At 43.8% G+C, this 72089-nt stretch overlaps 1 long non-coding RNA gene across 2 annotated transcripts; it reads right to left on the minus strand.

Annotated features, from left to right (window-relative positions):
- Positions 1–29945: 29945 nt before the first annotated feature.
- Positions 29946–47738, minus strand: LOC132682691 (uncharacterized). 2 transcript variants are annotated; one of them, XR_009611809.3, is made up of 3 exons: positions 47550–47738; positions 30341–30517; positions 29946–30094 (listed from the first exon to the last, which is right to left on the minus strand). It is a non-coding gene; the product is annotated as an uncharacterized LOC132682691 (long non-coding RNA). The 2 variants fall into 2 exon arrangements; XR_009611808.3 differs by having other exon boundaries at positions 29946–30517.
- Between the last annotated feature and the right edge of the window lie 24351 nt (positions 47739–72089).

Below are 72089 nucleotides of genomic sequence, written 5' to 3' on the forward strand. Positions count from 1 at the left end.
TCATTTTCTCCCCTAAGTGATTTCTCTGTTGGGCCCAGAGAAATGAACTACAGCAACTTCACAATGTCTGGAAAACTGGAATGTAAGAGGGAGAGGAATAACAGCCACAGAATACAGAGCTAGAAGAATCCTTTTAATGGTCATCTAGTCCCAGCAAGAATGAGGATCCAGAAATCAGAGCCTTACCCAAGGCCACCTAGCCCAGACCTCAGACCTACATCCTGTCCTTGCCCCCTGTGCAGCAGCCTGGGTCTCTATTGGTGCTAAATATAAGGAAATATCCTGAAAAGACTCTTCAAGTAGGAAATACACATTAAGATTCTAAGGGAATACATTTTCTAATATGTCACCGAAAACTAGCATCTCCTGGTCCCAGTTTGCTCATTTATAACATGGATATAGTAACTTGTAACTAAAAGCTAAACCCCCAAGAGCACCCTGTTCTCTTTCTGTGTATATATCATACTCTATTGTACCTATTTAATGTATGCCTGTCCCCTTGTATTGAACTTTGAACAGGTAGAGGTTCAACATTTCTGGAAAACAAAATGTGTGTGTAGGCTAAAGGGTTGGCCAGCAGCAGGGCGGTGGAGTGGGATTGGGGAGTGAGTAACCAGGACTTGTCTTCCAATCTTTTTTCCTCCCTAGGTGAACACCTCCTGTGTCCTCTGATAGTAAGCCATGCAGAGAGGGTGGAGGCAACACTACTGGTCTAACAGTGTTTCCCTAACCCTCAGCTGGCATCCATCGCAATATTCTCTCTATAGAGTAGATAGATAGATAGATAGATAGATAGATGATAGGTAATTTGTGTGGGGTTATTTTGCTTCCATATCTTAAAGAATTTTTCTTAAAATGAACAGCTCTTCTGGCCCTGGACAGCCCTGGGGATTTCTGTTCATTTTCACAATCTGAAAAAATGACAATTTCATTTTTAATTATGAATATTCATGCACTCAACTGACACTGTGCATGTAATTATAATTCCCAAATTAGTTCAAAGGAAAACTGACATTTTGTCCAAATTCCTTTATTCTTTACTGAAACAGAATAAGGTGACATTTTGCTCTGAATGGAAATGGGAATTTTTTCCTGGTCCTTGTCACCTGACAATTTCCCATTCCCAATACAATCCCATTTGCAGAGCTTCCTTTCAGTGTTACTAGAAGTATCCAAGTGATCAAGAGGCCGAGGACACTGCACAGTCCATAAGAGAGGAACTGACCTGGACAAGATTAAAAAGAAACAAACCTGAAGATGATAATATGGGTCAAATGCAATAGCTCATTTAGTCCTTGCCATCAACCTATTATCACCCCTTTCTCTATAGATGCAAAAAACTGAGAATCAGGAAAGTTGAATGGCTTGCCTAAGGTCACATGGCCGTTCAAAATAGTAGCATAAGAATGTAAATGTTGCTATTGGGACTACAAACCCACTTCTCTTTCCAATCACCACATGTTCTTATACATCCAAAAAGTTCATAGATTATAGTTCTGTTTGCAGAAGCTTCCCACCAGCCCGACTTCCCGGTGAGTGCTTCCTAATGGGCCAGCTGACATGTAACCACAGAATCACTCCTGCTTCAAAGATGATTGAAAGGAGTCACAAGGAAATTAAGTGACTTTTAAAATACTATACAAACGTGCCTAAAGTTATATATAGTCTTGTCCTTGAATATCGTCACATGAGAAAAATATATGCGATTCAAGTAGAGGAACAAAAAATGGGAGAAATTATGTGTAGGGCAACTGGAGGATCATCCAAGATGGGGTCTAGATCCCTTCCACAATCATAGGAGCTTAATTAGTTCTCCGGGCTGTATAATGGGTTATGCATTTAACAGCTCAAAACCCATTTATTATCCCACAGTTTCTGTAGGGTAGATGTCTGGGCACAGCTTGATTGAGTTCTCCGCTTGGGGTCTCATAAGGCTGTACACAAGGGTTGGCTGGGGCTCATCTGAAGCTTAGGGTCTTCTTCCAAACTCATATGAGTGTTGGCAAGATCCATTTTCCTGAGGTTGGACAACCCAAAGCCAGTAGGAGAATCCTTCTAACTTCAGGGAAGGCCTAAGCCCTCTTCGAAAGTGCTCACTTAATTAGGTCAGGCCCACCCAGATAATATCCCTTTGATTAACACAAAAGTCAAACGAATTAGGGACCTTGATTATATCTTTAAAATCTCATCACCTTTGCCATATGATGTAACGTGACCACGGGGCTGGCATCCATAATAATCATAGGTCCTGCTCACAATCTAAGGGAAGGGAGTATCCATGGAAGACACTAAGCGATGGGACTCTTGGGGGCCATCTTCAAACTCTGCCCACCACAGAAGCAATACCACTTTCCAAATGGCGGTGCTCAGGTTCATGTTTGATACTCTACTAGCAATACATACATCACTGTGACAGTATTCCTGGATTCTGTGCAGGTCTTTTAAATGGATGCCAGATCATTACTCACCTAGGTAAGCCAGGATGAGTTCCTACTGCATGCCTGGAACAGAACAGAGTCTAGAAGGGCCAAAACAAATAAAAGAGTCAGTCCCTTCTCAGTAGATACTTGTAACATACTTTGAAGAGAGCTGGAAATTACTATTTATCAAAATTAGCACCTAAAAAATTATACTTATAAAAATTGATAGGTCCCTTCCATACTTGCAGGCTTAGTCACCAATGAAGAAAATGGGGATTCAAAAAGGAGGGGACCCAGAATAAATAAAGGGTCCATTTCAGGGTCTGTGAGACTAGATCCAAGAGTTTTGGGATCTATAAAGTTTTGGGATCCAGCTGTAGAAACAACTGGGGGGAAAAAAGACACTAGAATAAGCATCCAAAGACTTAGAATGTGGCCCTAACTGGCACCATACCCCTGCGTGATCTGAATAGCTCTCTCCCCCTCCGCAGGTCACAGTGACCTCATCTATAGAATAAGGGTGACCTGCCCAAGTTGTGATGATATCTAAGGCTGCTCCACCTTAAAAAAGTGCTATGATTCTGTAGTCGGCATGGCAGGGCCTGGAGCCCTCAGTACCACGGACATTCACTGGAGTGCCACATCTCACTTCTGAAGTCATGTGCTCCTTCAAGCAGGCAGGGAATCAAGGGAAGGTGTTCTACTGGAGGAAAGCACCTTTATCTTTGCAGTCAGGAACATTTTTGGCAAGCCAACATCTTTCCCCGTCTTGGAGTTTTTTATAGGTCTCTTGTGTGTTTCCTCATTCAAACAAAATATTAATAATTCATGAGCTCAAGTGGAGTTGATGGCACCTGCCACATGCTTCCTCTTATATACTCTTATAAGTCCAGGGGCAAGTCACTTAACCTAAGCCTATTTCCTACTTAAGATAATGATGCCCACTCAGAGAGGAGGTGAGAGAACCAAGTAATGGGATGTACAATTCAATTACCCAGCACGGGGTAGGGGTGGGGGGCTGGCACACAGTAGGCACGTCTGGCCTACCCTCAACTCCATCCCCCGAAGAAGGCAGATTTTGAAGGCAAAGCTTATGAAAGGCTAGAGGCTGTCTGCCTGCTAAGTGAGCTTACAGAGACTTCAGGTCTGGTAATCAAAATTAATAATGGTATTCAATCTAATTTTCCAAGCCAGAGGAGTGGAAGGCTGAGCTGTAATCAATCTTTAGAGGTCAATTCACAGGGGATTTACCAGGTAAAGGGCTTGGCGCCCCCTTGTGCAGAAAAATGCTATCTTAGTCCGTTGTCCACACATGCACTTTGAGCAAGATCCCCTGTGGTTCTTAAGACATTTGAAAATCCACCCACCCTCTCACCTGCCCCTAGGCAGCCAAGTCTTGGTTAATATCAATTCTGTCTTTTTAAAAATGTGAATTGTTTGATTAGTTTCTAAATAGGATACACTTGCCTTGCATAAAAAACAAAAATCAACAGCGTGTACCTTTAGTCTCCTTCCCATTCCTGATTCCTTCCCCAGGGGTAATTCTGGTCAATCCTACCATAGATTGTGTGTGTGTGTGTGTGTGTGTGTGCGCGCGCACGCACGTGTCTGTGTGTAGTACATGTCCATGTATATATTCTTCCTCAAATGATAACATTCTACATGCACTGTACTTTGCTTTTTTCTGCTCCTTCCTTTTTCACAGTATATGTTGATGATCCTTCCATACCTGTACTCTTCAAGGTACCTCACTTTTTCTTTAGTGACTGCGTGGTATTCCATTGTCTGAATGAACCACAGTTTATGTTTTTTAAATAATTATATGTGTATATGTATACATGTAGATATATTTGCATATATTTTTCAAATCCTTTGCTATTTCAAACAAACTATTGCTACTTCTGTAATTAACAATCTTTTACTTACGTTGGCTTATATTATTGTGAATGTATTTTTTGGCTAAACTTCTAAGAGTGAAATTGGGCCAGGTGTTCTTCTCATTGCTTTACGCGTATTCACTCAACAATTATTTATTGAGAATCTAGGAGGCAACAGGCCTTGTTCTAGGTACTAACGATACAACAGTGAACACAATGGATAAAATTTCACTTTATTCTTCTTTTGCTAACGTTTATTTATTTATGTTGAGACGGAGAGTGTACGTGAGCGAGTGGGGGAGAGGCAGAGAGAGAGGGGGAGCGAGAACACCAAGCAGGCTCTGCACTGACAGTGAGATCTCACAAACTGTGAGATCTAAGCCAAGATCAGGAGTTGGATGCTCAAACGACTGAACCACCCAGGCACCCCAATGGATAAAATTTTTCTTGTGGTACTTGTGCATTTTAGATATGACAATTCATTAAATCTTCACAATAACTTTTTTGTATAGAAACTATTATTCTCCCCATTTTATAAAATTTGTTTAATGTTTTGTTTATTTTTGAGAGAGAGGGAGACAAAGTATGAGCGGGGGAGGGGCAGAGAGAGAGGGAGACACAGAATCCGATGCAGGCCCCAGGTTCTGAGCTGTCCGCACAGAGCTTGACAGGGGGCTTGAGCTCATGAACCACGAGATCGTGACCAGAGCCGAAGTCAGACACTCAACCAACTAAGCCATCAAGTCCCCCCTATTCTCCCCATTTTACAGAGAGGGAAACTGAGACACAGAAGATGATATAGCTCACAACTGGTGGAGCTGGGATTAAAACCAGGTAGTCTGGTTCCAGAATTCCGAGTTCATGCACTCTACTATGAGCTCCACGTCCACACCCGTGCTTAAATGCTCTGTCTCATGATTCTTACTCCATTTTGCAAGAAGGCCCTACTATTGTTTAGAAAAGATTTTCACCACAAAAGAACTTACATTGCCTCCAAATAACCTGCCATTGGGTATATCATCTAAAGGCCCTGTCAGGTTTCCTTAGGCTTCCTGAGGTAGACCTCTGTGAGGTTCTAGTTCAAGTGACTTCCTGAGAGAGAAAGAGGATGGGGAGTAGCAAGTGGGGGCAGGGCAGAAGCCATGTAAAGATGGACCCCAGATGAACTCCCAGGGAGCCTGGGAGCACATGGCATCACAGGAGGTCCCACCTGGTAGCAAGGGGGATGATCATTTTCATCCCTGTATTAGTCCATCATTGGCTGCAGGTTGTCTCCGGGGGGTGGGTGTAAACTCCCAGGCAATTCTAGGTGAGGGAAATCTCTAGACTAAGGGTGCAAGTGTGAGCGGTTAGCAGCTAGCTGTCACTGCTGCTAAGGAGGGTATGCACTGGCCCAGTAAAGGAAATCAAGGGCAAGGCACCAATGGTGTGCACTACAATGCATATAACAGGTCTCCATCCGATTTCCCTACACATATCTCAGAATCAAATAAGTTCAAGACTGGACACATCAGCACTCCCTGCTTCTGTTTTCTCTACCACATGAACAGCACTACCTTCCATGGAATTGCTCAATTCAGAAGCCCCCTGGCCTTTTGCCCTTCTATGTCCTTCCTCCCCTTCATCCTTTTCAGTGAACCAGTTTATAACATAAACTCACAGGTGCTCCCTTCTCCTAAGGAAGATGGATTCTGGCAACTAGACTCTCTTCCTCATCCCAACTCAACAGTTTCCCTGACTCCATTATTGCCTTCTGAAATCTACCCTCCACGCTGCCACCAGCACGGTCTTTCTAATATGCAACTCTCATCTGGGTACACCTTGGCATATAAGAACTATTTTACCTTTGTCACATGTCTTCTCAGGCTGAGCTTCTACTGCCCTGGAGAAGTTGGCCTGGGTGTCTATGGGATTCTCAAAGCACTTGATACATACATGTATCATACATACATAGCATGTAGTAGCTAGTAGTCTCCAAAGATGCCCCCCACCTGCCCTGCCAATCAATCATGCCCCTCAGTATCCATCCTCCTGCAGAGCCTTACCTCTTGAATCAAAGCCAGACTCAAGACTGGTTTGTAACCAACAAAATGGCGACCAAGGTGACACTGATTTCTGAAGCTTCGTTCAAAAAAGCTTTGCAGCTTCCAACTTTGTCTCTTGGAGGGTTCACTCCAGGAAGAAATCCATTGTGTCATGGAGTTTGTGCTATGAGGAATCCCAAGCTAGCCATGTAGAGAGCCATGTGGAGAATTCATGCGAAGAAAGAGGTATCTGTCAGATCAGCTCCCAGCTAACCCAGCCATCTCAGGAACCAGGCACGGAAATAAAGAAGCCCGCAAATGACCAGATGACCACAATCTCAACCACCACCCGTGTGCAAAAACATGAGGGAATCCAAGTTGAGTCCAGCAGCCCATAGAAGCATGAGAGGTCACAATAAAATTAGTGTTTCAAGAAGCTAAGTTTTGGGGATGACCAAAACTATATCTGAAATGGTCTACAGGCTACTGCATTATAATTATTTCTCTGTTTTTCTGTTTTCCCTTCTAGGCAGTGCAGGGACCCTGAGTCTCATAATGTATTGTAATGAAGGGATATAGACTTAAGAGGTGTTTGATAAAGTTAATCAATGAATAGAAAGAGTGATATTCTGAGGATAGTAACTCCCTCATGCCATGGGTTCATCCTCAATGAGTCTGCCGTCATTAGTTCCATAAAAGGTCAGGTTTATAAGTATTTACTGTGTGACTACAGTATGATCTGTGAGGTCCTACATATGAGCTTTGGAGTCAGACAAATGCAGGTTCAGATCCCAGCGTTGTCATTTACAAGTTGTATAACCTTAGGCAATTGATTTAAATTCTCTGAGCCTCATTTGCTCATCTACAAACTTTGGATAATGAAATGCCTGATTTCTTGATATTGCGGTGAAGACGGCATAATACGATTTTTTAATCCTCACAGTAAATGACTCACTCCATGTTTTTCATTAACGTGTGTTAATTTAATTGATATCATATGTAAAATACTTAGGCTGGTCATTAGCAAAAAAAATAATGAAATAACCAGTGCACTTTGTGGAGTCTCCACAGAAAGATTTTGCTTCATTCTATTCCCCTCCATTATAAGGTTATTGAGTCAGCTTGTACGAAGACTAAAAAATTCCACGGTACAATTGACAAACAGCGGCAGCCAGATTTAGTCTTGACCAATTACTACATGTCCAGAACTGGCATCAGTGACGATGAATCAGTGTTCATACCTGCAGTCAACATCACATTGCAGATTCTGAACCAAACTCTTGTAAGAAATGAGCTGCTGTGCAAATAATCCCATCTCCCTCCAGCATTCTCCTGCTTCTTCTTTCAGGGAACCGTTGGGAAGGCTGTGTGCTCCAGCCCCTACTTCGGCAAGTTTTATCACTCACTCCTGTTTGGTAACGAAGCAAGTTATTGAAATCGGGGGCTTTTGGCCATTTCTCCAAAAAGAGAAACCTTTTCAGCATGACATTTATGTGTAGAGGGATGTTTATCAGCAAAGAGCATTTCTTCCTAAAGCAGCAAATGACTCCATGAGGTAAAATTATGGGGTGATCTCATACTCATGCCGAGCAGGAAGGGGAAAATGTCAGCAGTTATATCCCGAGGACTGGAGTTTCTATAATGCATCTTTCCCACGGTGCACTTAGCATGAAGGGCTGCTTCTACAAGCCATTTCCAGGGTATTTTACCTGGAGTAACACAAATACCTGATCACCATAAATAGGGAGAAAATAACAGAGACTTTGACTTCTGGAAAGAAATGTACTCATTACTATCAAAGAAGGGAACACTGGACTGATTGAACACATATAAATTGACTGAAGACCTGTCTAGTGGCTAATATATCCTCTTCTCTCCATTAGTCTGTGACTGCTTTTTTTTTTAAATCCATTTCCACAGTGCTGCTTAATAATAAATATAAAATAAAGTGAAGGTGAGTCTCCTCTCCCAGCAAACATAGAAAAATGTGTCTTGTCTCCCACCTTGGAAGCTGTAGTTTGTCGATGTAACTAGTTCTCCTTTCCTAATCTTTGGGCTGGCACACACATTAAAACTTGTATGTGACAGTATCGAACAATTGCCCTGGGAAAGGCACAATGAGGTATGGGACTAGCGCGAGCCCAAAATTCAGAGCCTTAGAAACATCTCTTTTCTGTCCTGCGCAAGCAGTCTCCAGCCTTGAGAAAGATGCCTCCGTTCCCCGGACTAGTGCTGCAGGGAGCAGCCTCCCCTGTCCTTCCCCCACATCTCCATTACTCATCACCCATCCTTAAAGAGTCCCCTCCACCGTCATCCCTGCCCGAGTTCCTCCTGACGCGTCCCAGGTTGGATTACAAATCCTGCTGTGTGTCCTCAGCCCTCTGTGCTTACTTCTGTCACACTGTAATGTGCTATAACTCTTCATCTATCTCTCTCCTGGAAGGACCACTTCATTCTTGCACAGTAAGATTGCACGGCATTTACCTCCATAATCCCGGCAACTAGCACTGGGCTTAGAGTGTACTTGGACCATCCTTCATGGTCAGTGGGGTGGCATGGATGGGAATAATCAAACAGATCCAGAGGGGTCCTTGGAGAGGATCCTGTACATGCTCCTCATTTCATAGATGGAGCCATGAGATCCAAGGGGACGGAGGGGTTGCCCAACATCACCCAGCATGTTAGTCACAGGGTGGGGACTGGAATTTGGTTCTCCCAAATCCTGGGCCAGGACTGCCTTAGTTAACTTAAATCGATAATATGTTTCAAGTACCTACTAGGTGCAAGGTTCTGTGCCATGAGCACTGCTCATGACTTCAAGAGGTTGATACTTCCAGTACAAAAGGAACTGTGGGATGCATACAACATGGATGAATATAAAACGAGTTCTTACAGGTGTATAAAGAAGACAGCACAGGAACACAGAGTTAATGTGAGATTGATTCCAGGGGAACTATAGCAGACACTTTTGTTGTTTTGAGTCTCATCACTTTGGCCCCTTGAGTTTCCACTTCAGCTGTGTTTAGACATGCAATCTATTTTTTTAATTGAAACACAATTGACTACAATGTTATGTACTCAGCCAAATAAAGAATGAGACCTTGCCATTTGCGACAACATGGCTGGAGCTAGGGGGTATTATGCTAAGTGAAAGAAGTCAGGCAGAGACAGCCTGCAATCTTGCTCTCATGCTAACCGTGTGTCACCTTGAACAAGCACTTGATGTTCTCTCCTCCAGCATTTATATAAGCCCCATGCATTTATATAAGCCCCATGAAAGGGAGCAAACAGCCTCAGGGACAATGCTCAAAACTGAAGGACATCAGTCAGTAGATAAATACCCTGGCCCACCTATATCCTTCAGGTGGGGAATACTGAGAACTATTCTGTCTTCAGGAACAGAGGTCTAGAGAACCTAAACTCTGGAGCCTGCAACAGTGACTTTGAGAACACATGCTTCTATTGACTTTTCTTCACTCCCTGTTCCTCTCTCTCTGCTCCTTCACATCTGCTTGCTAAGATCATTTCCCAAATAAACTTCCTGTGGTGGCTTACCTCAGGCTGTGCCTCTGGGAAACCAAAATTAAGACAGGAAGTCAGAAATGTAGAGCTGTTTTGCGATCTCCATGGGCCCTGGGTACTTCTGCCTTCATGGGGTCTCTTCCTCATTAAAACATATATATTTAAGTGATATTTTACCACTGCATTGGTATAAAGATAAATATATAATATAATCCAGTCTATATTGATTGTTATACGTTAATTATTATCATATTCAGCTTTTTGCTCTGATTTTTTTTAAGTTTATTTATTTATTTATTTTGAGAGAGAGTGAAACTGAGGTGGGGGCAGAGAGAGAAGGAGAGAGAGAATCCGAAACGTGCTCTGCACTGTCACCCCAGAGCCTGATGTGGGCCTCGAACTCACAAACCATGAGATCGTAACCTGAGCGGAAATCAAGAGTCAGACATTTAACCAACTCAGCCACCCAGATGCCCTTGTATCAACTTTAAGAAGATTTAAAAATAAAATATGGTTATGGCCTTGGGCACTGTGCTTCCTATGTTAATGGATGAGTCGGTCCCACAGGGGTGACAGAACACAGGAAGGCCTCATGGATGAAGGGCCATTGGAGCTAATCCTTAAAGAATGGGCTTAATTTGAACAGACGCAGACATACTTTTCTTCTCTTTTCAACGCAGATTATTGTTTTTTAATATTTATTTTTATTACATAAGTAAATCACGTTTATTGTGGGATACGTGAACACCACTGAAAGATTAAGATAAAAATAACAGTCACTCTTAATTTTACCAACCAGAATAGACTCAACTCTTGCTCATATTTTCCCACAGGTGCTGGTTTTGTGGGTTTGGGTTTAGGTTTTTGGGTTTTTTGTGTTGCTTTTTTTTTTCCATCATTGACATTAGTAAGATATACGTACACACACAATTTTGCCTCGGCGCCTTGGAGATCTTTTTCTTTCTTTCTTTTTTATTTCCTGGAAGCATTACTGACGATGCATCCTGGCTTTTGTCTGACCATGACTCTGCTAAGCACTCTGTCGTTTCTGCCTGGTAACTCTCAGAACTTTCTCTTTATGCCTGAATATTGTAGTTTCATTATGCCGTGTCCAGGGTGAAATCTCATGCACCCTTCTCCATTCTTCAACTTCTCTTCCATAGTTTCCAACTCTACATCCCTCTCTACTGTATTCTGGATGATTCCCTCTGGTAATTATTCCTTTTCACTTATTTACTCTTCAGTCATGCCTCATCTCCTGTTTAAACTATCCTTAAAGTTTCCCTCTCACCCATGGTAATATTTTTCATGTCCAAACTAGCTACTTCTTTATTTCAGATTTATCTGTCTTCTTCCATTATCTCCATTTGCATGGTTTCTATCACTTTTTAACTTTGAACATTTAAACCCACATATATTCAAGTAGTTTTTTCAGCTGCCTTTATTTCTCCTGCTTTCTCAGGCATCGATGCTTCCATTTTCTGACACCTGCTGACTGTCCCTCATGGTGGCGTTTCTCCAGTTTGGGGGATATTTTCTCCTCAGCTTATCTTCAATTAGGATTCTCTTCAGTGGGGGGCTCGGGCGTGCCCTGGGTGATGGAGGCCTCCCCTGGAAGATGTTTCTGGGTGTCTCAGCTGAAGCCATAGGAGTCACTGGTTCTAGATCTTTCTGTGTAGTCCCCAGCTCAGGTTTCCTCAGGCAGTGGTGTTCCCAGGTGTTCACAGGCAGTGCTGGCTCAGGGCATGGGCTTCCTGGTACATCTGATCCAACCTCAGACCAGAGTAGTCAGCATACTTTCTGCCAAGGGTACACAGTCTACCATTCTGACGAATACGTTTGCATGTATTTAAATTTTGCATCTTGCCTTGTATCCATTAATTTTCATAACATGAGCATTTGAATAACGTTTCCTTTATCCGGAGCCTCTGGAACTTTATGAGGTGCAGAGGACGGGATGAAATGGTTCGAAAATGCTGTGTTCGTGTTTTTTCCCCCGAGGAGAAAGTCCATAGCTTTCATCACATTGACAGAGGCATCTGAGACCCAAGAAAGCTTGAAAACCGTCATTTTAAACAATCTTGGATGTCTTCTAAATTAAGTTTAGCCCTTGGAAATACACCAGAAACTACAGATCTAAGGTTTGAGAAATGTCCTCTACATACTTTCTAGTATCGCTCACAGCTGGGAGGGAAATGTTCAGAAACTGGTGCATGATGTTGCTACCACATGCAGCCTCCAAGACTCTTTCTCTCAGAGAATGTGTATCAATATATTTGGGGCTCCAAGGAGCCAGGAAAGAAAGGGCATCTGGGAGGCCCGTCCAGCCAGGACGAATGCCTCGACCAAGCAACGACCAGCTGGAGCCCGCCATTTTCTCTTCGCCCTTCATCCTTCGCCCCCAGTCCCGAGAAACAGGGGGGCGCAGAAATATTGTAAATAAATGGACTGTAGCCACACATATACACTGATCTACCATCACATAAAATCACATCACACAAAATAATTTTAAGACAAAAAAGCACGACTCTCAGGGATAAAGGGGGCCACTTTCTAATGATAAAAGGCCCACTTCGTCAAGAAGACATAGCTATTTCCAACTTGATGCGCTGAAAAACAGCGGAGCCTCACAATACCAAACTTCACAGAACCACAAGAACAATCTGGCAAACCCATCACCGTAAAAAGAGACTCGAACAATCGAACGCCGGTATGTGACCTCTACCGTTGCTCCTTCTCAAGTGGTATCTGACCACGTTGCTGTTCACAAATTGGGATTCAGGGAGAGGATGTCCCCAAAGTCACGCAGCTGGTAGGTGGCCCAGCTTGGGTTCAAATCCAGGCTCCTGCGACCCCAAAGTCGAAGCATTTTCCAGTCGGCGCCACTAACGAGAACTAGGAAAGATGACAAGACTGGAGTTATTTTTTTATTATACATAATTCATTCGGTTGAGTATTTTTTCCCCTCCTCGGCAGCAGTTAGTTGCTATTTCTCCCCACCTGTTAATTACTGGGGTTTGTGCGGGGGTGGACTTGGCTTCCCGAGGCAGCCCACACAGGTTGTCACACTGTCAAGGATTCCGCCATTAACAAGCTGTCAATATGCCGCCAACAGCCACCATTTGGTTTGCTCAGGGAGCGGGAGCTCTGGTGTGGAGACTTGGCTCCATCATTTAGAGGGATTCAAAAAAATAAGGCAAGAGGCAGATGTCTTCCAGTCTGTTCTTCCACAACAGACTCGGGGATATGGCGTGGGTTTTCACCGGGAGGAGGAGGGAGATGGGCTTTCAAAATGAAGTGTAAAGAAGGGGAAAAGCTAGGCATGAAGGAGTGAAAAATGAGAAGGATGCATGTAAAAATACAGTTTTTCCTTTGCTCCAGACTTCCCGCGGACAAGCTTCTGAATAATGCCAAGTTGTCCGTATCCTCATCACTGTGGTCTTCTCAAACTCGAATTTTAAAAAATGGCGAAAAAGCCACGGCTCTGGTTTTTAAAGCCAAAGGTGCTGTTTGCCTGCAACCTTTTCCGAGTCACCCGAATGAAATATAGGGAAAACCTGCCACTCCGCTGAGAGGCTTTGCGAGGCCAGTGTCCCTTCTGTTAATTAGGAAGATTCACCCCTGAGCAGGCAGACCCTCCCAGCTCACCGCTAACAAAGATGCCTGTAGAAATGCCAGCTTTTCAGAGTGCTTCATGTAACAGAATGGAAAAGCCCGGCTTTTGAGCAACTACATTTAGAGCTGGGGCCTCCATAAAAACATGTTAGCACCTGTAGTCTCAGACTCTGTTGCTGCTTTCCTACCTACAACTTCCAGCACCTGTGACATTAAAATATGCTTGAATTCTCCCCAGCCAATAAGACTTCACAGCCAGCTCAACTGCAAACTTCATGTTTCCAAAAAACTGCATGGAAGTCGCCTTTGTTGCAAAAGGGATGTTTCTCGTATTCAGATTTCAGGAAATGATGAAATACATCCACCTCCCCATTTCTACCCCCTTTTCAGTTCATGGGACAAATAGTGTTATTATTTAGGCTCCACGAGTCCGTCAAAAGCATAGCATTACTTCACAACGAGGACATGAGTTTTAAAAAAAAGCAATTATGTTGGCCACAATCATCATCAAAGACATGAAAAGATGCTCTCTCAGTGAAGAAAGGGCATGCATGCTTCGATGTTGTACAGACATTAATAAACAATGGGAAAGATCGAAGAAACTTGGAAATTTCCAAGTATCTATGATCCAGCAGGATTCATTACAAGCCCCACACAGGATATCTTACCAGAAAGAACATGGAAAGCAAATAATTCAGGTTTTCCCCCACATCCTGACTCTAGATTGTGCCTAACACCCCATGTCTCTTCCCATGGGTTTTCCCCATAGGAGCCCCTATAGGATTTTCCCCTAAAAGACTTTAAGCTCCAAATAGAAAGGAATTTTTTAATCAGACTGAAACCTGGGTTTCCTTTTTTGCTATGGCTTCCAGGAGTCTTAGAGGCAACATTTTCAGAAAGATTATCCTGGTGGCTTCTGTTGCTAGTTTTGTTATGGAACAGGGCTTGAAAAACTAAAGCCAAAGGGTCAAATCCAGTCTGATACCTACCGTTGTAAGTAAAGCTTAATGGAAACACCATCATAACCATTTGCTTGTGAACTGTCTATGGCTGTTTTTATGCTGTAAGTGCAGAGCTAGTAGTGACACAGGAGACCATATGACCCACAAAGCCTAAAATATTTATTATCTAACCCCTTATAGAAGAAATCTCCAGGTTCAAAACCGGGACAAATTCTGGATAAGATATTCATAATACATTTCTAAAGAAGGGCTTCTTTGGCAAAAAAAAAAAAAAAAATAACTTCTAAAAATAAGTAAGCACTTAAGCCAGTGGATGATCCAAGGTCATTCCCTTCTTTCTGAAGATACAGGATCATCAAAGAGTTGGACCTATACTCCGCAACCTCCACAAAATGCTGGGATCTTAAAGAGTGAAAGCCCTACCAGGCAAACCAGCAGACAACCTACTTCATGCAGAATGAACTTAGTATCGTCTTGGGAAAGGGAAATAAGTCTCCCTTGAGAGTTCATAACCACAATCAACCCTTGCCACAATCAAGGCAAATTTGGAGCTGAAATTCACATTCACTCACTTTGTGGCATGAAAACACCCAAAGTAATAATTTCATTTAGACTAGTTGGGACTGGACTATCCCCAAGGCTTGGAAGAAGCCAATGTCCTCCCTGGAGGAACGCATCTTATGTACACACAAGCCTTAAATGTTCAGTGACAATGTTTAAAGAAACATGAGTTCATAATAAAAAATTACTTAACACATGAGAAAAGCTTGGAGCTAGTCAGCAAAAAACAAAATCAGTTCTTCAAATAACAGCAGCAATAATAATACTCATGCAGCTAACACTTGTATACGTTACTCTGTGCGAGATATCCCAAGACCTTTACATAAATGTAATCATTTAATCCTCAAAGAAATCCACTGAGTTGCAATTGCTTTTATTCCCATGTTCCAGATGAGGAAAGTAAAACACAATGTCTTCAGATTTTAGAATGGTTAGAATTAGAATCCAAAACAATATATGTAATACATTTAACAAAATAAGAGACTGAGATTATAAGTCTCAAAAAGGATGAGACATTTGAAAGAAAGATTCAAAGAGAACTTAAATGAAAAGTATAATAAATGAAAATAAAAACTCAAAATGAAGGACAACTAACAGATTAGATACAGTTGAAGCAAGAATTATTGAACTGGAAATAGTCCCAGAATGAAAAGAGTTCATACTCAACAGGATGATGGATGCAAGAAGTTTTTAAAAAAATAAAAGTAAGAACAATATAGCACAAAGATGAAAGGTAAGAATCAGAGGTTAAGAGATATAAAAAATAGAGCAAAGAGATCAAAGGCATGAATAATTGAAACTTTAAAAGGAACCAATAGGCTGGTAGATGGATAATATTTACAGAGATAATGACTCAAAACTTTCCAGAATTGTTGAAAGGCATGAGTCTTCTCATCCCTCATCTGAGTAGGATAATTAAAAAGAACCCCACACTGAGAGACAGTGTAATACATCCACCAAACACCAAGTAACAGACAAATCCTTTCAAAGTACCCAGAGAAATACGGCTTACCTGCAGTGTCATGGCACTTAGACTGATGAACGACTCCCACAGCAATAATGGGATCCGTTTAAAGTGTGGGGTAAAAGAGCTTCCCACCGGGAATTTTATAACCATCAAGGCAATATTTAAAGAATAAGAGTAAAATGAAGACAACTGCAGACAAACAAAAACTGACTTAGACTCCAACAGACATGGACTTAAAGGAGCTTCTAAAGTATCTACTTTAGAAATAAAAGAAAAAGGATTTCAAACAGAAGGTTAGATATTTAAATTTTTTTTTTTTTTAACGTTTATTTATTTTTGAGACAGAGAGAGACAGAGCATGAATGGGGGAGGGTCAGAGAGAGGGAGACACAGAATTGAAACAGGCTCCGGGCTCTGAGCTGTCAGCACAGAGCCCGACGTGGGGCTCGAACTCACGGACTGTGAGATCATGACCTGAGCCGAAGTTGGCGCTCAACCGACTGAGCCACCCAGGCGCCCCCAGAAGGTTAGATATTTAATAAAAATAGTGAGCAAAGAAAATGGTAACCATGTGGATAAATCTAACAACATTTAACTTATAAGGCAGTGTTAGCAATGATCTATTTGTCTCATAAAATATAGATAAGATACAAAAGGTTATTAAGTAACAATATTATATAAGTTTCTGAGATCATATTTGGGAAGTATTTTAAATTTCATACATTGCGGGGGGGGGGAAGAAATCAAACTTATTGACTGATTTTAAACTTTGTTACATTAAATATGTACTAACAATTTCTAGAGTAACCAGTTAAATAATAAAAATAGAAAGAAAAACATCCAAAATAATAGCAGAAAAGCGATAGAATAACGGGGCAGGGTGACCTCATTCAATACAAAAGGAAATAAATTCAAAGGTAGACAAATGGAAAGTGTAAAATAAAAGTATGGAAATAAATCCAAATATATCAAAATGCTATGAATGAAAATGTACTAACCCTACCCGTTTAAAGATAAAGATAGTGAGACGAGATAAAAACACAGATAAAACGTGAAGGCAAAGAAAACTTGTAGATAAATTTATAGAAACAATATAAGGATCAAATACCAGTTCATAAAACAGTATCACACAAAATAAACTTTAAAATTTACAACAGTAAGTATTATTGGTGATAAGGGTCATGTCATAATGACAAAAGACTTAAATTCACAGGGAAAATACAACAATTTCAAATTTGTATGCGCCTAAAACCCCAGCTTAGAATCCAAAACCCAAAAATGGACAGAACTACCCAAAGAATTAGACAATTCTGTCACATGAGATTTTAACACACCCATCCCTCTAACTGACAACAATGGGGGGGGGGGGGGAATTCAGATAAAGAACATTTAATGAACTTATTTGGAATTCTATGGCCCCAAACTGAAGACTGTACATTGTTTTCAAGAATGGGTTGATTGATAGCTAGACAATAAGAGTAGATTTATTTGGTTGACATCCAGATGGTTAAGAGTAAGTCTATTTAAGAAGATGCTGAAGGTAATACCAGTGGGCAATTATGGTAGCCAGAACTAGAGTAGTGAAAATGGAGACGAAGACAGGTGAAGAATTTTAAGAAAGATCAAGGAAGAATATTTGTAGCACTTAATGATTAATTAAATGTTGAGTGTGAGAGATGGGGGGAGGCAAGAAAGATTCACTCTCCAGACTGTCTACTCTCTGAGTTAGGGAAAATGAGAGAAGCAGAGCTGGAGAGGTGGGGGGGGGGGGGGGGGGGCAGCAGGGGTGAATTCCATATAAAATGTAATAATGTTGAGCTCCATAAGGTATAGCCAATTTTCAGTAGGCAGTTGGTTTTAGGATCAAGGAGTCAGAAGAAATACTTGGTTTGGAGATACTGTTTCAAGAATTGTTAGAATACGCGTGTTAATGGAAATATATGGAGAGAAGGATACGTCACAGCTACGTGTAGATTTTTAAAAAACACAACAATTGAAGAATTGGGTAGAATATTACATCAGCTACCTGTGGCTACCAAACAATTTAGTGACTTTTGTTTGCATACAGTTTGCAGTTTGGCAGTTTGGGCTGGGTTCATCCAGATGGTTTTTCTGCTCGTCTCGCCGGTGGTCATTCATATGGCTACAGTGAATTGGTGACACAAAGGGACTTAACTGATCTAAAATAGTCTCACTCACTTGTCTGGTACTAGGTAGGCCAGCGTGTGCCGGTTCCCTTTCGTGTGACCTCTCCAGCAGGCCAGCTGCAGCTAATACAGTGGGGTCAGAGTTCCAATCACAGTCAGAAGAGGACAACCCCAATGTGCAAGCAACTTTTAAGACTCTGTTTGCTAATTTCTCAAAATCCTATCTGCTAATTTCCTTAAAGCAAACCGTGAAGCCATGTCCAGATTCAATGGATGCAGAAATAAACTCTGCCTCTTGACTGCGCACCAGCAAAGTTGCATTGCACAGGGGCAAGCACACTGGAACGGAAGAGATCATTGAAGCCACCCTTGTAGTCTTCCAGGGATACGGCGAAGAACTGCTAAGTTGCAGAGTGGTATGCAGAAAGCCTGAGAGCTTGTTGACCTATAATCTAAGGGAACAGAGTTCGAAGAACAAGAAAGTAGCTCCCTGTGTCAAATGCTAAAGAAGCCTTTCTTTATTAACAAAGAAGTTGCTAGTGCTCCTAGCAGGGACAGTTGTCTTTGTTTTTGTTTTCATCTTTGCAACTAAATACAAATAGGTAACATGTTTTATAAGGGGTATGTCATTTTTCCTCAGGTTAATCGAGGTATAATTGGTATACAAAAAAAATGCACATGAATGATGCCATTTGGTAAGTTTGGACATATACATTTGTGTGACCAACACCACAATCCAGGTAATGAACATAATCCATCATCCCCAAAAGTTTCCTTGCATCCCCTTGTTGTCCTTTCTTTATTTCTCCTCCCTCCCTTCCTTCCTTCTCTCTTTCATTTATTTTTGAGAGAGAGAGAGAGAGAGAGAGGAGACAGAGTGTGAGTAGGAGAGGGGCAGAGAGAGAGGGGGACACAGAATTCAAAACAGGCTCCAGGCTCTGAGCTGTCGGCACAGAACCCGATGCAGGACTTGAACCCACAAACTGTGAGATCATGACCTGAGCCGACATCCAACGCTGAACTGACTGAGCCACCCAGGTGCCTGCCTTCCTTCCTTCCTTCCTTCCTTCCTTCCTTCCTTCCTTTCATCTTTCCTTCCTTCCTTCCTTCCTTCCTTCCTCTTTCTTTCTCTCTTGTGTGGTAAGAACACTTATGAGATCATACAATGGAATGTAATTCAGCCTTTAAAAAGAAGGAAGTTCTGTCGTTGGTGACAACATTGATGGAATTGGAAGACATGAGGCTGGGTGAAATAAGTCAGCCACTGAAGGACAAATACTGCACGATTCCTTTTCTATGAGGCATGTCAAACGGTTGAAGGTACAGAAGCAGACAACGGAATGGTTGTCCTACCAGGGGAAGGGGGACGGGACTAGAGGGAGCAGGAACAGCTTTGAGACTGGCGGGGCAGAATCTCAGAGGGCTGAGCTGGACGTGGAAAGGAGATAAATGCCTGGGACTACTTTGGTGAGCTTGGTCTTAAAGAAGAATGTGGGACAACAGGACAGTTTGTTCCTTTGTTCTGTGGGACATACATAAAACCAAGCATGTTGAAGATTTGGCAGGAGAAGCCAAGGAAGAGAAAAGAGCGGATGCAGACTGAGCAAAGAGAGAAGAAAATGATGGAGGACTGACCGCTAGACAGAAGAGAAGTTCTCTTCCAGGGTAACAAGAAGAAAGAGGGAAACCATCTTCAGAAATGGAAAGGTGACCAACAGCAAAGAAAGATGTGTCCACACACCCACTGTCCCTCTGTCTCGTGCAGTGACTCAGCATGGGCTTTGTCCTTACAGATTACAGGACAAAGAGAATCCAGATGGCGGAGCACGAGTTTGGAATCAGAAAAAACCCGGGTGCCGAGCCTGACTTTCACACTCAGTAACTGAGCAGTGTGGGACAAGTAATTGAACACTTCCGATCATGGGTTTTTCAGTGTGTACGTGGAATCGTGATCCCAGACCCACACTGCTTGTGAAGATCGCATGTGATAATATATGTGAAGCCCTAACACACAGCCTCAATTCTCCCCTCTCCTGGGCAGGCCCCGCCCACCCAATGGGCTGCATGGCGTTAGGGAAATTATGATCCTTTTCTGAGTTCTAGGCTCTCCATCCGTAGAAGTGCAGCCTGGACTGATGGGGTCCCCAGGCTCCTTTGGGCTCTGATGTCCTAAATATCTAGGAATGGTTCCAGCCCATGACCTGCCAGGCATTTGAAAGGAGGGCAAGTTTGCACAATGGCAGGAAGAAGGCTCAGAGGGAATATTCTGAAAGCTCGTGGGAGTCCTGAACAATGCTGTTCACTCGCCACACGTAGAGGCAGGAATCACAGAGCCTGTTGAAGAGAGGTCAAGCGGTAACTTGATGGTGACCTTTCTGAAGGAAGTACTTTTCTAGAAGCTTGACGATCCCTCTCTGGAGCTAAACACCCGACAGGCTGCCCAAACCCATTCCTTCACACATTTGGAAAATATTCACGGAGTGTCTGTTTTGTGCCAAGCACTCTGTTAGTATTAGAGACCTAACAGTGATCAAAATAGTTGAACATCATTGCTTTGAGCAGTTAATGCTCTAGTAAAAAATATCATAAAGCAATCAGTGCTATGGAGAAAACATAAAGCAGAGGAGAGGGAGAGGCTGTGGGTGGATGCAGGTGCCATTTTAAAAGGGTTGTCAGATGGTTCATGAGTTCGAGCCCTGCCTTGGGCTCTCTGTAAGCACAGAGCCTGCTTCGGAAACGTTGTTCCCCTCTCTCTTTGCCCTTCCCCCATTCATATTCCCTCTCTCTCTCTCTCTCTCTCTCTCTCTCTCAAGATAAATAAATAAATAAAGGGTTGTCAGAGAAGGCTTCACTGAGAAGGCAGTGCTTTCGTAAAGGCCTAAGAATGAGGAAGGTAATGGCTTTGAGACAATAGAAATTGCCAAGGTAGAAACGTGCCAGATATGATCAAACCCCAATTCAGGAACATTTGCCATGGATACAATGCACATCGCTGTATGAGACTCCTCTCTGGAGACTTGTGTGGAGCTCAGTTAAGAATCGTAATGTAATTGTAAGTGTAATTGTGATACCGTAAGAAGTTATCGCAACTCAAATAGATTCGGGCCCCGTGTCCCTCGCTCCAGCTGCCTCCTTGCTGTGCGCAGCCATGAGTCACCTGCAGTCAACCCTGATATCGACACTGAATTACTAAAAGCCCCTGTAGCCTCTAGACATGGTCTGCTTACCACCCAAACCTGTCTTATAGTTTATTGGTTTCCTTTTCTTTTTTATCGGATAAAACTATTAGTTGAAAAATCTATTTTGTTCTGCCGGAAGCCCTTTCCCTGTTGGCGTCATCCAAAACAGACTTTAAGATTAAAGCTTCTTTCTTCAGAGGACAAATTCTACAACTCAGCACTGTGGTCCAGTCACCAGGATTATTTATTCCTAAGTAGCAATGACCCCATAACTTGCCGTTTCTCTCTCATTCTTCCTCATGCCCCTAATTTTATTTTTGCTCCCAGGTGACATATTTCCGGCAATCTCCTAGAGCCAACAAGAAGCTAATTTTGAGGAAAAGGATGCAAAAGTGTCGATGTAAAATGCTGATGTTCTGCTACCCACATGACGCACTTGAGAGGCTATAAATGTGGGATGGTGAATTTCCCGTCAAGCTCTCGCACACATTCCGAATTGATCAGGTTAAGGTAGCTAATTCCTGCCTCCATCAGGAACTGGCATTTCTTTTCCTATGTCTCGTCACAGTTTTCAAAGCCTTTTCATGTGCCTTCATTTATTGTCACACGGTTCCCTCCCTCACCACTGACCTCCCAATCGCTATGTTCCACGGACAGTCTGGGTTTTCCCTGACCTTGGCCTCCCTGAAGCATTTGAAGACGCATTCTCTGTTGTGCATTCAGCAACGTGATTCTATCCAGTTTCTCCCCATCGCTCGCCAGCCTCGGTAGGTATCTCTTTCTCAACGTACTCAAGTTTTGGTGCTCCCCAGGGCTCTGATCCAGCCCCCTTTGCTGCGTGAGCCCCAAACCCTCTCGCTGGGCCCCCTGTTGTGCATGTGCCAAGGTTCCCCCCACAGCCTCCGACTTGTTCATTCAGTCCCTACTGATCTGACTCTGGCTGTCCAGTTGTCAGGAGACCCTATAGCCCCGGTGGGTCCATTTCACAAGCAGACTTATCTTCATTTCCCTTTGCAAACTTCTGCTCAGACATGTTCTTTGTGATCCTTGGCAAGAGATCATCACCTTCTCTTCCATACTCCTGCTTCAACTCATACAGACCTTCATTACTGCATAAACGTGCTATGGTCGGGGTTTTTTCTTGTACTGGGGTCTTTGAAATCATCGGTGGTTTTGTTTATGTATGTCTCCCTAGTGCCCAGCACAGCAGCTCACTAAGTGTGTATGGACGAATGGAAGGAAGGAAGACAGGAAGGAAGGAAGGAGGGAGAGGAAAGAAGGAAAGAGGAAGGAGGAAGAGGAAGGAAGGAAAGAGGGAAGGGAGGAAGAAACATTTTATCTTCCAAACTATCTGATTTTACAGATGGAAACAACAAGTTCAGAGAAATACAAAAGTGGCCCAGATCCACAGTTAGAAACTGCCATTCCCACTCAGATTGCAAACGACCAGTGCTTGCTCTACCCCACAGAAACATCAGTCACCTTTCCCTCCATTGTCCTGGAAAACAGCATGGGCATTGTTTTTTTTTAAAGATAAACCAAGAAGGGGGCGCCTGGGTGGCTCAGTCGGTTGAGTGTCCGACTTTGGCTCAGGTCATGATCTCACAGCTCGTGAGTTCGAGCCCCGCATTGGGCTCTGTGCTGGCAGCTCAGAGCCTGGACCCTGCTTCAAAAATTCTGTGTCTCCCTCTCTCTCTGCTCCTCCTCGGCTCATGCTCTGTCTCTCTCTCCTTCAAAAACAAATAAAAACATTAAAAAAAAAAAAAAAAAAAGATGAGCTTGTCCATTAAAAAAAAAAAAAAAGATAAACCAAGAAGGATAACTCCCTTGACCTACAGCTGGGACTGGACTTTTCACCTGGCTTCTCCCTGCGCTTCCTCAGCTTGAGAGGCAAAAAGCGTGTTGATCTCACCGGTCAGCAGAAAGTCATTAAAGCATCGCTCAGACAAATCCCACAGGATTGGAGGTGCCAGCCCCACCCAGCCCCAGAATCGGTTCTCGTGTCCAATCCTGGACGAATGAGTCACGAAACGAAAGGCCGTGAGCGTGGCGCATTCCTGCCACCATGGCCCCCGGGGCCGTGAGTACTCTTCATTGCCTTCAGAGCCTTCCAAGCCTTGGGGTCCTCTGTCCTACAGAGGCAGCCCCATGGCCAGATCTGACAGGCAAAAGGAAGGCGCTGGCAGTCGCTGGCCACTAGAGCTCCCCCTGACAGTAGGGGAGCCCAAGGGAATGAGGATGAGGACCAGGAGGGGAGAAGGGTCTGGCTCTGCCCCGCTCCTCCCTGCTGGCCCCACCAGTCTGCTTCAATGTGTAAAACCTGTCTCATGAGGGTTGGCCACAAGTTCCAGCGAGCTCAGACCCTTGCTGCCCAGACTTCTGATGGGCGACCTTACCTCCCCATTGGCAGGAAATGGCTACAAGGGTCAGGGGAAGTGGGGACAGGGCACAGCAGGGTGCTGCTGGAGGGTAAAGGCTTTTGAGAGCTCTCTCTCCCACCCGGCTCCCCCAGCTAGGAAGAAGCTGTCTCTGTTGGAGGTTGTGGTAGCCGGGCAAGTTCTGAGCTAGCTCTATACCTTCTAGAAAGGCTGCCTTTTGGTGGCCAAGAGTGCCGTCATCTGACAGCCTGCAGCTACACAGCCTTCTGATTCCACCTCAGTTTTCAAGCCAAGGCCATGCTTTTCCGGGGTGCAGGGAGTGTCCCGGGCCTCGGGCATTCCAGTCCATTCATGACACCTCGCGTACACAATCCTGGCTCGGGAGCTACGTTTTGGGTTGGCCGAGAAGCTGTGAGCTCTGCACTAGGGTCGCAGTCTCCTCGCCCTTTACTCTTTCACAGACTTTACACCCCGACCCCAACGAAACCTCTTGCACTGCTGACCCCGTCTCAGTTCCTGCTTCCAGAAGAATCCAGGTGACACAGAAGTCTGTACCAGGTGCGTGCCACTTACCTGGCCTCGCCAGTGATTTTCATTCTCTCGTATCCGACTTGATGAAGTTTTTGCTCCGGCTATTTGATGGCGTGGCTTAACTGTGGAGTGTGAGACATCATTTGGGGGTGGAGGGTGGCATCACCGGGGAGAGATGCGATCTTCAAATGCAACTTCAGACTTTGTTCACTAGAAGAGAAGCTACTTCACTGAGATCATCGTCCAGACTAATGTGCCAAACTCCGCACCCACTGTTTGGTGTCCAGCTGTGCTTGTGTGAACACGGGCCCGAGCTCTATCGGCTCTTAAGACCCTCATGGTCTAACCTAATCTAACCTCTTAAGAGGTTACTGACGCAAACAAATAAGATTAAGTACAAGAGCAATCGGTTTTATTTTTCTTTCTTTCTCACCACCAGCTGTCTAAGCTGATGTGAGTCTTGGTGGCTCCCTCCTCAGAATCAATGTCCTGGGCTGGACTTCAGCTGCCCTGCAACCAACACGGGCTGTAAGTCATGAGTCGGCAGCACAGAGAGTGAAGACTGGTTCCCTTGTCAGCTCTTTCCTTCAAGTCCGTTCCGGGTCTGCTCTGAACTCTCCCAACAAAATAATATCTGTGGTAATGGCCACGCTGTTTGTGAGACGGGTAAGAAAATCTCATTAAGTCGGCCTCGAGTCACTTTAGAGGCAATGTTAATTTGATTAGTCTTTCCATTTAACATATATTTCTTAAGGCTGTACTCTCTATGTAAGGTTAGGCACAGTGGGGATGTCCCATGGTTGCTGACCCCACATTGTGGGAAGACCGTTCCAGTTATCTATTGCTGAGTGACAACCCCCCCAAACACACACACACACACACACACACACACACACACACACACACACACAACTTGGCAGCTTAAAACAATGACAATTGTAGATTGCTCATGAATCTACGATCTGGGCAGAAGCTGGCGAGGACAGAGCATCTCTGTTCCATGTGGTATCAGCTGGAGTCGCCCAAAGGCTGGGGCTTCTTGTAGGAAGACTCTCGCCCTCACAATCTGGTGGTTGACGCTGGCTGTTGGCCGAGCCCTGCCCCGGGACCGTGATTGGAACAACTACACGCAGCCTTTCCTGTGGCCGCGTGGCTCCCTCACAGTATGGTGGCTGCGTGTCCCAAAAGGGCCAGACAAAAGCTGTGCCATCTTTTACGACAGCCTCCTAAGTCTAAGAGCATCATTCCCACCGCCACAGACACTGGCTCATCCAGACTCAAAGAAAGGAAAGAGATGCCGCTCCCGAGTGGAAGCATTTCATTGTGAAATATCACGTGGGATGAGACATATGGCTCTGCCAACTTCTGGAAAATACGCTTTGCAACCAGCAGATGAGAGATGCGGCCAAGGCCACCTGACCCTCACGGTCACTGCCAGAGGGCAATATGAGTGTGAGCCAGAAAGCAAGGGTGGAAATGAGCCCAGGGCAGTAGCCTGTCACTATGCTCGGCCTACTTGGACTAGAGCAGAGGGCTGGAGCGATTGCCATTGTCACAGCTCTCCTGAAGATGACGTGCCCACCAGCGTGGCATGTCTATCACCAGCTGCTTTCTCTCTGCTTCCCCCATCAGAGCAGAAATGTAGTAGCCATGTGACTTTCTTTTTCTTTTCTTTCTCTCTTTCTTTCTCCTTCCTTCCTTCCTTCCTTCCTTCCTTTCTTTCTTTCCCTTTCTTTTATGTAGGATTAAATATCAAGTAATACGAAACTTAAGGATTTTTGAGCAGACAGAAACATGGACCAGCAAATTGAAAGCCCTTGTGATTTCTTATTACAGAGAGGCAGTTAAGGTTAGTCAGTCCTCTGATTTCCAGGATTACTAAAAGGAGAGCATTACCCCTCATGTTTCTTCACTGAGCCTATTTCACTACAAAAATCAGAGTCACAGGGGTTTGTTTGATCGGTCCCATTAGTCCTGATGTCTAGGCAGTAGGCAAAGGAAAAAGAAAATGGATTCAAAAGGGCATTGTCCTCAGTGCCAATGGGGCGTGGGCCATAGGTTTACTGGGTGACCCTAGGCAAGTTGCTTAACTTCTCTGAGCAACATTCAGCAAATATTTATTGAGTGCCCATGTGAGCCAGGCAATGTCCTAGGCACTGAAGACAAAACAAAACACACAACAACAAAACATAGTCCCTGTCTTTGCAGAAAGCACATTTTAGAGGCAGAACAAACAAAAAAGAGACCATGTCGAGTGCTGATGAGTGGGGTGAAGAAAAACTACTATAGGATAAAAAGTCAAAGCACGACGGGAGTAGAGTGATATTGGTAAGTCTTCCCTTATCAGGACCTGAAAAATGGAGGGTGGGAGCCACACAGTTGTCTCAAGAAAGAACACTGCATGAAGAGTCAACAAGTGTGGGGCACCTGGGTGGCTCAGTCGGTTAAGGGTCCAACTTCAGCTGAGGTCAAGATCTCACGCTTCGTGAGTTTGAGTCCTGCATCTGGCTCGCTGCTGTCAGTGCAGAGGCTTCAGATCCTCTGTCTCACTCTCTCTCTGTCCCTCCCCACCCTCTCAAAAATAAACAAACATTTTAAAAAAAGAGTCGACAAGTGCAAAAGACCCGAGACCCCCCTGTGCTCATCATGTTGAAGCAACAGCAAGAAGAAATTGCACAATCAGTGAGGCTGGGGTAGATAGATGGCGGGAAGATGGGCAGAGGCAGGAGATGAGACTGGAAGCAAGAGGTTGACCAGGTCACAGAGGGCCTCATGGACCGTCATAAGGACCGTGGGCTTATGGAGGATCACGTGGAGAACCACTGGGTGGCTTGTGCACAGGAGTGACCTATGTAGGCCTCAGAGCATCTGCTGGATCATTCTGACCACTGTGTGGAGGGGAGTAGGGAGGCACGGGTGGACTAGTTCAGAAACTGCTAGACCAGTTCAACTGAGAGACAGCATAGCTGGGACCAATGGGCAAATAGGGAAGCGGTGTAGGTAGGAAGGGGTGGCTTGATTGGGTGGCCTTCTGAATATGAGAGCCAAGGAACTGGTGATGGATCAGGGGTAGCACCACTATGACGAGGCTGTAAGGGGAATAAAATGAAACGTGTGTGCCGTCTGGCCCCCCACCAATTCTCAGCCCACCTCTGCCCCGCAAGTAAAGCAGAATCTCTGGAGAATTCACACGGTCTTCTGCGCTGAGAAGAGGGGAGGGAGGGGAGAGGGAGTCCCCACATCAGTCAGCACATGGCCACCTTCCCTGCCACCGTGTGGCCAAGGTCCTCTATGCCCTGGCCGAGAAGGGACTCGCGAGTGATCCGTGCGGGTCAGCTAGAGGTGCTCTCCCCCACGTCGGTCTTTGCACGTGCCAGTCCCCACCCCCGATCCTCCTATGTCTCGGTTCTTCATGCTCATTTCCACCACAGGCCCCGTGAGGTTCCACTTATTATGAGCGCTGAGTTTTCAGGAGCCCCTCCAGGCCTTCCCTCTTCATTCTGAGTCAGAGCCGGCCTCTGCAGCGACCCGGCACCCCGGGGCTTAGCATCGTCCCCAACGTCACCACACTGGACTGTGACTGTGCCGGAACAGAAAATCCACCCACGTGACTCTCCTGCCCACAGAGACACGGCGGTTTCTTCATTCTGCCAATAACTGGCCTTGTTCTTCCTCATAAGCCCCCTCCCAATTGGTGAGCAGGACAAGAAAACTAAAGTTGGGTTAAGCCGTTCCTCTTGGGTCTGATTCTAACACCGCGGGGTGGGTGGGCGGTGGGGGTGGGGGGAGGGGGGTGAGTGGTGTTTCCCTGAACTGTCCAGGTGCCCTCTGGGTCCTCCCTGGCTTCCGCTGTGGAGACGCAGGGCTGGCCACGCCTTGACGTGGTATCTCCTGAGCACCTGCCAGCCAGCCCAGGCATCCTGCTGGTTGGTTGGAGCTGTGGACTGGCCTCTCTTGGCTTCTTCAGCATCCAGTGGTGCCCTCGGGCTGCCCGCTCCTCGCCTGGGCAGCCACTACCACTCTCATACACCCTCAGCCTCTGCCATATCTAAACCTACCCCTGCTGCTGGCGACCTCGCCTCCCCGAAGGGCCACCCTACGGTGGGCTCTTTCTCTCAGCACACGTACCCTCCGCCCCCAACCCCCACCCGTGCCTCTGGGGAACCAAAGTGACTCGGGGGTGCCAAACACAGCCCATCCACTCCTCTGGCCGTTTGTCTCCTCTGAGCAGATCTCCACTTCCCGTCTTCCCACACCTGCCAAGACTAGAAAGAGTGGGCTTTTCTCCCTGTCTCTTCTTGATTTGCAGACTTCTGAATACAAAATTCTTTGACCAGCCCTACCCGACCTACCTCTTGCCGTATCAAAGGAGAACTAAAACAATTTAGAATGCTCACCACCTCCGCAAAGACTGTCCTTCAGGCCCGCGTCTGGTAGCTATGGCTGCAAGGATGCCGCGTAACAAACAACCACAAAACCCCCGTGGTACACTCTCAATAAGCATCCGTGAGGCTCGTGGGTCTGGAGGTTGACTAGGGGTCAGCTGGCCGAGGCTGAGTCCCACCAGGATAGCTCAGCTGGTGTGATTCTGCTCTACTTATCCCTCTCCCCTGTCAGGGGACAAGCAGGCTAACGTGATTCGCAAGGAAATGGAAGAGCGCAGAAAGGAAGCCCAAAGGTGCAAGCATGTTTCGTGCTTCTGCTGGCTTCGGGTCTGTTAATATCCCATGGGCAAAAGCAAATCACGTGGGGGTGGAAAAATATTAACCCCCCGCCCCCAACAAATGAGAGAGCTCTGCAAAGTTATGTGGGTAACGTTGTGACTGGTAAGGGAGTGAAGAACATAAACAGAAATCTTGAATATGGACTGTTTTAGAAAGACCACTTTAAGGCCTCATTCTCATATGGCACCCTGAGGCTGATGATTGTCTTGGGCCAATTGGAATGGTTATCCCTCTTATGGAGTTATCTATTCATTTGTCTCCTTCCATGAAAGCTGGGGCCTCCTTACGGTCAGGGGCTGTATTCTGTTCATCTCTGTAAGCTCAGAGTGCCTACATGTAGTATTTGTAGTGGATATTATAGTTCCCTCCCCATCAAAGAGCCCATCCTCCCCTGTTGCAGGGTGGTCATATGCTTTGGGTGACAATGAGCACACTCTGATTTTTAGTGGCACATGCCTCTAAAAGTTCATATGGGAATATACCAAGGCTTAGGCGAATCAATGGATGGCTTTTCCACGGACGCAGATTTTGGGGTGGTTCTACCTGAACAGAGCTCACAATTTCTGTTCCCTGGGAGAAACGAATGCCAACCTCCTGCATTTAAATGAGAAAGCACATAGCCCGGTCCACCAGCAGCCAAACTACTAGCATGAAGGCAGCTGGCTTAGCACAAAGCAGATTGGAGAGAAACGCAGATGAAAGAGGAGAGAGAGCTGAATTGTGCCCTGCCTCTGTGGTTTTCAATGAAATGGCCCGGCGCCCCCAAACCCCCACATGTTGGCCTACTCTATGCCTTTCACTCTACGCCACTTCTTCCCAAAGTACAGCACTCGCATGTTTATTTCTTGAGACGAACATATTTATTTCTTCATCGTCTATCCTCTCACACTGGAATGCAAGCTCCATGTGAGGAGGGGCTATCACATGAACCGCTTTACCCTCCACATCTGGAACAGTGCCTGAAACACAAAATGCACTCAATAACAAATGGTCAAAGAGGAGAACAGGTGAGTGAGTGAATGCATGAATACATAAATGCCATGTTTAAGTCAGTTTGAGTTTTCCGTTTATTACCACTTATTGCCATTTGTTACCAAGAATCCTGATATGCTTGCCGAACGCACGTGTGGACGGAAGGGTCAGAGCAGCAGACACAGTAGCTTGTCTTGAAACACGTAAAGGTTATGCTGCGAAGAAAGCACCTGGCTCACTCTGGGCAGCTCCAGAAGTGGAAGTTACATCAAGGCGCAACATAAGGAAAGGCTTTCCGACAAGTTGTTCAAACAGAATATGCACTGACTCGGTAGGCAGTGAGCTTCCTGTCACTGGTTGTATAACAAGTTTAGCCAAGCTAGTAACTATAGCGTGTGTTCTTACAACAATAACAAGCTAGATGCTGGGTCTTTTCCAATATTAACAATTTATAGTTTTACCTCCTCTCCCAGGTCTCCAGACTACATGTGCATCTGAAAATCTGAACAGGTGGGGATCCCTCTTCTTTAGATATCTGTCACTTCCAGAATCTTCTCCTGTCTAGTCCTACTTTGGCACTTTATGGTTCTGTGACTTCGGGAAGCTCAGCTTACCTCAGGGAGCCTCAGTTTACTTATCTGCAAAAGAAGGAGACTGGAGTTAAGAAATTAAATATCTCAAGATCATATTGGTGAGCCCTTCTCTGTGGCTTGATGATGGGCCATGGGCTTTGGCTTTCCTTGGTTTAATGTGATTTTCATAATGATAGAAACCTTTACACTAAAAGGGACCACTACTATCACTCTCTTTTTATGGATAATGAAACAAAGACTCAAAAAGGCTAAGCACGTCTTCCACATCACAGGACAAGGAAATTCTGGAGCTTGGAATTTGGAGTATTAATCTGGACTCCGGCTTGTCAAAGTAAGAGCTTATACATTATTCAAAGCTGAGAAAACCACATTCTATAATACGTCAATGGGTCCTTTCAGCTCTGATGGCCTGAGATTCCCCACCTTCCTCTACTGGGCCACAAACTTAGGATTTAAGACTTCACAAGGCAACAAGGAAAGCGACTTCATCCTGTCCTGCTGGTCCCTCTGGCCTAATGTCTCCATACACCTAGACAGGAAAAACAATCCCCAGAATTCTGTGTCTCTCAAATCTCCCATACCATACGCTCCCCGCTTGAAGACTCCTTGACTATAAAGAAGCACAATAAACAATACCTGCTCTGAGTCAGACTTTTCCACTCAGGCAGGCAGGACCACATTATGTATGGGGGACATAATTGTATGTGGGTGGAAAGGATAATATTAGCATTCCCATTTTACAGACAGAAAAGCCGAAGTACAATGAGCTTGTATAACTTGTGCTAGATCACCCATAGCTAGTGACAAAGTCAGGACATGTGAGCTCAGTGTAACTCAGTCCAAGAAGCCCATTCTCTGTATACCTGTCTCTGTATGCATATCTCTTTGTTTTTCTCCATTTAAATATTGTCTTGCAAGAAAATAATGGTTCAATTCCACCCTGTGCATATTTTTACAGGAATGTAGTTGATCTTCTTGATTTGGAAGCTGAGAAAACTATGAGAGCAATCATTTGTCTACCTTCTCACCAAATATCCTTCCACGCCTACCCCTGAAAAATGGCCAGAGAAATTATTGTGCAGAAATTATGTCAAGTTCCCTATCCTGATCTTTTCCTTTTTCTAAATATAATGTATTGTCAGGTTAGCTAACACTGTATACAGTGTGCTCTTGGTTTCAGGAGTAGATTCCCGTGATTCATCGCTTACATACAACACCCAGTGCTCATCCCAACAAGTGCCCTCCTCAATGCTCATCACCCATCTTTCCCTCCCCCCAACCCCCTCTGTCAACCCTGTTTGTTCGTATAAACCACATCTTCTTTATCCATTCATCAGTGGATGGACATTTGGTCTCTTTCCATAATTTGGCTATTGTTGAAAGTGCTGCTATAAACATTGGGGTGCATGTGCCCTTATGCATCAGCACTCCTGTATCCTTTGGATAAATTCCTAGTAGTGTTATTGCTGGGTCGTTGGGTAGATCTATGTTTAATTTTTTTGAGGAACCTCCACACTATTTTCCAGAGTGGCTGCACCAGTTTGCATCCCCACCAACAGTGCAAGAGGGTTCCTGTTTCTCCACATCCTCACCAACATCTATTACTTCCTGAGTTGTTCATTTTAGCCACTCTGACTGGTGTGAGGTAGGATCTCAGTGTGGCCTTGATTTGTATTTCCCTGATGATAATGATGTTAAGCATCTTTTCACATGTCTATTTGCCGTCTGGATGTCTCCTTTGGAAAAGTGTCTATTCATATCTTCTGCCCATTTCTTCACTGAATTATTTGTTTCTTGGGTGTTGAGTTTGGTTAAGTTCTTTATAGATTTTTGATACTAACCCTTTATCGAATATGTCATTTGCAAATATCTTCTCCCATTTCGTCAGTTACCTTTTGGTTTTGCTGATTGTTTCCTTTGCTGTGCAGAAGCTTTTTATCTTGATGAGGTCTCAGTAGTTCATTTTTGCTTTTATTTCCCTTGCATCCTGAAACATGTCAAGTAAGAAATTGCTGTGGTCAAGGTCAAAGAGGTTGCTGCCTGTTTTCTCCTGTAGGATTCTGATGGTTTCCTGTCTCACATTTAGGTCTTTCATCCATTTTGAGTTTCTTTTTGTGTCTGGTGTAAGAAAGTGGTCCCGTTTCATTCTTCTGCATGTTGCTGTCCAGTTTTCCCAGCACCATTTGCTAAAGAGACTGTCGTTTTTCCATTGGATACTCTTTCTTGCTTTGTCAAGGATTAGTTGGCCATAATTTGTGGGTCCAATTCTGGGTTCTCTATTCTATTCCATTGGTTTATGTGTCTGTTTTTGTGCCAGTACCATGCTGTCTTGATGATTACAGCTTTGTAGTAGACGCTGAAGTCCTGGATTGTGATGCCTCCAGCTTTGGTTCTCTTCTTCAAACCAAACCACTTTAGGTATTTGGGGTCTTTTGTGGTTCCATACAAATTTTAGGATTGCTTGTTCCAGCTCTGAGAAGAATGCAAGTGCAATTTTGCTTGGGATTGCATTGAATGTGTAGATTGCTTTGCGTAGTATTGACACGTGGCCTTTGATGACAGTAGTGCTGCCCAACAAGATGCAGGAACTTAAAACAGTTATCATCTACTGTCATGGCTCTAGGGGTCAGTTAGGGTGGCTTGGCTTCAAACTAGAGCAGGTTGGCATTGCCTGGCTTAGACCAACTTCAGCCAGCTGGCTCTGCTTCAAGCTGCAAGGCCCTACTCCACATGTCCTCCCCCCCCCCCCCGCCCCCATAGGACTAGCTAGATGGAACCCGTCCTTGTCACGGCACCAGTGCAGGCACGAGGCAGCAAGCCCAAATACCCACATGCTGTTTAAGCCTCTACTCACATCAGGTCTGCTGGCCTTCCATCGACCAAAGTGAATCCTCTGGATAAACTCAAAATCGAGGGATGGCAAAGTATACCCCACTTTGAAGGGGGCGGGGGGTGGGGGGTGGGTATTGGTTTGCTAGGGCTGCCATGACATAATGCCACAGACTGAGTGGCTTAAACAACTGAAAATTGTTTCCTCACAGTTCTGGGGGCTGGAAGTCCAAGATCAAAACGTGGGCTGGTCTGGTTTCTCCTGAGGCCTCTCTCCTTGGCTTACAGATGACCACCTTCTCACTGAGTCCTCACCTGACCTTTCTTCCACACATGCACACCTCTTGTGTCTCCTCCTCTTCTTACAGGGACACAAGTCCTATTATATTAGGGCCCCACCTTTATGGCCTCATCTGACTTAATTCCCTCCTTAAAGGTCCTATCTTCAAATAGATCACGTTGGGGGTTAGGGCTTCAACATATGGATTTGGGGGTGGACACAATGAAATCCCTAACACAGGATTCGTGAATTTTTATGATCAATAATGCCTGGTCTCATTTTAAGATCTTCTATAACTGGGAGCCTGACTGACTATGATTTCAAATTCCGACTCAACCACTCAATAACTGTGCAACTTTGGGAAGGTTACCTGTATTTGCTCGCTTGCAAAAAATGAAACAATTACAGTAATTAACCTGCATGTTTGTCAAAAATTGAATGAAACAATCCCTACAGAGCAAGCACAAAGTAAGTGCTCAATAAATATTGCTAGTGCTGTGGCTCTTCACAATTAAGAAGCTTTCACTTTACTCAGGGAGGCTGTATGGGCTGGGGGATCAGCCATATGCCTTCCCTTTCAGGACCCGATTCTATCCTACAGCAAACTTTATTCTCCCAAATCCATCTTGCTTCAATCTGTTTCTGCAATATGGTGACTCTCTAAAAAAATCCACTTAACATTTCTCTGCCAATAAATTAGAGGCCAGAAAGAAAGAAGGCGGCATGCACTTACCTTTCTAGACATTTTGCAGATGGCTGGTTGCCTTGAAGCCAAGTCATGGCTTCTGGGGGCTCAAGTAAGCGCTTGATTCTCATCTGCCGCAGAAGAATCCTGTGAGCTCAGCGGGGGACAGCACAAGGATGAAGTAAGGCCCTTTGAGAGTATGTCTTGGGAGATCTCTTTGGAGTTAATGATATAGAATCCAAAAGACCTCCTGGAACTTTGCAGTCATTCCTCAAACTAGGTTGGTGATTTTTACGGGCTAAGTGCCATGGCGACCTCACTGACATCTTCTGATGTCTTCTCAATGCCTTCTCAAAGAAGTCAATCATTGAACCTTCCCAGCATCAATCTTTTCAAAAATTTTTCCTAATTTGTGTTTCATGTGGTTTTCAAATTCTCAGATCCCACCCAAAATATCTGTAGCAAGTGGTGGGGCGGGGGAGCACAGTGAAAAACACCCACATGCATTTTTTTTCTATTCTGCATATAGCAACTTCTTCAGTGATCGCAATATCCCTGAACAGGAGTTAATGTTTTCTGCTTTTTAACATAAAACAAGATGGTAAAATTAAATTGTGAGTAAGTCACCAAGATACAACAGGTGTGCCTGCCAAAGTTAGATACCAGACAAAATGCTATATTTTTTTTTAAAGAAATTCTTGAGAATCATTTCCGCACTGCTTGGCTCCAACAGAAAATCACAGATGTGAAAAGGGGTTAAGATATGGGAAGAAAAGAGGATTTCAGGAGAAATATGTCTTCAGAGCAATAATATTCAAAATGTAGTCTCCAGACTAGCAGCATCAGCAACTTGAGAACTTAGAAATATAGATTATCAGGCTCTGCCCCAGGCCCACTGAATCAGAACCTCTGGGAGTGGGCGGGGTCCAGTAATCTCTGTTTTCACAAGCCTTCAGGTGATTCTGCTGCAGGTCAAAGTTTGAGAACCACTGCTTCAGATAAAGCTACGTTCTAAACACCCCAGGAAACTTCCCTAGACTGCCAAGAACATTCTTTGAGACTCTCTAGGGCATCAGCGTCAATTTAACCAGGGCATGCCTCACTGCCAGCCAACTTCCAAGGCACTTGGGGGCCACCGTTCCCCAAGGCAGGAAATTTAGGGAAGACAGAAATAAGACAAGGCTGTTTGCAAACAAACAACCAACCAACAAACAAAAAACCTTCTGATTCTGAATTTACTAAAGACACTTAGACTGGGGACAATTCAAGATCCTAAACCAACCTCCCTCATGTCTATGCTCTGATAGAGCTGGCCACACCAACACTCTATAGTCCCTGTAAAACCAGGGACTTCCTGGGGAAGTCCCTGAAATGGCCTGAGAAAATAAAATCACACATTGGTTTCCCTCCGTCACTCAAGCCTGCAGTCTCAAGTTCACTGATGAGGAATGGCTTTTCTTGGATCACTCAGTCTAATATGTATCTCCTGGGGTTTGTGAAACTCAGTGGACTGAAATATGGCCCTTGTCCCCCAAATTATTGAGGGCAGGAAACATGATCTGGCAAGCTGATTTAGTGCCCTTTAAAGTTTAGTGCAATGGTATAGGTGTGTACTCCTAGATGTGCTCAGAGAAAGGATGTGTGAATGTTTTCCACGGGCCCAAGGTATATGACCTGCATAAAAAAAGCCAGCATAACTCCTCTTAGGACCTGTATTAGTTGCCTAATGCCGTGTAAGAAATTATAACAAACTTAGTGGCTTAAAACATCACTCGTGTGTTAGCTCACTGTTCTGTAGGTCAGAAGTCCAGGAATGGTATGACTGGGTTCTCTACTCAGGGCTATATTCATTTCCCGAGGCTCTGGGGAAGAGTTTGCTTTCAAGCTCATTCAGGTTGTTGGCCAAATCCAGTTTCTAAGTCCTACTCCAGTACTCCGGCCCCCATTTCCTTGTTGGTTGTCAGCTAGGGCCACTGTCAGCAATGAGAGGGTCCCCACATTCCTTACCACATGGCCTCATCCACCTCAAAAGCCAGCAATGAAGAACCCCTCTAACATGTTGTCTTTGGCTTCCTCAGTCTCTGACCTCTTGACCCAGATTTAGAGGACATGTGGGATTAGGTCAGGCCAACCTGAATAATCTTCCCTTTGATGAACTCAAAGTCAACCGATTTCTCGAGTAATCAGCACCTAAGTACAAAGTCAACTGATTAGGTAACATTAACTGCATGTACAAATTCGTCTTGCCATGTCATGTAACAATCATAGAAGTCCCACACATCATATTCTCAGACTCCACCCACATTAAAGGGGAAGGAATTACACGGGGGTGAAGGTCAGTGAGGGTCATTTTAGGGTTCTGCCCGCCAGAGATCCTGTCCAAAAACCAGAGGGGTAAGGGGACCCCAGCAGGTGGGAGATGAAAATGAGTGTCAGATAGCTATAGATCATCTTTTAGGGGTCAAGAATTTTGAAAAGAGGAATCCAAGCAAACAATTTCCAAAGAGCTCATGAAAGTGTCATCTGAGAGTGAGAGTAGGCTTTAAACTCTGGCAAGGTGCAGAGAGCAAGAAGCCAGAAAGGATGGCACCTCTTGTCAGTTATAGGGGAACTTTCTCGTAACCTCTTTTCCCTCCACTCTCTTTCAACTGGAACCTGGCAAGGGCAAAACATGTGTATTAGCTAGGGAAAGGGAAGATGTGAATACAGGAAAGAAGAATCAGGCCATCACACCCTCTTTCCCAAAAGGCAGGGGGCCACCAAAAATAGGTCTTAGCAAGGTGAGAGAAGTCTCACATTTGCATGAGAACTGAAGTATTGATCGACACCTAGGACTGGATGTTTTTTCCACAAATTACAATTGTAGTTTTTCATTTGTTTTTTCTTCTCTAAAGTACTTAAAGTAGCTGCAACTTTCCTCAGAGTGATCACAAAAGTCATGGGTACTCCTGAGCTTTCATCAAGTGGTAGGGAAAAGACTTTCCCCAATGAATAAAGTTTTAAAGGACAAATGGGAGCCAAGAAGAAAACAAAGATGAGGACAAAGACAAAGAAGTAGCAGGGGGACAAAAGTCACACTGAAAGCATCATGATTGTTCAAAGTACTGGTTATGCACATGTAAGACAACTGGGACGACAGAAGGAAAGTGACTTACCCAACATACACAAATAGTACGCTAGGCAGTGACTGAGCTGGGGTGGGAAATCAAGTCTTCCAGACTCTGAAACCTTTTATTTTGCTTCACCACCATGCCAAGTAGAAATTTTGACTATAGGAAAATCACAAATCTAGTGGACAGAAAGCCAGAGTACTCCTGCTGTGGATAGGTTCTTACTCCCTCATTTTCCTTCACATGGGCTCTGTTGCAGGAGCCAATGTGACTCTTTCCAATAATGGGTCAGCATCTTAAAGAAGCCTAAACTATTCTTCCTAGATAAAACTCCAGAGACTTAGACTTTCCTTTTCCAAAGAAAAGAGGTAAGGACTCTGTTGTCGGAGGAACCTGGTACCTCCTGGTTGACCAATCACTATGGAGCTTCAGTTAACTTGAAATAACTTATTTTTGGTCTAGGTGGGATGAAAAATATACAGAAGCCTCCATTTCTCACCTTCTAGCTAGAATAGCAGTAGAAGATTCCTAAGGTGATCAGACCCTGCTGTAGTGAGAGAGGAGGGAGAAGGAAGGAGAAAGACAAAATGCTTTCTCTATGGCCCAAGTCTTCCCTTTCAGTCCTGAGGGCAGCCTTCTAAGAGGAAAGACATGGAGGTCAGAGAAGGGAAGTAACATGTGCTCACCCCTTCCAGAAGGAAATGAGGAGCCGAGGCTATGCTCTGGGATACCATACAGTGAAATGGAGCTCAGTGAGGTCACAGACTGTGGCAGAAAAGAACATGGCAGCTAGACAACCTGTGATGTGTGCCAACTCTGGCCTTTTGCACATGCTTAACAAGCCTATCTGAATCTTTGTATTTCATCTAACAAATGGACTCACAGCTCTCTAAGATTGCTCTGTGATGAAATTGTGTTCATAAAACACTTGACACATAGTTGACATGACTGTTGCTTGTCTCTCCCATCCATAGTATATCCTTTGGCCATTGCCCTATGAAATTAAAATTTTTAGAGAAATTCTCAAGGTTTATAAAAAAAATATATAGTCAAAGTCAACGATGGTATTTGTAATCCATGAGAACACACAGCCACACATCCATGAACTCACTGTTTCTAGCCATAAACTAGTGACACTGTGCTGTATGCCTATCATTAGGTTGTCGTCAGACCATATTCCTCAGCAGGGAGACAGGACCACTGGCCTCCTTTTTCCTGCTCACAACCAGAGTGATGGAGTTAAGGAAGGAACATGAAGCAGGAATGATTACATTTTAACTTAGGACACAAAAGCCGAGTGTTCTGCCAATATCTTTCCACAGCAGAAAGCCTTCTAAGAAGGGAGTCAAAAACTGAAGCAGAAAGCACCAGATAAAATTGTCAGCCAATGCCTGAGCGGCTGACTTCGGGGCCTACCCAGGTGGTCAAGCACCAGGTGCATAAGGACCCTTTCACCCCACCGTCAGCCAAGACAAAATGGTGCCAAGTCCCTTGAAGGCTGTTGCCGTAGAAGAGCTACCCTTACATGAGATGCCCTCGCTTGCCCTTCTCAGCCACTCTGCTTTCACTAGATGTCAAGAATGCCAAGATGTATAGAAAAACGGTCCTTAGCTGCAAGACCTCACAAGTAACAGGAAAAACAGATGCGATATTAATCAAAGTCATTAGTGCCAGCTTCCCCAACAGACCCAGCATTTCAGTGGTTTAATACACGCTTATTTCGTGTGCCCGTCACATCCAAACGTGGGTTAGGTGGACTTCCTTGACACTGCAGTTACAAAGTCTGTAGTGACAATGAACTTCAAGGTCAGAGAGACGGCAGGAGGGTCACATGGGATGATTTCAAGTGCAGGCCTAGAAGTGGCACACTCTGGGCAGGACCCAGACACGTGGCCCCAGTCTAACTGCAATGGTGGCTGGGAAATCCAGAAGAGCACACAGACATTTGCTGAGTGTTAATAATCTCCACCATAGACAGACAGACAAATTAAGGCAACGCAATGAATTACACTTATGGCACTTGATTTACGGCATAGTTTTGGTTTATGGCATAGTTTTCGCAGCAGCGCGGTGAAGGGAGTTATAAATTCTGTTTGAGCAGGTCTAGGAAAGTTTCATGGAAAAGGAGACAACTGATACGGGTCCTAGAAAGGGAGTAAGAGGAAGATAATGAAGGAGTGAAGAGGGACGTTTCCAGGCAGACGCATGGACGCATGAAATCACACAGCAAATTTACAGACTTTACCAAATTTGGCATGTCCAGGGCAGAGTGTGCATGGGGGGGTGCAGGAAGGAGAGATTAGGGTGAGTGGGACCCAACCCTGAGGTTGGGAGGAAAATTTCAGGGCTATGGTAATGGGGTGCTAGAAACCAGAGTCCTTGCCAGGGTGTGGTCAGATATGTGAGGCAGGTGCTTGTGACCCTCAGCCAATAAGCCAGGCCTCCTAAGTTTCCTGCATTCGGGACAGAAGTCATCACCGTGCCAATGACCACCGCTGCATGTGGCAATGCAAGGCTCTCTTCTCCCGCTGCAGCACCACACGGAAGAAGAGGGGGGGTGTTATTGAGCATCGAACATACCAGGCCTCAAATGCTTATTCCACCACTACTGGGCAAGTAGCTCTGGAAGCCACAGTTTTTCTAGAACGAGATTAACAACGAGTACCATAGAAAACAGCGTGCTGATGAAGGGGAATGAGACTTGTAGAGCTACAAGATGGCCTCTGGCATCGGGCCTTCCCAACAATCTTAGCAACTTCCACCCTCTGTCAGGCCTACTTCTTTCTCCCTCTTTCAAGAACACGCTTTGGTCATATAATTGACAGATTTGGACTGCTTTCGGGGTGTTTTTACTTTGCACTGCGGTGTCCTTGGTCTCTGTGTCAGTTGCAGTAAAGCTATTGAGTGCCTTAACGCCCTGCTCCAACACACCCACTGGACAAAGTTCTTGCCTGTTTCTGGAATCAGGGCACTTCTCAGTCTCTCCTTGAAGCCAGACTGACCTTGGAGTCTAGAAGTCCTCTCAGGACTCAGTCTAGATCTCATTAGGTATTGACAATTGCCCTCCGAGGTAGATAGTATCATCCCCATTGTACAGATGATGAAAACCACAAAGGGATTTGAAAGGTGAGGCCAAATGTATTCTATTTCTTTTACTACAATTTGAATCTTCTCCCTGGTATATAAAACAGGCCACCGTTAGCTGTTACCTTAAAAGGTAGGAGGAAAAGAAGTAAGTATTTTGCCCGGAAATAAGATGGCTCTTTAAAAAAAAAAAAATCATGCAACTAGTTTCCCCCGTAAATACTCCACAAAGTAGGTAATCTCAAAACACTAGGCAATAAACAACAAATTCCAGAGATAAAGCACAGAAGGTATAGCAGGCGTCATTGCTTTTGACTTGTACTTAATAGAAGTAAACTGGGCCCAGGGTTACCAAGTGAAACAGCAGGGCCCTGACGCATGTTGAAAGATGACACTCCTCCTTTTTCGTTAGCATGTTTGTGTTTTTTTTTTTTTTTTTTTTCCGAGAAACTACATAACTGACACATGATTTTGGGGTTATTTAAATATTTATTTATTTATTTATTTTTGAGAGAGAGAGTGTGGGAAGGGCAGAGAGAGAGAGGGAGGGAGGGAGAGAGAGAGAGCGCGCGAGAGAGAGAATTCCAAGCAGTCTCCACCGTTGGTGCAAAGCCTGACGCGGGGCTTGAACCCACAAACCTTGAACCATGACCTGAGCCAAAATCAAGAGTTGACACTCAACTGAGCTACCCAGGCACCTCACAACTTATACATATTTAAATACATAAGATGCACAAACACATGTATGCCGCCATTTATATGCATATAAACATGTACCTTTACACACACATATACCCCAATTAACACAAACCAGACTCCTTTTTGTTGTTGCTGTTCTGCTTTATTCTGGTATAGTTGCCACCAGTAAGAAATTGAGGAAGGTGCTTTGGATAATCTGACCCTCTCTCCCTCCTTTGAAGAGAGCAAACAGGATTGGAAAAGAGAAGAGAGGCCCAGGATGTACAGCATTTCAGGGCCAACATCCCTGAACCAGGAGCTTCAGGACCCACCCTATTTCTTCTATTGGCTTCCATGGCAGGAAGTGCCCCCCAGCCTTCCCCCCACATCCCCTCAGTCCTCTTTGGTCATCTGCAGGCAGCTCCCATGTCGGACACCCCCTGGTCAGAGGAGTGTGTTCAGCCCAGGCTCAGAACGGGTCAGAAGTGCCAGGGGTTAACACCTTAAGAGCTAGCTCAACGCCGAATATGTTGGAGTTGGTGGACAAACACCCCAGCTTCTCCCCTCACGGGACAGGATCTGGGTGTGCTTTGCGTAGCCTCTCTTCAGGGTTGGGCCCTAGTCACCCACAGCAGGGGCCTCCTAATCAACGTGCCCCCTACTGACTTTCCCACCCAGCCCATCTCACTTCCCCACTTCCTTACTTTGCTGCCCGAGGCCACCGCCTGAGAAAACTCCTTACCCAAATCCCTATTTCTGGGTGTTCTCGTAGGGGACCCACACTAAAAAAGTTCCCCAATTCTAATGCCTCCAAACCAAGCGTCCAATCCCTGACATCTCTCTGCCTGCCTTGCCAGACGCCCGGGCCCTCTTTCCCAGCCAGTTCCAGAGGAGACCGTGGCTCCCTCCTCTGGGTTGCAACTGTTGACACTTTGTGTCCTCGGGTGGCCTACAGCGGGGATTCTGTCACGCCTCCAGAGCAACACCAGAAAAAAGCAGGTGTTCAGTGACAACTGGCGAATCATCTCATCCCCCTCTGCCCGGCACACACACATCTCCAACACATCTGCAGCCCCAGAGTCGGTCTTCGAGCCGCTTAGAGCCGCTTAGAGGCTATGGAGCTGCCTGGCCTGGGATCTGAGAGCCTGTGGGGACGTCCACGAATTGGCTCTGGTAATACGCTTTTCTGGAACTTCAGACAAGCAGATGGACCCGCCAATGGGCCTCTGGCCACTGGTTGCCCTCTGTCAGTACAGTATGCATCTAAGAGGAACCCGCTTCATTCCAGAGCAAAGAGACTGGAACACACAGAGGTGTTCCCAGTTCCTCTTCATGTAGCCCCCCTACATGAGACTCTGCCCCCACAGTGCCCCAAGCACTCCCACAGAACCCAACCCTCCGCATTTGCAGGGCGACGCCATCTTGCAGCTGGACTCAGACAGAACCGCCCTACTTTTGCTGCCGACGTGTCCAGTGATGAGGAAAGTCTCACAGGTGTCTCACAGAAAGCCCGCTGCTCTTCACCTTCACTGTGGACTGCCTCCCTGCTTTGCCCAAATCACCCGTCAAGCCCATTTCCTGCAACCCACCACCCTCCCCAAGCCTGAGCCCCCACACCAAGTTGACACCACACGGCAATGGCTTTCCTACCGGACTCAAGAACAGGAAAGCTGGTTCATTCCTGTCCCCACTGCTGCCCACGGTGCCGATGACACATAAGGCGTAGCTTTCCGCACCGGGGGCATGGATCTTAACCTGCAGATAACCCCCCCCCCCCCGGAAAGGGGATGCAGTGACATAAATTCGCCCAAGAACACCGAGTCTCCGAAGTGTAAAAGAAGGGGGCTCCCCCGAAGGAGGAGAGGCACCTGAGAACACCCAAGGCATGCTTTGCTTGATTCACATAGCTTAGCCTGGGGGAAGAGAGGGGTGCAGAGAAGAATCCACTTGGATAGCGCTAAAGGACAGAATATGACACTGCTGAGCAGAGCATTTCTACTATAGTTACAAAGATTAAGAACCTGAAGTCAGGCAGCATTTGACTCGCAGCCTAGCTTTTCTGAGGTTGTCCATGAAGGACTCTGAAAATGCCAACACACAGTCGCAAAGGAGCTTTAGAAATGAGCTTCCTGGCGGCATTTCTGATTGACAGCCAGTCACCGTGTGGTTTATTCGAAGCCTGTTTGAAGCCAGTGGAGAAAAATGAACAGAAGGTCAGAGCCACACTGGGTACCTTCCAGATGAAACTTCCACAGTGTGGAGGGAGGTGGTTTGCATTCACTGACTCAGCTTAGAAAACTCTTCAGGGGCACCCGGATGGCTCAGTTGGTTAAGCGCCTGACTTTTGCCTTTGGCTCAGGTCACGAGCCCACGGTTTGTGGGTTCGAGCCCCGAGTCGGGCTCCACGCTGCCGGTGCGGAGCCTGCCTGGGATTCTCTCCCTCCCTCTTTCTCCGCGCCTCCCCGACTCGCGTGTGCACACGCTCTCTCTCTCTCTCAAATCAATAAATAAACTTCAAAAAAATCATTTAGGAAATTTCCTGGCAATTATTAGCAGGGGTCTGATCTAAGGATAACCCCAGGAAGGGATGTTTTGATGCGCTCTGGAGTTAACACCGTAAAGAAGGTCATCATCACAGCCAGGGAGGGATGGTGGCATTCCAGAACACCTGTTGGAAACTCAGCCTGGCCAGCGGCACACAAAGCTGGCTTGCGGACATGCGGGCGTCTTACCACAGATCCCGCAGTGCTAGGCAGCCGTGTGACAGCCCTGGCCCGGCTGTCATGGAAACAGTGTTCTGTGAAGGCTCATCCACAGCCTCCTGACCTACTGCGCGAAGCAAGGCCTTTCACCCTTCTCCGGCCCTTTCCATGCATCTACGTCTATGTTCCAAAGTGGGAGATGTTCCTGTTCCTTAAAGGAGGTAGGAAAAGGGGGGGTTAGAAGGTGCCCACTACGTGCCAGGTTCACACCACGTGAATAACTCCACGTAACCTTCTTAGCGGCCCGAAGTGGAAAAGCAGTGGAAGGTACAGTCTATCCATCAAAGGCCGCTCAGGAGCAGAGAAAGGACTCCAGGTTCTTCGGCAGAGAGGGGGTTAATACAGAGACTATTAAATGCAGGACAGGGGTGTGAAGGTCTGCGAGAGCCACTTCCAGCTTTGAAGAAATCAGAAAATATTTGGATCACAGGAAACCCCTGCCAGTGATCTCACCCGCATATCACGCTGGAGTAGGGGGGTCCCAGGCATTTACCGCGAAGCCACTGCAAACATCACGCCCATTACATGTTTGCATGCCTACCGCCAAGTCAGAGGGCAGAAAGGCTTCTCTGCCCTCCGGGTCTGCATGATCCAAACCAGAGGGGCCTGGAAAATACAGTTTTCAGCCCCCGAGACCCCACGAGACAAACCTAGAATCAACAGGCAACGTCCTGCGTAGAGAGGTACTACTGTGCTCATCTTATAATTAAAGCAACTGCGATGCCAAGAAGCGAAGTAACTTTGCCTAAGTTCCCGCTGCCGAGCTACAGTACGAACAGCGTATGAATAAGCCGGAGTCTCTCTGCCTCCAGAACCCAGAAGGACAAACGGAATTCTGATGGACGTGGGGACATCAACTTGTCCACCTGAATCCTGAGAGGACATTTCTGTGCATGGATTGCTGTGTGCCCACCAACCAATGCCGGCCTGAGAGACAGAAAGGACGCCCAGCGGTGAGGTTCTAGGTAAGAGTCTATTTGATGTTCACCCAGAGTAATTAGGAGGGATCTAAGGCAGTGATATTAAAACTCGCAAAAATCTCAAGTCTTAGCAGGGAATGCGAGTTAAAACCACAGCGAGACCCTCTTTCGCATCCGCCGGTGCAGCAACGCGAAGGGCCGGCCGGGAGGAAGAGCCTCACCACCTCTCAGACCCTGCCTGTAGACGTGTAAATTGGTACAACCACTTTGAAAAATGTTGTAGCATGACCTCTTAAAGTTAAGGGTGCTCACGATTTTTGAGCAAGGAATGCTACTCATAAAAATGCTACTGCGTTATAGTCATATGGTGGAATATTATAGAGCAATGGAAATGAATGAATCACAAGTACATTTAGCGAGATGTATGAACTTCTCAAAGTTTTCATGCTGACAGAAAATATTAAGTCACCCAAGCGGGATAATCCCATTCTTATAAAAGATAAAACTACATAATGTACTGTGTGGCTTGCGTGCATTCTGTCATAAAACTATAAAGACAAGGAAGGTAAATATTAATCAAAATGGAGAATAATGGGCTTTTTTAGAGGGAGACAGCAATGGAATAAAATCAGTGGGGCTCAATGGGGTTTCTATGGTCTTGAAAATGACATGTTTCTAAAAGGGACGGTGGGTCCAAGGGTATTGATTACTACTCCTTACGCTACATCAGATATGTTGTTTACACTCTTTCATGTAAAGCAAGTGGATGTCATGGTGGGGATCTTCTGTCCACTGGTCTCTCTGCAGCCCCACCCAACTACCATTGGGTACTAGGGGTAGTCAGTGTGTGGCCTGTCCATCCCTCTCTGGTCTCTCAAATGCAACCTCCCCTGCTCTGAGCTGACGTAGGCATATGCGTTCCATCCCCAGAATTCCTCCTGAACACGTCTCACTTGCCAGCTCCATAATGCAGAGTAATAAACTGAGATCGTGTAGAGCATGGACCTTTGGAAATGGATTTGAATTTTGAAGCCTGATTTGAGTTTCAGAACCTGGGTTTGAATCCTAGTCCTGCCACTCGTTACCCATGTGATCTTGGGAGCATTGCATAAAACCTCACGTATTGCAGCCAGTAAGTTAGTACTTCTCTCACGGTGTGCTGGTATGAAAATGCAAGGAGTTAACACACATAAAATACTCAGGAGACTGACTGGCATACAGTGAAGATCACTTGATTGTCAATTGTTACCATTTCTGCTCATTTTTCCTCTTGCTACCTGTCGATCAACCCATCCCTCTTGTTTGAACGCACATCTTAGTAACTACTATCTGCGTGGCACCGTCCTTAAAAACAGTTGGTTTTTAAGGCCAACTGCCTATTTTTATAACTAATATGTTATTGGAGCACAGCCATGTCCGTGCGTTTCCCTATGATCCGTGACTGCCTCTGTACCACAACGACAGAGTTGAAGAGTCGTGACAGAAGCCGTATTACCCACAAAGCCTATCTGGCCTTTTACAGAAACTATATGCTGACTCCTCCTGAAGAATATGGTTGAACTCTGCTCTCCTTATCTCGCCTCCACTTCCATAACCTCCCTACCACAGACCCGTTTCCAGATATCTGTACTCCAACCCCAGGCACAGTGGCTGGTGAAGCCAACATAATCTTACATCCTTGGGCTAAAGGGACCTGAAGCCAACTCTACCCTTGGTTGGCTATCTCCCACCATGGGCGGAAGATTGCACACATGAAGTACCCAAGCCATTTCTGACCAAGGCAAAGCATGTGACAGCAGACTTTGACCCTAAGGTCTCACTGCCTCATATTAGAAATTTCCAACAGAACAATCCACGATCACTTCAAAATAGAGCATGCGATAACATAGCACGTATGCAATATCACGTATCTATAAACCACACAAAGATAAGTATTAACTATCAGCACGACCTGGCCATTAAAAATGTTGTAAAACTTACATACCTACTTAAATTTAAAACTTAAATACCTACTTTATCCTCCTAAGTAAGACAAAGCTGTTAAGATAATAATTACGAAGCCATATGATTTTCTCAGTGGGTCTTAGGAGGAAACAAGTCGATGTGAAACAAGCATCTGTTTTTTATGTTGTCTCTGTTCCACTGAGTTGTTCCACATGACCTCACCCACCCAAGACGATGCGCTTGTAAACGAGAAGGCCTCCAGTGGGGATGAAGGATGACACAAAGACAAAGAAACCGGGGCGCCTGGGTGGCTCAGTCGGTTGAGCGCCGACTTCGGCTCAGGTCACGATCTCGCGGTCCGTGAGTTCGAGCCCCGCATCGGGCTCTGTGCTGACAGCTCAGAGCCCGGAGCCTGTTTCAGATTCTGTGTCTCCCTCTCTCTGACCCTCCCCCATTCATGCTCTGTCTCTCTCTGTCTCAAAAATAAATAAGCATTAAAAAAAAATTTAAAAAAAAAAAAAAAAAAAGACAAAGAAACCAGAGCGGATGCAAAGACGAGGAGTTTCAGCAAATCACCCACCCCCAGTCAGGGAAGGAAAGAAAGAGTAGTGCCCTCCTCTGTGTGCTATTTCGGTCACATGTGATTAATAGCCTGTCACGCTGTCAGGAGAACCCAGACTCTGTCAAACTGATGCACGTGGCAGCTCTGGGCGCCAAAACAGGGCATGTTTCTGGGTAAAATGTGCCAGGGGGATGCACTGTGTGTGTATATATAGAACACATACCTGTCACTAGCATCCCTTGATCCTGAAACACTGTGGAAATTTCTCTCCCCACACACACTCCCAAACTGTGTGTGTGTGTGTGTGTGTGTGTGTGTGTGTGTGTTTCCCCATTTCATTCAGCAAGCAGCTGTGAAAGCTATTATACTGCCTACATAGCAACAGAAAAGGATCTGGTAAGTGTTTAATGAGGGGGAGGTGTGATCAAAGGGACAGGGCAGTTAAATTGGGTAACTTAGGAAAAGAATGAGGTAATGAATGCTGTTGCCTTGGAGACAAGGTCATGGTCTATGATCTAATATTGCTCTATCTGTAACATTCTACATTCTGAGAAATGGGCAAATCCGATTTGCTTCACTCATGAATATTATCTTTATAGAGATATCAACAGTCCAGTCAAGGTACTTTATCTCCCCACCCATTAGTGAAGCAATACATAAACGAGACATGAAGTATGTCCTCTAGAACAGTAGAACGCAAAAGCCTTTTGTGAGTCCTGAAAGGACTCTCTATAATTTATTTTTGTTCCTTATTAAATTGGCTGTCATATTTCTCTTTACTTCCCATAAACATCCTATCTTCCAAGCCTGTTTAATAAAATATGCACACGAGAACACCCAAGAAATTGATGCTTTTCTGTAAAGTTTGACCTCGTAAGCAAATGTGCCCCAACTTCCTATATCAAAAATGCTCTTCTAATAATCATCCCTGGAATTCCTGGGCTAGCTGATTCCCCAGGGCAAAGTTAGCACTAGGATTCAAGGTGACTTTAAAACCCATATCACAATACTAAAAGAGAAATAAAAACAAAAATTCAGAACTCAGAAACATATCTAAATAAAAGACCAGCGTGGGAGAGAGGGTGGTGCAGTAATCTGTAGTCCTTAATGTCCTAGTTGTGCTAGTCGAACCAACAATTTGAGCTTCCTAGTTGTCAAAGCAAAAGATAAAGCAGGAAGAAAAAGAAATGAATAAGATACAACATCCTTCAAAATAAGTCAAGCTTTTCTTAAAACTCAGTATTGGGGAAGCCTGGGTGGCTCAGTCAGTTTAAGCGTCCAACTTCAGCTCAGGTCATGATCTCGGGGTTCACAAGTTCGAGCCACAGGTCAGGCTCTGTGCTGACAGCTCAGAGCCTGGAGCCTGCTTCGCATTCTGTATCTTCCTCTCTCTCTGCACCACCCCTACTCATGCTCTGTCTCTCAAAAATAAACGTTAAAAAAAATTTTTTTTAACTCAGTATTGAAAGAAATTTCTCACTTAAAGTTCCACATATGGACCACTGAGAGATAGTGTGCACAGTAACCCAATTACATATGCAGTGATTGGTTTCATTAGGACCCTCGGGCATGAAACCCAAGGGCAGTCCTCTCAAAACAGTCTTGGGGGGGGGGGTGGGGAAGGGAGAGAGAGAGGGGGGTAATGAAGGGGTAGAGGAGAAAATAATGCAGAGGCTCTACAGAGCGTGTATTTTGTCTTGCTTGATCCAAGAATTATCAAATTTTCAAGAACTCCCACATACCCATTTCCATATATTCCCTATTTCGAGTAACCTTGCTAACATTATTCCAGATCGACAATATCTTACGAAAATGGAGGAGTGAGTTTGATACTACAACGGAAGAAACCCTGAAGAGGGCTCCAAAAAGTCCACAGAGCAACTGTATCATGTTGAAGACGCTGGGTCTGTTCGCACTCTAGCAAAGGCAGAGACCAATCATGCTCATCAGGCCTTCACGGGCTTCTCTACCTTTCCCAGTCTCCTTTGCAGTTAGGTCAGGCTATATGGCTAAGTTCTAACCAAAGGAATGGGGCGAAAAAATGATACAAGACATTAGAAAGTCCAGAGTAACCCTCCGACATGCTTTCTTCCCTTACTATGGCAACCTTAGAGGCCATACGTTGCAGATAGCGTGGCTACATCTAGCTGTGACATGAGTGAAAAATAAACTTTCATCTGGCTGAGCCGCTGAGATTTCAGGGTTTGCCTACCGTGGGAGTGAGCGTGGATTGCCTGGACGAACAATCCACTGGCCGACAAACTGCCTTCACGACGCTATTTGTCATGTTTTTAAATCAAGCTTTATTCATTCGATTCTGATGTTATGTATTTTGGCTTAACTATTCTTTGTAAAAATATCGACATAAAGTTGCACAAGTTTTAACTACTGCACTATCTTTGAACCGAATTCTCTGTCTCTCCTTTCTCTCTCTCCACCTACTCAGGCTTTCTTAAGATAGAGAGAGAAAAATATAATTAGGAAGAAAGATATAAATGGTGCGTGACAGATATAGATACATAGATAGAGGGATGGACAGATACAATGCTTAGATGGCTTCTGTAAGTTTCCGGTGGGCGTGGCTTTCACATTGACACCAATCAGTAGTCACCTAAAGTCCACCCCTGATGGTCTATAAATGGTAGCACTGAGCCCTGAGAAGGAGACTGGGATTAGCAGTTAGTGGTAGAGAAGTGTTTTAACTCACTTAGTTCTATCCCAGAGGCTGCATCTGAATTACCAGTCTGTCGACTGCCTTGAGTTAACTGATTATCTTTCATTCACTCGGTCACCATTCCCAAAACCAAATGTTGCTTCGCTAATAAGATTAGTGAGGAGTCATTGTTGTTTTCTGTGTCCTGACAACTTGTGCTTCATTCTCTGTAGACTTCCTGTTTTCTTTAAGGATATTTATCTATTTGCTGATTTGTAAGAGCTCTTCAACAATTAGATTAAAATGAAAATACCTTAAATAAAAGATCTTAACCTTGTACCTGTCGTACTTGAAGACTTTTTATTTTTTCTTTTCTTTTTTCTTTTTTCTTTTAATTTAAGGTGTATTTATTTCCTTTCAGATTTTCCTTTATGATTTCCATCATGGCCATCAAGTTCTTCTTTACTCCAAACCAACATAAATATGTGACTATATTTTCCATGTATGCTAACAGTTTAATTTTTTTCACCTTGACATCCTTTGTCTTCTTACAAGTTATGCTTACAAAAGGCTTTTGATCCTCCATAATTTCGTTCCCTGGGACTTTTTATTCTTCACAGTCAGTTTTCCAGATAATATTAACAAATGTCTATGCTTTATCCTGTTAATTTAAAGCACTTTCTTATATACTGGATCAACTAAAGCAGTGAGAGCAGACAATCTTCACTTGGAATGAGAATGGCTCTAAAGTTTGCATTTTAAGCGTGATGCATATGTTTTGATCACATATGTATTTATTACATTCAAGAACTATTCTATAAGTCCTATGTCACTATAACTTTGTTTTGTTTTGTTTTTGAGAGAGAAAGCACAAATGGGAAGAGGCAGAGAAAGAGAGAGAGAGAGAGAGAGAGAGAGAGAGAATCCCAAGCAGGCTCTCCACTCAGCATAGAGCCTTACACGGGGCTGGATCTCATGACCCTGGAATAAGCCAAAATCATGAGCCAGATGCTCAACAGACTGAGCCGCCCCAGTGCCCAAATTTTACTATAACTTTAAATCAAGAATAGTCATACCTTTTTCTGTTACTAATGTAATGGAATATCATAACATATATTTTTATCAATGAGCCAGCATTATATTCCTGGAATAAAACCTACTTATTCAAAGAACATGATTTCTGTAATATATTTGATTTCATGCGGCCATCATGTGGTTAGCATTTTGCATTTCTATTTCTAAGAGAGATTCATCTTGTGTTGTTATAAGTAAAAGAAAGGAGAAACTTGTCTTTTTGTGCTTAAATTTTCAAGTGGCACAAGAATTTTTGTTCTAAAATTGTTTGAAAGAGCTCACTCCTCAAACCATATGGGTCTGACATCTTTCCAGGGGTTATTTTTAGATGTTTTTCATAACGTCTTTCAGGTTCTATTCAGTTTTTCCATATTTCTCCTATAATCTGTTGCTTTTTATATTGTCCCATAAAATTATTCTTTCATCCATGTATTTATCTGTATTGGTATGTATTGCTATAGAATTCTACTTTTTCTGATAGATGTATATGAACATACATAAATAACTATTAATTGCATTTCTTTGATCATTCCTTTTAAAGTATATAGTTATTTCTTTTTAATTCCCTGATCACCTTTATGAGAGCTTTGTCTCTTATTGAGTTTGATTCGAAAGAAAGATAGATAGATCTAGTGTTTATCACTTATACTATTTTCAAACATATTAATTTCTATTCATATTTTCATTCACTTTTACCTTGGATAGGACACAATTCTAAATGCAACATAAAGTCCAACAAACTCATTATTGATTTTTTCTACATTCTATTACCTACTCAACATTTAAAATATTGCTTCCTGCTATTTCCTTGAGTTTTTAACCTCTCCCTTTTTTAATTTGTACATTTTGTAATTCTTTACCTAAAGTTTTATGATTATTGTATTTTTATTTGTACTTTAGCATTAGCAATTTAAGCTTTTTCCTTTGGCACATTCAATATTTTCATGTAATTTTACTTCTCTTGATAGCAACACTGATTCCTTCTGTTTAAAATTACATGTAAGTGGGGTGCCTGGGTGGCTCAGTCGGTTAAGCGACAGAATCTTGATTTCGGCTCAGGTAATGGTCTTATGGTTCATGGGATCAAGTCCCGCTTTGGGCTCAGAGCTCCCTCTCTCTCTGCCCCTCTCCCCGCTTGTGCTCTCTATTTCTCTGAAAAAATAAATAAGTAAGCATTTTAAAAAATAACAATAAAATAAAATTACATGTAAGTATATCTTCATCCCTTCATTTTTTAAGCTTTTGCTTTGGTTTTTTTTTTGGTGTGTTTTTTAATGTTTTATTTATTTTTGAGACAGAGAGAGACAGAGCGTGAGCAGGGGAGGGGCAGAGAGAGAGGGAGACACAGAATCCGAAGCAGGCTCCGGCTCTGAGCCATCAGCACAGAGCCCGACGCGGGGCTCAAACTCTCAAACCGCAAGATCATGACCTGAGCCGAAGTTGGACTCCTAACCGACTGAGCCACCCAGGCGCCCCATGCTTTGTTTTGCTTTTAATTGAATTATAGTTGTCATGCAACGTTATATTAGCTTTAGGTATACAACGTAGTGATTTGACAATTCTATACATCACACAATGTTCACCATGAAAAGTGTAGTGACAATCATAACCATACAAAGTTATCACAATATTACTGACTACATTTCTCAGGCTGTCCTTTTCATCTCTGTGACTTATTTATTTTATAACTGGAAGTCTGTACCTCTTAATCCCCTTCACTTAGTTTGCCCATCCCCCCACCCTCCACTCGGGAAACCACACCACTTCGTTTTCTGTATTTATGAGTGTGTTCCCATTTTGTTTGCTTGTTTGTTTTGCTTGCTTTTTAGATTCTACACCTAAGTGAAATCGTATGGTATTTGTCTTTCTCTGACTTATTTCACCTAGCATAATACCCTCTAGGTCCATCTGCGTTGTAGTGAATGGTAAGATTCATTCTTCTATCTAATCAATATGCCATTATGTATATATACCACATCTGTACCCATCTGTTCATTGATGGACACTTGGTTACTTCCATGTCTTGGCTATTGTAAATAATGCTGCAATAAACATAGACATTCATATATCTTTCAAATTAGTGTTCTCATTTTCTTTGACTACATACCCAGTAGTGGAATTACTGGATCGTAGGGTAGTTCTATTTTTAATTTTTTGAGAAACCTCCATACTGTCTTCCACAGCAGCTGCACCAATTTACATTCCCAACAACAGTGCACAGGGGTTCCCTTTTGTCCACATCCTCTCTAACACTTGTTGCTTCTGGTCTTTTTTACATTAGCCGTTCTGACAGGTGTGTAAGCTTTATTCTTTAATTTTGTTTAGGGGTGCCTACGGGTAAACTCATAGAGCTGGATTTCATGTCATTCTAGTGTATTTCACATGTACATGACACATAGGTCTAATGTGCCTAACTATCTTTTCCCTTTCTAATCCTGCAAGTCATTTTTACAATGTGGGAAATACCAATTAAAATCAGAATGGGGGGTGGGGGGGCAACCTGGGTGGCTCAGTCGGTTAAGCATCCGACTTCAGCTCAGCTCATGATCTTGCGGTTCACGAGTTCAAGCCCCGCGTCAGGCTCTGTGCTGACAGCTCAGAGCCTGGAGCTTGTTTCAGATTCTGTGTCTCCCTCTCTCTCTGCCCCTCCCCCGCTCACGCTCATCTCTGTGTCTCAATAATAAATAAACGTTAAAAAATTTTTAAAAATAAAATAAAATCAGAATGGGAATGCACACACGAGTCTTTGTGTGCGTGAATGCCCACACATGCATATGCATGTGCGTGGTTGCGCATGTGCACGTGACATGGGTGCATCTGAAGCTGAGGAGACCAAAAGGTGACCACAGCAGACCAACAGAGTCCACATCTGTAGCCAGAACCCATAAAGTCTGGTGTGCCGTCATACCTCCCCTGAAGGCAGAAGTTTCTGGGCAGCACTGGAGACAAGCTCGAAAGATTCAGAAGGACAGGTGAAAGCTAATTTAAATAAAAGGATGAAAGTGAGACTTAATGACAGGGTAACGCTTCCAGAAACTGCAGTGTTGCTTCATATCCTTGTCCGTATAGGTCTCTATGGTAATATCTGAGTAAACAATTACGGCTTGCCTGAGTCGTTGAATAATCAAATTTGTAACAGTGCTGTGATATTTCTATCAACTCCTTTCAGGATCTCATTATAACCTCCTCACACTTAGAGGCTCATGCTGGCTACCTGTCTGGACTGCCTGAACCCCACATAGCCCCCCCTTCTCCATGTACCACTGTCAGCTGTTCCAAATGAGCTACCTAATTCATCGGGGCTGGGGACCCAAGAGGGTCCTGGCCCACCGCCTGCCCCTGATGACTGAGCTGGATCAATCTTCTACTTTTAGAAAGAGTGGCAAAGATCGTGCCCTGCCAAAGGGAAGAGGCAAAATCTGGGCTCTCTGAAACGTGTTGCTGAAACATGCTGTTTGGGAATTCACTATTCCGTGAAGGAATTCTCTCTCCTTCCTGAGAGAAGGAGGCCAGTTACCCGTGACAGTAGAGAGGCTAGAAGCTACAACACACTTGCTCTCCACTCACTTATTCAAAAATAGATCCACAAGAACTATGAGATTTTCTTTCTCCGGCCAAGTATAAAAATATGTCTCTTTTACAGGACGACATTTTAATACAGCCCTGGGATATTCACACAAGTTTTTGAAAGTGAGTTTAATTCACTGCCCTCATTAGGAGGCGTTTGCATTTCTTAGGCACCCTCTCTTCTGCTTTTTATGGTCTGCAAGTTGGGCTCACCTGCTCAATCAGCCTGTGGTCGTGGGTATCAGGGGGCAAAAAATGCTTAAATACATTTCAGATGGAAATGGGCATCTAGGGAGAGAGCGTCACAAGTAAAGAGCCATCCTCACACACCTGTGGCCTCCTGAGGGCCACTGCCCCCCTGGAGTCTGCTATGACCTTGTTGACAGGTGGCCTGACAATCTAAGAGAGGATCCGCATTGGCACTGGTCCATCTCACCTGCTTCATGCTCTTGACAGCCTGAGGATGTTATCATTCCGCTAGGGCCCAGTTCCAAAAGGCCCCCAAGTACTCTATCAGGAACTACGTCACATATCAGTCTCTTTTTTCTTAACTGTTCTATTATAGACACAATGTAGTCAACATGAAAACTAAGAAATATGATAAACAAAGACTGAATGAGGCACAGGTGTTCCATGCAGGTCTCATCAAAGCACAATAAAACCAACCCATTAAAGAGGTTTAGATGCATTACTTTCTCCCTCAGCAGATTTTCATGGCTCCCCTACACCCACATCCACAAAATAGACAGGAATGGGAAGTCACATGTGTGATCCCTGATGCTGCCTGGTTAACAGGCCCTGGAGGAAGAAGGGGTTGTGTTTTTCCGGGAAAGTAGCCAAAGACGCACTGTCTTTTGTGCTTTCCCCAGTGAGGTCGTGAACAATAACCCCGTACATCAAAAGTGCAGACAATGGCACGACGAACGTTTCACACAAAGCCTGATCTGCTGCCGGTGTTTGTGTTCTCATCCCCCTCCTGAAGCCACACAGAGCTCACTCAAAGCTAGACAAAGCCCTCCTTGCTTCCTTGAACTCCAGCCTCTGGGCAATCCTGACATGCAACATTCTCTCAGCTTTGAAACATGTGGGTCAGTTTCCGACATACTCATGGGACACACAGATATCACCTGATGAAGAAGGGCCTACATAGGAAATGCGCCTGGCCACGTTCCTCATCCATTCTGCCGCCTGTGACTGGTTAGAGTGCCAGGCCAACGGGCGCCCCATTCCCACCTCTGAGGAGTGTGAAGAAAGACTGCTGGTTCAGATCTCTAAGACTTAGAAGAATTCCTCATGTGGGTATTTAGCATAGATACTTCAGGGGAACATTCCCGCGTCAGTTAGAGGGCTCAGCTACTTCGACCTCAATGCCCCCGCAACGAGGATGCTACCAATGCACACGTCTACAGTGAACCCATCAGTCTCTGTGTGGAGCCCACTCTCCATCTTGGCTAATGGGCCAAGATAGATCAACATAAGTAGGTCAAGTAAAAGTGAACTAGAATCCAAGTAACTAAATAGCTAATGAAAAGTTTTACCTCCTTTCTGGTCCTAGACAATGGGGCATTTCCTTCCTACAGAGATCAAGATAGTGACAATTTGTGATCTGGGCCCTCCCCATCTTTAAAGTCCATCATTCAACATTACCTTCAAAGGGAACCTCTGTGAATGAAATCTTGAGTCACTAAACTCTCTAATAATCCTTGTTACTGGCATGAATTAGATCACTATATAACTTTTGCTACTTAGAAAAAAAAGTAAAAAAAAAAAAGCAAAAACTTGGTAGACTCTGTTGTTACTCTGATCAGTAGCAGTAGCAGAAATGATTGAGCTTTGAAAGTAACATGAATGCAGGAAAATATAAATAGCCAGAGCCATTTTCAGCCAAGGAACAATCAAACAGCAATCTCCAGACATTGTGCAACCCCAGGGCTCCCCGATGTGCCAAGGAGAAGATTGATTGCTTACCTTTGGGAAGCATTCTTTCCATTTGAGAAAGAGCTGTAGGATAATCTTTATACAGTTCTTTGGAGCCTCAGATGGGCTCTCTCTATAGCTTAGTTGTGTTTTGTATACACAGCTCCTCAGCGAAGGTTAACAAGAAGGTATAAAATGACACTGCGCACAGCCCTATACACCTCAGTGTTCGGAAAATCAAAGTGCTCGATGTTATAAGAGGCATAGAAAGAAAATGAGAGGCATTCACAACAGTGTGGATTCAAACTCTAACATTGACACTCTGCTCTTACCAGCAATTTTTTTCAGGTCAAATTTGAATCAAAGAAAATATTTCACCTAAAGTTCATTTAATGATACTGTGTGATTCTAGTGTTTCTAGAATGATCCAATAAAATGCTGTGTGCTCTGTGCTACCTACAGTGCTGCTTGCCGTTTCCCCCAGGTTGTCTCGGAAAAGAAGTCAGAAGCTACAGGTTGAGTTTCCTTGGAAGGGAATCTACATCATTATCCTTAATCATCACACACACACACACACACACACACACACACACACACACACACACACAACTATTCGAGAAACCTATAAAGAAAATTTTAGATATATAGGGAAAAGGGGAAACATGCCACTTAGAATTGCATAAGCCACTGTTTCAGCATTCAGGCTGGAGTGCTTAAGTTATGGATGGAAGAACAGAGATCCAGAAAAAAAAGAGGTCTTGTACTAAGGGATACAGACTTAATGTCCTTAGAAATCCAGAACGCAAACTGGAAAGAAATGAATAAAGTTGGTTGAAAACCCATTCACCAGAATGGCTACAATGAGAAAAAGAACGACCACCACAGGCAGGTAACATGGTGGGAAAACCGGAAACCTCATAGCATGTGCTCTTGGTGGGGGTGTAAATTGCAACACCACTTTAGAAAGCTGCTTCGCAGTATCTGTAAAGTTGCACGCATGTCTATTCTGTGACCTAGCGATCCCACTCTTAGGAAAGCACACGAAAGAAACATATAAACATGTTCACTAGAGGACATGTGCAAGAGTGTTTGTAATAGCATCATTCACAATAGCCCCAAACCTGAGACATTCCAAAGTCCATTAAACAGAGGCTAATAAATTGTAATACACTCACACAATGGAGTACCATGCTGTACCCATAATAAACAACTACACAACAGCAACATGAATGGAACTCGCTTACGTACTGTTGAGTACAATAAGGTAAAACAAAAAACCGTATACTATGTAATTCCATTTGTACAAAGTTTACAATCAAATATAGCTAATCTATCATGTTAGAAGTTAAAATAGTGGCTAATTTTAGAGAGGGTGGGGAGTAGGTAGAGTCACAACCAGGCTTTCCGAAAGGTTGAATCTCTTAAACTGAGTATTTGTTACATGGATGTGTTCATTTTGTGAAAATTCATCACGTTATACACTTAAAAGTTGGTAACTGTGCTGTATGTGCAACACTTCTGTAAGATGTTGATTTTTAACATTCATTGTAGAGATGGTGATAGATACTAAAGAAACAGAAGAAGAAAGAAACATTTCCAGACATAAAGAACTGAATTTCCAAGTGAAAAGCACAATGACTTTCCCTCCCCTCAAAACAAACAAACAAACATACAAACAAATAACAAGGAACACCATAATCACATCCAAGATCATTAAAATACAAGGTTACAGAGTCATCTTGGGGAGGTGAGATTCTGGTAATGGGGGTCTATGTAATTCAGAACCCTTCCATTGAAGACAACTCACAGTAGAAGAGCTGGACATAATACTTTTCAAAAATATTCTGGTAGCCATTGAAAAGCAGTATGGCAGGAAAGAATTACTATCACAAGTTCTGGGAAAAGTAAAAAAATACATGGAGGTGAGAGGGGTGCCTGAGTGGCTCAGTCGGTTAAGCATCCGACTCGAATTCAGCTCAGGTCACGATCTCATGGTTTGTGGGATTGAGCCCCGCAATGGGCTCTGTGCTGACAATGCCTACTTGGATATTCTCTCTCTCTCTCTCTCTCTCTCTCTCTCTCTCTCTCTCTCTCTCAAAATAAATTAATTAAATTTAAAAAAATACATGTAGGTGAGTCCTCCTTGAGAAGGCCACTTTTCTTGTAAAAATTTTGCAAAACCAGAGAAGGCGGTGGAGAATGCTAGCAATGTTCTATTTCTTGACCTGGGTAAGGGGCACATAAGGTCTCCTTTTGTATGTTGTGAATTTTTCTATATGTGAGTTGTAGTTCAAAACACGATGGCGAAAAGGGAAATATCAAACCAGCATTGCAGTAGGAAAACAAAACCACAACAACAAAAACAAGAGTTGATCTCAGATTTATGCAAAGCAATACTATCAAAGCCAGAAAACAGAGGACAAGTACTTCAAATGTTCTGAGAGAAAAATACTCTACAAGTATACCTTCAAGTAGAAAGTATAAAAGCAATAATCAGACATGCTATAGTATGCAGTAACTCAGAGAACCCAGCACTTGTGAGCCTCTCTTACAAAAATTCCTGTAGGCTAAATTTCTGCTAGCAAAGAAATCAATCAATACACACAAAAGAAAAGGAGAAGCATAAAACAAGGACTGGTGGTTGGTGCTGAATTCATTTAAACATAAAACTCAGTCTAGGGGCGCCTGGGTGGCTCATTCGGCTAAGCGTCTGACTTGGGGTCAGGTCATAATCTCGAGGTTTGTGAGTTCGAGCCCCGAGTCGGGCTCTGTGCTGACAGCTCGGAGCCTGGAGCCTGCTTCAGATTCTGTGTCTCCGTCTCTCTCTGCCCCTCCCCCACTTGTGCTCTGTCTCTCTCTGTCTATCAAAAATAAATAAAATGTAAAAAAAAAAAAAAACAAACCTCAGTCTAAGCAACTTGAGAATTGTAAGATCACTGGTTCCTTTAATTTCACTGTGAATTTATCTCTACTAAATTAAAGAAGGATTATGTCTTAATATTTTCAGTAAAAATAGCATGTGTTTTATGAACCTAATCTTTTAGCGCGCTCTCTCTCTCTCTCTCTCTCTCTCTCCATCTCTTTCTCTATCTCTCCTTCCATCTGTATGTATATCGATATCTGAAATTATGTTCACGAAGTGTTAAAAACAGTTGTTCATAGGTAATGGGGTTTCAGATCATTATTTTTTCCTTTTCTTATGCCCCATTTTACTGCATTTTTATTTTTTGAAATAAACATATATGTTTATAAAATAAGAGTCATTATTCTTTCACAAAATAAAAAATATAGTGGGAACAATATAAACAAAAATAAAGTCTATACACAGAAGTCAGGTATGAAAGTGTGTTTCCCTTAATAACACTGAAGGAGATCTTTAAACATAGTCAGCATTCGATGAACAAATAATTTAGCAATCAACAAAATAACTGACAGTCAGCATGTAAATTATTCATATTTTAATTTTTCAACTGTTTACTCTCTTAAATTTTTATTTCTCTCTTTAAAGCAAACACATTTATTCAGGAGTCTACAATCAGAAAAGAAGAAAAATTTGTATCAAACTGTGTTTAAAATTACACATTGAAAATTTAGGTTCAACAGAAGAAAGAAGCTTCGGGTAGCAAAAAGTCAAACCTATCTTAAATGGTTGCAGCACTATTTATTCAAGTCCACTTCTCTAAAAGCACTGTTTTCTACCTAAAGTTATTTCTCCCCCCTTATTTCCACTCCTAGCCCATGCAGTCTTCTGAAGCAGGCAAAGCTTCTGGCACTTTTGATGTTCTTTTCCACATTGCGCATGACATCCAGTCAGTGGTGGCTAGCATGACTGCACCCCTGAACAATCAGACGGCCTGTGGTCCATACATTCCCACTGTCTCCAAAGTCAAGTCCGAATTCTCTAGCATCCAGACAGGCTGCCTTCCCTGGACTCTCATGACATTCATTCTCTAGTTAGCTTATGGAACCTACCGTGAGCGAGCACTGAGCTGGCCACATGAACGAGTCTCCTGCCCTCAGCTGGGCTACAGTCCCCCAAGGAGAAGGGCAAGCAAGAGACGCCTGTGACATGGTGTGACAGGATAGACAAAAGCGACCACCTTCGCGGCGGATATCGTCCAGGCTGGGGAAGTCAGCGGGGGTCTCCCTCAAGAGGTGACAGGTGAAATAAACCTGAAACATGATTGCCAAGTGCAGAAAAGGGCACTCCAGGAAGAGAGGGTATGACATGTTTGGGGAAATATAGAACTGTTCATTTAATGCTGACATGTTTAAGAAGAGAAATGGAGAGAGGAGACAGGGGAGGTGGTGTTGGCCGGTGGGCCAGAGCAAGACCTGTGCCACATTATGGAGGCACAGCAGATTCCGGCCGGCCCTGATGGGAGTCCACCTGATGTCATGGCCAGATAACCATTCCAGAAATGTAACTCTGATTTTTCTCACTCCCTTGCTTACAATTTGTCAGCGGTTTCTCAATTAAAGTATAAGCCCCTTCAGAATAAATGAAAACGGTTTTCTCATTTTGCAGACGATTGGTGGATACCACTGCACAGCCTAGAGTATTATTCACGATGATAACGAGGAGGGGTAGGAGAAAATACTAAGGAAACATGTGACTTACTATTGTGGCTCCTTCGTAGGCCATGTTCAACTCAATGTGCGTACTCATGTCCCTAAATGATTCTTATCACAAAAGCTGCCCCGATTGGAACAAAGAGGATTTTAAACTATGATCATACGACACTAGTGTTTAGCTAAATATGAGAAGTTTAGTTAAAAGTAGTTTGTGAAAGTTTAGGACAGGTTCAAAATTTTTTTCAGGGAAGCATAGGCCCTCATCACTTCCGAATGAATAAGGGAGATAATGAAAGAAAACTAAATACATTTAAAAAAAAAAAACCCTTGAAATATAGACCATTTTTCAAGACATAATAAAGCATCACTTCCAATTATGAAAAAGAATCAAAAGAATGTCGATAAAGCCTTATAGACGTATTGTAATGAACTGATATGTATTGTACATAATCAAATAGTGATGTAACTAAGAAAATTAAGGTCTTGGAAGGATAGAAGTGCTTGAAAACACTTTCATCTTTGGTACTCAAAGAATCTTACTACAATCTTATGTCTTCCATCAATTCTGACAGAGAACCATGCTCTTTTTCAGGTACCTATGATGTTTCAAGCATGGCAATTGTCCCTGGGGAAAAGGGAAAAGGCCCCACCCCTCCTGGAGCTCTATTTAGTCAATCCCCCCAAATTCCACAAATCCTGATTTAATGAAATCAAAATAAGGTGTAGTTCACTACCCCGTGATCTTTCCACTCATTCATGTGCTCAAGATACAATGATGCACAGAAAACAGTCATAGAGTCCTAAGGGAGACAATGAACCATAACAGAAATCTGATTAGAGCTCTAATTAAGACTTGTACAAGGCACTGTGGGATCTGGGCTGATGCATCCTACATCTGTCTGTGGGTATGCTGAAAGTTGTCCAAGGAAGATAGGAACTAGGCAGGGAGTGGAAGGATGAATGGGTTTCTCAGGCAGGTCAGTGCTGGAGGGCACTCAAGTCCATGCTCAAGAGTTTGACAGGCGAACGCAGACCACCTTGACCACAGGGTGTACCTGAAAAAGGGCGGGAAAACCAAATGTTAAGTCCCAGAAACATTTTTGGCGTTGACTTTTGAAACGTTCATTCTGGCAAGACTGCAGAGTCCCAACAGTAAGGGAGGAGTCTGAAGGCAGAAAAGCCGTTAGAAAGTGTCATCATAAACCCGTTGAAAAATGATAGGGGCCTTAACTCCTTATTTTTTGGACGTGGTCTTTTTGGTCCAATTCTCTCTCGGTAGGACTTGTCGATATAAATGACTAACCTCAGAAGTCATTAAACCCAGATCACCTGACCCCAAAATTTCATTTCTCTGATTTCTGAGACCTCTGCCAAAGGAGTCCTGGGGGGCAGGGTGAGGCTCTGTTCATGTCTGTGGCTCTGGTAAACACCACAGCAGTTGCTAGGCTGTCTAAAGTCAATGACCTCTAAAATCTGATGAAAGCTGTGGATCTTTGAGCAGAAGAAATTACATATGCACAAATTTTAGGTGCTTAAGCTTTGTCCAAGAGTAACTAAGACTCAGGCTTTTACATTTAACTAGAAGTTTTGATAGCTATTGTAGGGAACAGCATTTTAAAGATTTAGGGTTTCACCCAGTGAGGAAGCACTGATCTAGGGGTACTTAAAAAGAGCTAAATTTTTATTTGAAATACAGACGTCTGTTTTTAATTATTAAGTAAGCTTTGGTTATGCCGCTTTGTTAATAAACCGTATGTTCTAAAAGGTCTCAAAATTTAGAACTCACTCAACCATTATTATTCAGTGGGGGATACACTTACCAGATTCAGCATGGCATGGGATTATACAGAGAATGATTTACTAATCACAAAGCCAGACTCTATGTTAACGAAGCCATAATAAAGAGCTCCTTTACTGAGCCCAGTAGGATATGGTCAGAATGTGGCTGTTGCTGCTTTTTTCGTGGTCTGAAGATGAATTCTGACCTCGCCCCCATCGTTAGCTACAGCATGGAGGGTTTTTCAAGCCAGCCAGGAAGTGGCAACGACACTTGCCCTGACCCGAGATTTAGACCCCAGCGCAGGTCTCTGTGAACCAATATAACATGAAGAAAAGAGACGGCGTGAGCATGACAAGTTTTGCCAAGGTGTCCTCTATTGTGATCGCACCTCAGCACACGACTCCTGAGTGTCCGCTGAAGTCGGGCAGTGTGGTCGACACAAAGGCTACAGCCAATAAGGAAATCAGAGGGAAGACACTCACGTAGCACGAGCCCCAGACAGACAAGGAAGCGGCTCCTGCACATGCTCATCTCGGAGAGGGCGGACTCGACAGGTCAGCAAAGAATGGACAGGTGGACATTGTGGTGCCAGCTCTCCAGCCCGAAAGTATCGAGTACACCAACGTTTACCTCCAAGGCAGTGTTTCAGAAGGGAAGGAATCTTACCCTGAGGAGACAGTGCTGGGCGTGAATGAGCTAGGTCTACACGATGCACCAACGCTTAATTACGCGGGCAAACCTAGATGCGAGGGAAGTGGGGACATGTGTCCAGTTAAAAAACTTTTGGAGAAGAAGGGGAGAGATAAAGATATTCACTTACATTTTCTTTTAACTCCGCCTCCACATTTAGTGAGGGGAGAGCTACATTCAACTCAAGATGAAACCAGTGAAAACTAAGCTCTCCGGTTTGAGAAGCACAAAATAGATTTCTAACACCAGGCGTCCAGATCCCTGATCTCTGGGGCCAGAATATCAAAAACTACTGGAACACAACCAAGGCCACTTAGATACACGGAGGCCATGCAGAGAGTGAGCACATAGATTAGGACAAGGTTATCCCACAAGATCAAGAGCAACCACAGGAAAGAGCGGGCAAGGATGATGGCTCACCCCCTGCAGGGGCTGCTGAAGCTATATGACAAACAGCAGTGCTAAGAACTAGGGCAAAAAATCAGCAGAAGCCCTCGAGGAGGTGGTGGTTGCCCTGGGATCCATCAGGGGAGGGGCATTAGAGTCTGGAGATCCAGTCAAAGTACCACTTGGAACTTTGATTAAGGATCCTTTTTATTGATTGATTTAGCAAAGCTGCCGACACCCAGGTGGATGGAGCACTTCAGACTATCGGTACAAGAAGCAGCTATTGGAGAAGAAACCATTCAGAAAGCCCGAATTGTGCTAACGATTCTCCCACATCACCAGGACATACACACCAACTTTCCTGGTAGAATTTGAGTGTCCCAAGTTATATTTACTCAAAACCATAGATTTGGGGGCACTGGGGAGGCTCAGTCAGTTAAGCGTCCTACTCTTGATTTCTGCTCAGGTCATGATCTCAAGGTCGTGGGATGGAGCTCCAAGTCGGGCTCCGTGCTGAGTGTGGAACCTGCTTAAGATTCTCTCTCTCTCTCCCCCCCTCTCTCTCTCCCTCTGCTCCTCCCCTGCTGACTCTCTCCAAAAGGAAAAAAAAATTTTTAATGTTTTGTTTGTTAGTAGTTTGGTGCTGTATAAAGTCATGAGGGGAACACGGTTTGAGAGACCAAGCTTCAGATTCTGACTTCTGTTCTGTGGGCATCGCAGCCTCAGGCAAGTTACTCAGGACTCTGAACCTCAATTTCTTCCTTACATTAAATGCACAGGCTAATATGGGGAAAATGAATACCCTGGAAGTACTAAATCTTCGCATTCACTTTATATCCCTTAGTAAGGTTCTCTTTGTATCGCATTTCTTGTTAACTGGATTCCTGGGTATTACATAATTTTGTTACTTTGATGACAGAGATCTTGTTCCTAATTATATCCACAAGGATACCAAAAAGCTAAATGATGTCTTGTATGGATATTTTTGTAATTAGCCACTGTAGGAAACTCTTTTATTAGTTCTAATAATTTTGGAGTTGATTTTCTTAAAATCTTTGGGAAAATAAGGTCATCTGAATTTAATAAGTATCTATTGAATGAATTAGTCAACTGACTTGGCTCTGTATTTTCAGTGCTCATCACCAGTCCTATTGAAACCAAATTTCTCCATTCTTTAGAGCACACTTGATTCATATTTTGGCTCTCTTATGAATGTCTCTAAATGCTTTTCCATAAGAACATAGGAATGGTATATTCTCTGAGTTATTACATATTTGAGAATATATTCGTTTTTCCTTTGTCATAAAACCCAGTAAATATTGATCCATTATCTTTGGGTATCTAAAGTTTCATAGGATGACCTACTAAACTGTAAGTTCCATGAAGGAAAGGATGGGGGGGGGGGGGGGGCTAACTTTCAAGCACAAAGCAGAGAAACTGGAATAGGATAGGCACTTTTATCAGTCAGCTTTTGTTTGGTTATGTTGCTGGAACAAATAAACCTAATGGCTCTAAACAATGAAAGTTGACTTCTCAATCACATTACATGTCAGCTGCAGGTAGGTTGAGGCCCTACCCACAGCCACAGCTCTCTTTATATCTTTTTTATCCCAGAATCCAAGTTGATAGAGCAGATCCTATCCAGAACACTTTTTTCCCCCAGGAGAAAGGAAAAGACAATGGCAGAGCCATATATAAATCTCACTTTTAAATGTTTTACTCAGATACAGCACATAACACCTCAGCTTATATTCCATTAGCCGAAGAAAGTCACCTGATCAAGGCTGACTTCAATGGGGAGGCATATTGCTCCCACAGGGAAGCGTGTCAAGTCATATGGAACAAGCAGGAACGTATTAATCCTCTTATAGGCAGGGTAGCAAATTTGGAACAATAACACATCACAGTAATTGACAAATACTCGTTGAATAAATTTTTTTTTTCTGCATGGACACTTACTGGGATTTTTTTTTTTACTCCTAAAAATCCAATATATCATTAGATCATATCTTGGGAATGGATCTCTATTCATTCATCTAGTCTGGCCCTTAGTGAATATTTTCTTATCTCTCGACTCATGTTTTTTGGTGGGATTTTTTGTTTTGTTTTCCATCTTAGGGAAATGTTCATCTATCCTTTTTTCCCCTTATTTTTGTTTTTACATTCTACCTTTTTTTTTTTTGTCTTTCTTTTAAGTCTTGTTACAAGTGTAGTTCATAGCCTGTGTCTATTCCCCACTAGCTGACCTCTTCTCAGACTGTTTGAATATCTTCATTTTCCTCTAAGCTCCGGGATTATTCCTCCAACAGCTACCAGGGTCCTAAATCTACTTTCAGTGAAGGTCATTAGTGTTCACTGTTTTATATAATAGATTCATTTAAGTTCTATTTATGATTATCTTACCGTGGGAGGATCAGAAAAAAAGAAATAAAAAGACTGTATTGGGCATTTTTCAATGGATTATTGTACTTTCCCCCCTCAGGGGGAATTAAAATAAAAATCATATGACCATGTCTGTGTTAGCTATTAAGCGTGTTTTAGTTTTAAACGTGCAATAAATCACTGAACCCCAGCTACATTTATGTTTTTATTTTGACCACAAGAAGGGACCCTTTAGTCCCATTTTGCCCATTGTCCTAGGACAATTATTAATAGCTCCTATTTTCGTTCCCAGAAGGGTCCAGGTTTGGAATATAAATTATATGATCATATTAATCATTAGTCAACCTTTGTCTTCTTATAAAAACAAAGAAGTTAAGAATAATTAGACCCCACCCCTCTGATTATCCTTAGGAGGATCTAAGTCGTTAAAAACAATTTCTCGCTTCTGATGTTACATCCTTAAGGCCAAAAAAACGAGTGCGGATCTGGACCTGTTTTGATGCACAAGAGCAGAGAAGGGAAGTCTTACAAAAAGGGCTAATCTGCAGACCAAGAATGGGGTTGCTGCCTTTGATTAATGCATCCACACTTCCCTGGTTTCTGCAGACTAGAGAGAGCAGAGTTCTCATGGAGCAGATAGATACATCATCAAACCACATCCATCCCATCAGTAGGGCAAGCATTCACCTTCTGTGGTATTTGTCTGGCCAGGGACTGGGACACATCTTCCTTCTGTGTTCACAACACTGAAGTCCTTTTCCTTTTATTGTATATATTTTATCTAAGTTATCTGGACAAGTTTTCAGGAAGGCTCATGGGAAATGAAATATGCAGTCAGTAAGTTATTTGGGTTAGTCTAGAAGTCATAATGTGATATCCTTCTTTAAAGATTTTTTAAATATTCCGATCATATTTTTTTTTTACTTCTAAGAACTCTCCTATGTCCATGAAAGATAATTCTTTCATGATTCTCTGCTTACATTTTATTGACTTAACCCTCCTCGGATTTCATTGAATTTTATTATGATTTATCTATTAATAGTAGTAAATTTATTTAAAAAGAACTATTTGTCCATATTGGCATCCTACATTGTTTATTACTGACTTTATAAACAGACAGATGATAGATAGATAGATAGATAGATAGATAGATAGATAGATAGAGATTTAGGAATAGTTGCAGATTCTATATATACATATATTGGGAAAGTTTTAAAATGTTTACTCATTCTTATGCGGTAGTAGGAAGTCTATGTTTAGCTTTAGGAGTTGATTGAGGTGCTGCTGAAGGTTATATGGTTCAAATATATTAGTGTTCAAACCTTTAGGAAAATAGCAAGAGAAAAAGGAAAGGTTTTAACTTATTGAGAAACAATAGTCTTTTGTATGGGGTATTTTGGTGAATGTGGACAAAACAAGGTAGACTTGGGAAGAAATATCTTTTGGGCTAAGCGTTCTCTCCATCGCTGGAGTGCTTTCTCTCTTCCCCCCTCCTTCCACCTAATCAAACAGAAGGAGCCCCCCCCCCCCCAGGCATATATCTACCTCCAACCCCAGTCTAGTGTCTCCATGACCTTCAGCTTATCATCTACATTCCAGGTCATTCGGGGTGCCCTCTTTGGATTGTTCCTCACAAGGTTGGTTGGAAAATCTAATATGATCATAGATTTCCCCCCACACACACACCAATTGCCAATAACCAGTTCTCATCTGCAGACCCTAACAGTTCAGACAAGAGGAATTTACTGAGTTGTTTGTTTCATTTTGTTGCCAGAGGTCTTCTTAACTTCTTAGACAGGTTATTCCTCTCAATAGAGAGAATGAGAACTTATCAGTTCTTCCTTCTAATCTGTACCATTTCTTGTCAAAAATCCTTAAAGTTTTAAGATAACACCATTTCCTACTTCACAGTCATGACATAGGGATTTCTTCGTTATTGGGTCATATCCATGGAAATGTGGAAAACTGCAAGAATCAGTCATGTGGACTCAGAGAGATATCTAGCACAGACGCTGGGAGAAATTCATTATTCTGTTTCATTATCATGGGTTCAATCCACTCCGGTATGCAGATATTTCTGTGAGTTCCAATGCAATGCAACAGAAAATTCCTCAATCACATGGGGTGGCAAAATGATCTCTTATCTGAGACTTTTGGTAAACAGACATCCTTTCTTTCTAGAGTGCTGCTTTGCATCTCCAAGGTCACCAGCAACTCAATAACTATGGAATATTGTAAGTAGATGACACTAAATGAATTGACTTTCCCAACGTGACAGTATTGAGTACTCCTCTCTATGTCTTGTCCTGGCTCTGGAAGCAAGTCTTTTTTTTATTTAAGGTATTGAAGCTACAAGTGTTGGAATGCGTGCTCAAAACAGCTCATCTGTGTTATAACCCCTTTGTTTGCATGTGATTCAACTTTGGAATCCTTGCCAATGAGGATTACACTGTGAACATTACACTCGGGGTACTTTACGTATATAGGTAATTCTTACCACATTGCTGCTATGTCTGTTGGGAGGTTGATTTAGAGGTGAAAGTAGGAGGCATAGTGTGGTTATTAACGGCTGCTGTCTTTGTTTTTAGTTCTGTTTAACCACTAAGAAAAATACTGACAATTTAAGCGCTTCAACTGAACAGCAAGTTGCAAAAAAAGATGTTTGAGTTTACTTGAGTTTCTTTTAACTTTGAGCTCCACCCACACACACCTGCTGAAAGTGTGGACAAGAGGGAAGACATGTGGTGGCAGTCCCTGGGCTGAGAGACCTCAAAGGAACCTGGGAGAAGCTTCAGGGTTCTGGGATCCCCTTACAGGAATTGCGACATCTGTGAATATGCTTCATCCAGGTGTCTTTCCTCTGTTCTGGACATGCAAGCAATCAGAAGAAAAACAAAGTGTAATTTGCACTTTCAGGAGGAAGTAGAAATGTGCAGATCTTCAAAGCAGACTATCACCACTTGAAAAACTCAGCAAGCCGTGCACATTAACATTGAAGAGACTGAAGCCAAAAGAGGCTAACAGCTCTATTCTCAGTTGTGTAGCCAGTTTGTGGAAGAGGCACAAGTAGGACGGGCATGTTCCATTTCCCACCCAGTGTTCTCATCACCACCCTACACACCCTTCTCCACATTATTCTACGATCAAAGATGTTCGCCCCTGATGGTCTTGGTAGCCATGTGAGCCTTCATTTGGTAAGACTCACTCTTAATTTCCAAATCACCGGTGCTGGAAATGTTGAGCCATCTTTGATTTGCCTCTATCTCGTTCTTCTAATCACTGAGGAGGAATTAATCAAGGTTCCATATCTGTCTTCTCCATTCCTACCCCTACATCAGGCCTTTAGCATTTGGGACCTGGCTTCCTACAATGGCACTTTGATGCACTCCTTTCTTTCAGCCTCTCACATTTCTAATTCTGCACACTGCCAATAGATTTCTCTTTCTCCCAAGGGATTTGGATCAGTCTCTTCCTGAGGACCTGTTCTGGATTCTCATTGTTAACAGAATCTCATCAAAAGTCCTTAGCACAGGCTCTCAGCGTCTGAGACTAAAATGCTTCTCTAACCTCATCTCCCATGATTTCTCTTTACCAATTATGTATTCCTGGCACTAGGGCCTGTCAGATTTTTCCAGAAATAAAGGCCTACATGCTGGCCTTCTTTCAATGCCCTGGGTCTTGAGAGATGCTGGTTTCTCTCTTTGGGATGCTATGCTTTTCTTTTAAAATTACCACAATTTGAAGCAATAGAGTAAACTGAGTGCAACTGAACAAGGCAATGTTGAATTGAATTCAGTACCTGTTCATTCCACTTTGTTTATATTCCGTAATTTACTCTTCTAGTTCCCCTAGATGATTCGTTCCGTGAGAACAAGGATCGTAGAACCCATGCCATGTACCTTCCTGTAGAAGAATGCTTAGCCTGTTATTGCCCTACCACTGTGATGTCCCACAAGCAAATCTGCTGTCAGAGCATCCCGAGCTAATAGGCATGTGGCCTACACACCCCATTTCCTGTCACTGTGCACTGAGCTGGAGGAAAATAATCAGGGTCATCAACATACTAAGGGCCTGGTCCATGCCAACCTGCCACCACTGGTCCTCTCCCAAAAGCGAGATGTATAACCAAAACAAAGAGAAGGCCCTCAGCCAGTTGTGCACAATGTCAAGAGAGGCCATTTTTGGCCAAGGACTGAGTTCTAATAACCGGGCCGGAGGGTCTCAGGAAGAGAAATTGTTCAAAAGATAGGTGCTAATTTTTCCAAGGGGTTTCTTGAGGCCACATCAGGGTAAGAGTCTTTGAGAAGCAAGAGTTCTGAGAGAGGAACAGTCTTCTTAAGGTAAAGATCCTCATGGAGAAAGGTCCTCATGGAGGCAATATTTAATGGGGAATATGTCCTCTTAGGAGGATTAGTACTCGTATGGAACAGGTCCTCGTGGGAAAAGGGCCTTTTTAGGGGTACGACCCTCATGGAAGAAAGGTCCTCATGTGAAGAATCCTCATGAAGTAAGGGTCCTTAAAGGGAAAAGGTCCTCATGAATAAATGTCCTCATAGGGAAGGATCCTGATAGGAAAGGGTTCTTCTAAAGGGGGGAGGAGGAGTTCTCCTTGTTTTAGGATCCCCATAGGAGAAGTACCCTCATGGGAGAGAGTTCCCTCAACGAAGAGCCCATAAGAGAACTATTCCTCTACCAGGACTCTTCTCCATGATGACCTTTCTAAGAAGAGTGGGAGATGTGAGGATTCCATGTGTAAGAAGAAAAGCCAGAAACCTAATAATAGCAAATGTACATTGAACACCTATTATGTACCAGGCAAGACTGACCTCCTTTACAATACAAGCTCATTTAATCCTTACAATAATCCCAGGATGTAGGTACTATTATCACACCCATTTAACAAGGATGAAAACAAAGAACCAAGGCTAAATACTCTGCCTGATTCATACAATTGGTAGGTAGTAGAACCTAGATCCCAGCTTCTTACATACAATACATACATACACTAACATACAATAAGGCCAAAGACCTTCCATTATTCTGCCTCAGAAAGAAGTTAGACATTATAACCTTGTAATCAGAACCTCAAGTTCTATAGGCTTTATCACTCCCTTATTCTCTTAACACTGAGATACCTTCTTTCCAGAGGAATAAACAATAAGCCTCTTAACACGGAAAGGTTTGAGCATTTGTTCAGGACAGCTAGAGAGACTGATGTCACACAACCTATCTTTGGGAAAGGAAGACCCAAAGCTGCAGTAGGAAGTGGCTATTATTGAGAAAAATAATCTGGATAGGTCCTTGAAGGATTGGTGTAAGAAAAAAGTCAGCTCAAGGAGCTGATTTGGCCCTGAATAGGAATTTTCCCAGGGGTCCTCAACCCTCAGCAGGAGCTCCTGTGTCGTGCAGAACTCCAGCATAAACCCAACCCTGAGACACTGGCCGAGGCCTGTGACAGAACACCCATCAGTTGCACCTGGTCACCAGCCCAGGAAATAAACCTCTGCCTTTAGATTTGGACTACGCTCCTGCCTAGACCCTAGATGCTGCCTAAATTGTAATCCTAGACATTGCAGCAACAGCACACCGATTCTCTCTTTTCAAGCCTGGCCACTGTGCTTCCTGAGACTCCTAACCCAATGAGAGATGCAGGGGTAAAGCAAACAGTAGGCAGCTGGAACCACCAAGAAAACAAAAAGAAAATCTACTGATCGGGAGAAGAAGATATATGCAAATGG

Source organism: Panthera onca, chromosome C2, assembly GCF_046562875.1.
Source record: "Panthera onca isolate mPanOnc1 chromosome C2, mPanOnc1 haplotype 2, whole genome shotgun sequence".
NCBI classification, from domain to species: domain Eukaryota; kingdom Metazoa; phylum Chordata; class Mammalia; order Carnivora; family Felidae; genus Panthera; species Panthera onca.